At 44.1% G+C, this 72,089-nt stretch overlaps 2 protein-coding genes across 3 annotated transcripts; both read right to left on the minus strand.

The window, feature by feature from the left end:
• Window positions 1–12,435: 12,435 nt before the first annotated feature.
• Window positions 12,436–18,448, minus strand: LOC134932045 (uncharacterized). Its single transcript, XM_063926072.1, has 2 exons — window positions 16,842–18,448; window positions 12,436–15,567 (listed from the first exon to the last, which is right to left on the minus strand). The coding sequence occupies exon 2, from the start codon at window positions 15,350–15,352 to the stop codon at window positions 13,349–13,351; it is 2,004 nt and encodes a 667-aa protein (XP_063782142.1). The 5' UTR covers window positions 15,353–15,567; window positions 16,842–18,448; the 3' UTR covers window positions 12,436–13,348.
• Window positions 18,449–30,306: 11,858 nt separating this feature from the next.
• Window positions 30,307–39,999, minus strand: LOC134932047 (uncharacterized). 2 transcript variants are annotated; one of them, XM_063926074.1, is made up of 2 exons: window positions 38,911–39,999; window positions 30,307–36,993 (listed from the first exon to the last, which is right to left on the minus strand). In XM_063926074.1, exon 2 carries the CDS (start codon window positions 36,052–36,054, stop codon window positions 35,092–35,094), a length of 963 nt encoding a protein of 320 aa, XP_063782144.1. In that variant the 5' UTR covers window positions 36,055–36,993; window positions 38,911–39,999; the 3' UTR covers window positions 30,307–35,091. The 2 variants fall into 2 exon arrangements, with proteins under 2 accessions (XP_063782144.1, XP_063782143.1); XM_063926073.1 differs by having other exon boundaries at window positions 30,307–36,996.
• Between the last annotated feature and the right edge of the window lie 32,090 nt (window positions 40,000–72,089).

The following is a 72,089-nucleotide window of genomic DNA, read 5'->3' on the forward strand; positions in this document are numbered from 1 at the left end:
CCATCTTGAACTTGAACTTTTTTATGTAGAGGTTCAAGGACTTCAGATTTAGAATAGGCCTTACCGAGCCATCCGGCTTCGGTACCACAAATAGAGTGGAATAATACCCCTTTCCTTGTTGTAATAGGGGTACTTTGACTATCACCTGCTGAGCGTACAGCTTGTGAATGGCTTCCAACACCCTCTCCCTTTCGGAAGAGACGGTTGGTAAGGCAGACTTCAGGAAACGATGAGGAGGATCCGTCTCTAATTCCAACCTGTACCCCTGAGATATTATCTGCAGGATCCAGGGGTCTACCTGCGAGTGAGCCCACTGCGCGCTGTAATTTTTGAGACGGCCCCCCACTGTCCCCGAGTCCGCTTGAGAGGCCCCAGCGTCATGCTGAGGTTTTTGCAGGAGCCGGGGAGGGCTTCTGTTCCTGGGAAGGAGCTGCCTGTTGGTGTCTCTTCCCTCTTCCTCTGCCTCGTGGCAGGTACGACAAGCCCTTTGCTCTCTTATTTTTGTAGGAGCGAAAAGGCTGCGGTTGAAAGGTCGGTGCCTTTCTCTGTTGGGGAGTGACTTGAGGTAAAAAAGTGGATTTCCCGGCAGTAGCCGTGGCCACCAAGTCTGATAGACCAACTCCAAATAACTCCTCCCCTTTATACGGCAAAACCTCCATGTGACGTTTTGAATCCGCATCGCCTGTCCACTGTCGTGTCCATAAGGCTCTTCTGGCTGAAATGGACATAGCACTCACCCGAGATGCCAGTGTGCAAATATCCCTCTGTGCATCACGCATATAGATAAATGCATCCTTTATTTGTTCTAACGACAGTAAAACATTGTCCCTATCTAGGGTATCAATATTTTCAATCAGGGATTCTGACCAAACTACTCCAGCACTGCACATCCAGGCAGTTGCTATAGCTGGTCGTAGTATAACACCTGCATGTGTGTATATATTCTTTTGAATAACTTCCATCTTTCTATCTGATGGATCCTTAAGTGCGGCCGTCTCAGGAGAGGGTAACGCCACTTGTTTGGATAAGCGTGTGAGCGCCTTGTCCACCTTAGGGGGTGTTTCCCAGCGCGCCCTAACCTCTGGCGGGAAAGGGTATAATGCCAATAACTTTTTTGAAATTATCAACTTTTTATCAGGAGCAACCCACGCTTCATCACACACGTCATTTAATTCTTCTGATTCAGGAAAAACTGTTTGTAGTTTTTTCACACCCTACATAATACCCTGTTTTACGGTATCTGTAGTATCAGCTAAATGTAACGTCTCCTTCATTGCCAAATCATATAACGTGTGGCCCTACTGGAAAATACGTTTGAATTTCTACCGTCGTCACTGGAATCAGTGCCCGTGTCTGGGTCTGTGTCGACCGACTGAGGCAAAGGGCGTTTTACAGCCCCTGACGGTGTTTGAGGCGCCTGGACAGGCATTAATTGATTGTCCGGCCGCCTCATGTCCTCAACTGACTGTTTAAGGGAAGATAAACCATCACGTAATTCCACAAATAAAGGCATCCATTCTGGTGTCGACCCCCTGGGGGGTGACATCTGCATATTTGGCAATTGCTCCGCCTCCACACCAATATCGTCCTCATACATGTCGACACCACGTACCGACACACACCGCAAACTCACAGGGAATGCTCTAATGAAGACAGGACCCACTAGCCCTTTTGGGGAGACAGAGGGAGAGTCTGCCAGCACACACCACAAAGCGCTATATATACAAGGGATATCCTTATATTAAGTGCTCCCTTATAGCTGCTTTAATATATATATATATAGCCATTAATGTGCCCCCCCTCTCTGTTTTACCCTGTTTCTGTAGTGCAGTGCAGGGGAGAGACCTGGGAGCCGTTCTGACCAGCGGAGCTGTGACAGAAAATGGCGCCGTGTGCTGAGGAGATAGGCCCCGCCCCTTTTTCGGCGGGTTCTTCTCCCGCTATTTTTCCAGTCAGGCAGGGGTTAAATATCTCCATATAGCCCCTATGGGCTATATGTGAGGTATTTTTAGCCTTGTATAAGGTTTATATTTGCCTCTCAGAGCGCCCCCCCCCAGCGCTCTGCACCCTCAGTGACTGCCCAGTGAAGTGTGCTGAGAGGAAAATGGCGCACAGCTGCAGTGCTGTGCGCTACCTTATGAAGACTGAGGAGTCTTCAGCCGCCGGTTTCCGGACCTCTTCACGCTTCAGCATCTGCAAGGGGGTCGGCGGCGCGGCTCCGGGACCGGACTCCACGGCTGGGCCTGTGTTCGATCCCTCTGGAGCTAATGGTGTCCAGTAGCCAAGCAGCAAATCCACTCTGCATGCAGGTGAGTTTACTACTTTCCCCCTAAGTCCCACGTTGCAGTGATCCTGTTGCCAGCAGGACTCACTGTAAAGAAAAAAACCTAAACTAAACTTTCTCTAAGCAGCTCTTTAGGAGAGCCACCTAGATTGCACCCTTCTCGTTCGGGCACAAAATCTAACTGGAGTCTGGAGGGGGGTCATAGGGGGAGGAGCCAGTGCACACCACCTGACCTAGTAAAGCTTTACTTTTTTGTGCCCTGTCTCCTGCGGAGCCGCTATTCCCCATGGTCCTTTCAGGAACCCCAGCATCCACTTAGGACGATAGAGAAAAACTGTTACCAAAATCTACATTTGATCCACAATCAACTAATGCCTCTATCCGTACGTATATGCGGTTGGTGGAGCAGGAATGTGATCCATTGGTTAACAAGCCACCCCCCATTCGGGACAATCTTACTAGAGGCCAGAGAGAGGCATTGGCAAAGTTGGCAGCAAATAAAGATCTTGTATTTAGACCTGCGGACAAGGGGGGTGCCTTAGTTATCCAAAATCTTAAGGATTACAAGGAAGAGATTTCAGCGCAGCTTAGTGACAGTGAGACTTATTGTCGCCTAATAGGTGACCCTACGGGACAATTCACAAAGGATCTTAATGAATGTCTTAATTCTGCTGTTATGGCTGGTCAGATTTCCTCTGATGTAAAAGATGCCCTCATTCCTCAGCACCCTGTGGTGCCATTATTGTATACCACGCCCAAAATACACAAACGGTTGGATAAACCCCCTGGTCGACCAATTATATCGGCTAGGGGGTCGTTATTTCAACCGGTGTCTATCTTTTTGGATGAAATCTTCCAGCCATATATTCAAAAGATGCCCAAATATTTATTGGACACGAGTACGCTATTGAGACGTCTTGAGGCTTTACCATTGTTACCTATGGATACAGTGCTCTGCACTATTGACGCGCAGAGCCTGTATACAGTCATCCCTCATGAAGGGGGCTTAGCAGCAGTTGATGCATTTTTGCATTCCCTATCAGATTACGAGGGGCCAGACATCTCCCTGTGTCTTAGACTATTGGAGATGACCTTATTGAAAAATTACTTTTTGTATGACGGTAAATATTACTTGCAGCGTCGGGGGTGTGCGATGGGGTCCAGCGTGGCCCCGTCGTACTCCAATATCTATATGTTTGGGATAGAGAATGAAATATTTTTTATTAATGCAGAAATATCTAACAAGATCCTATTTTTTTGCAGGTATATAGATGACCTGTTGGTCATCTGGCAGGGTTCTAAAGAATCTTTGATTGCCATTCTAGATGACCAAAATTCCAAAGAGCATCCCATTAAATTTACATATTCTATTGATTCTAATACCATTCAATTTTTGGATGTTCAACGGACTATAGATAAAGGTAAAATTACGACATCATTGTACTCTAAGCCCACTGACCGCAATAATTACCTTCATTTTTCAAGTAGTCATCCAGTGCCTCTGAAACGGGGGCTACCTTATTCTCAATTCTTGCGGGCTAAACGGATCACTTCTGATCCAGAATTAGCTATACATCATATTGATAATATGTCTCAAAAATTTCTGGAGCGAGGATATGACCCCCTGTTACTAAATCAGGCTAAAACTAAAGTTATGGCATTAGACCGCCAACAGCTATTAAATCATCATAAAGATAAGGATAATGACAGCCTTCTACCCTGGGTTAATGGTTTTCATTCAGTCAGCAATTCCATTAAGAGGTCAGCTAAAAAACATTGGCACTTGATCCAATCGGATCCAGATTTGCCGCTTACACATACTAGACTAATGCCATGTTACCAACGACCCAGAAACCTACGGGATATATTAGTGAAATCGGATATTTATGATCCAACACAACAAACTATGGCATTTGCGGGTAGAAAAGGGTGTTACAAGTGTACCTGTACCACTTGCCAGTATCTAATTTCTGGTAGTACCTTCCAGCATCCGCATACTGGTAGGACGTACCAGATTAGATACCGGTTGACATGTAGTTCCAGGTTTGTCGTTTATCAACTTTTGTGCCCCTGTGGCCTGTCATACATAGGTAAAACGGAGAGGGCATTTAAGGAGCGTATGACAGCCCACAGGTCAGCCATTAAAGCTGCCATAACTTCTGGTAAAAGCGATCAGCCTGTGGCTCGGCATTTTGCCAAAGCCCGACATACATTGACCTCCTTGAAGTATAGGATGATCGATCAGGTCCAGCCCTCTCTTCGAGGGGGTAATAGAGGGTTAAAATTATTACAATTAGAGGTCCAATGGATCCAGCGGCTGGATACCGTGGTGCCTCGTGGACTAAATGAACATCTGGGTTTGAGCTGTTTGGTCTAGGACCCTGGAGTATCTAGTACGAGTCTGTCATTTAATACTATGCATAATGTAGCTACAGATATGTATTATATGTACCTAGATAGGTTTTTATACATGAATTTAAAACTTGGGCCATCAGTATGATGACTAGTTATGATAGGCCTGTATCTGTGCAATTGCTAATTATAAGTAGGCTTATGTTACGATACATGTTTTTCTATGTAGCTTATGCTTGTTGTCATGTTGCCTTGGTGATGGGAGCACTATGATGACGTCAGTGACGCTTGCGTTTGCGCACCTGAGCGGGCTGCAATCCCGTCCTCGGATCAATGGCGCCAGTCACAGGGGTGAGATCACTATTTAGGTGAGTGTCTTTCTATGTGTGTTTGTTTAAGCCTGAAGACGATGTGTTAAACATTGAAACATTGCTTTCATTTACTGCCTGAGTCTCGTTATTTCAAGTCGTCTGGAGTGCCGCACATCCATTTGTATATATATATATATATATATATACAGGACATGTTCACATGTATTTGCAGCTAAACAAGTACAGCTCAGGGGGCTCATTACAGTATTGTCCAGATTACTTTTAATTTTAGTTATTCCCTAATTTTCCCTGCACAGCTTTCCAGAAGTTGAGAAATAAAATGTAAAAGAAAGAAGCTTTTAATTGAACAATCTATTTTAGGAAACACTTTCACATTTTCCCAAAGCTAGTTTAATCAATATTTTTAATAACATGACACAAAGAGTATTACTGTACCTCAGGTAAATGTAACAGGGCAATCTAATCTAAAATGTCATTAAAGCCTGTGACTCATTCTCATGTCATTATTTTGATAGTCCAGGGGTAATTACAAATGAAATATAGATTTGAAGTCTGTAAAAAAGAGTTCAGATTCTGAAGTACACAACCAGTAGTAAAACTGAGCAAGAACATAATCAGCCCCTAAAATGTAATATGGACTCTAACTAGCAATGGTCTTTATATTAGCTTCCAGCATCTTGGTGGTTTAAGATAAACTCAACTGTAGCTTATTTTATCTGTAATAAGTACAGACATACTGTAGTACTATAAATGTAAGCTCAATTCCTTACCACAGTGGAATTGTAGCCATGGAAGAGTCTATTCAATTTAAAAGCAATGCAAAAAGGAGTTTAAATGTAAGGTGTAAAGAAAGATAGTGCTGTCATTACTGCCTTGGTTCAGTCCCATGTAGAAGAAGATTATTATACTGTACATTTAGGAAGGAGGTAAACGTGGGCCTCATGTAAACATGTTGGACAATTATTTTTTAAGCTGTAAATTGCCGTAGGGTTCTATTTATTACAGACTGAAAGCCCTAAATCCTGCGTACATGGGATGTTTTGCCCGATTTAAGGAGATGTTGACATTTTAACCACTTCAACATGTTGTTTGTTGACCAAATGTTCATAAGGACATTCTGATGTCAATATTCTGAATCTCAACCTTATGAATGTCAACTTTGGATAGTCTGAATCTCAACCTTATGAATGTCAAGTTTTCATACCACACCCTTGTTACTGTGAACCATTAAAAATATATTTAACAATTCTATAGTCTATTAGACGTTGCAGGGACTGTAAATAAATGTATTTAAAGGATAAATAACATAGCTACATTAAAAGTTTGTGTGGTAAAGTATACAAACAAGCCATCCCGGAGCAAATAGAAAATACTGCCATTTTTTTTAAAAAAGAGAAGAACACAATATAACCAATTTGAAGGTAATTTGAGGCATTCATAACGAACTACAGAATTTATCACAAAATCTGGTGAATATCTTTAGGAAACATTGGAGTCCATTATGCTGACATCCTACACAAAATAACTAAATCCCTGAAAAACCCACTTTTTTGTTGTTGTGAGAAACCAAACTTTAACCCTTTCATGCATAAAGTACACTACAGTGGACAGCTGTAGAGGAAGACCAATTCAGAGACCACATCCATTGACGCGCAGAGCCATGTCAAAGGTAGTCCATGAAATCAGGTTAAGTATGAGAAATCACTGACCATACTTTACAGATGCAAACCATGCTAACAGGTGCCATGATTGGTGCTTGATGGGGAACCAGACTGACTGCCGGGTGTCATTTAAGAAGTAAAGGGGGTACACACAGAGAGATCCGTGCTTAAATTTTAAGCAATCTGACTAGATTGCTTAGAAATAAAACACAGATCTCTCCATGTGTATGCCCACGTGTGAGAGTGATAGCGATGCATGGCCCCTCGCGTTGCTATTGCTGACTCTAGATTTGGCATGCATTCATGCCAAATATAGTAGATTGCTCATGTCACTGCTGTGTGAAGAGAGTGGCCTCCCAGTCACCCCCCTTGCTCAGCACACATTGCACTGTGTGCTGAGCAGGGGGAGAGATGTGTGCTGAGCGCTCTGTGCTTGATCGCTCAGCACACATTTTCCCGTGTGTACAGGGCTTTACAGTGCCTTGCAGTGCTCCAGGACAACTTAAACTAAAACAACAGAATTAAGCTGCTCATAGAAAAACAAGCAAGAAACCCACAGCAAGTAACGAAGCAGAGGAGGGTGTTCCCGGAAGGTTGCAGTCCGCGGTTGGCACATGGCGTTTGTCACAATAGAAAGGCTAATGACACATCAATTATGCACACAGGGTGTGTACAGTTACTGCCGTGATGCATACACAGGCGACAAGTGAAAATGTGTAAGATGAAAGTGGACATATCTGTAGATGTAGCCTGGTGACATTTAGACATATAGCCCTATCCGTGCCAAGCTGTGGCATTTGCCACTCCCATTCATGCAAATGGGGGAAGCGCACACCCCTGACATGTATGCTGTTGTGCCTTACAAGGGATGATCGCAGCAAGATGTACAGTAGCCACGATGAGCATGGCTACATCTGTAGGCTGGTGGAATAAAGATGTAGGCTAATTACATATATTGTTGATATAGCCTGGTGATATATGGACAAACTGGTGACATATAGATCTAGTCTGGTGTCATATAGATGTACATATGTGTTGTGCTCCAAACTGCCCCTCTCAATGTGCCAGGTCCCATGAGACTCTGCTTGCACTGATTGCCATTTTTGCTTCTTTTTACCCAAAAATGTGTATTAGTTGCAGTATGATATGACTGGGATGTATCAGGAGACTGTGCTGTTAATGTGAAATACAACATTAAGATGTAGGCTAAGGACACATAGAAGTAGCCTGGAGATATAGACATAGGCTGTTGACAAATAACAGATTCAGTGATATAGGCAATAAAGGTAAAGACCAAGATGGTAATTAGAGACTAATTCATGTTTGTACGCAATGGCTGATTATCACGCAATGAAGCGATTATTGGTTGGCTGCGATCGCAATGCACGAAGGTGTCACTGCGATCTTGCTCACAATGAGGATTTCATCACAACGTGATTAACAGGAAGTGACCATTTGAAGGCATCAACTGAATGTTTACACAAAGTGTTTGGAAAAGTGCAGGTGTGTCATGGCCATTTTGGGGGCATGTATATGACATCAGCTGCAAGCTCATAAGTTCATAATCATGGAACCTGTGGTGCTATTGCTTCGTAGCCATAGACCAACCCTTATCTCCTCGTTTTTGTGTGTAGGCTGCGAATGTGTACGCAATTGCGATTCAGTTTGCCATGACTCTGGCAGGTGTCGCTTTTCACTGCTGGGCGGCAGCTTCACTTACTAACATTAACAGTTCCGTATCCTTAAAAATCACAATTGCAATTACTGTACATTAGCATACAAACATAAACTAGGCCCAGAGTCTTTCAAGACGGATAAAAGCAGGAATAACAACCCGTGATCATTGTCAATTTGGAAGCCATATCAGATTTTCTATGGTTAATGTTAGAAATATATGACCTGACTCTGAGTCGGACACAGTGGCATCCATGTTTGAGAACCTGGCCAGTTGCATGTCCGCAAAATTGTAAATACCATTACAATCCCTTCCCTCGTGTGCAGCCATGCGTCTGAATGTACAAGGACTGAGACACCCACTTTGATTGTCTTTAGACCTTGCAATCATGCTTGATGCATCTTTAGATGTAATAATCAGTTGCACCATCAAAACTTATACCAGCCCTATGCTAGATGCAGACTCTTCATCTAAATATGGGCATCTAGTGAGCAATTATGTGCATGAGAACACAACTGCGTCAGTGACAAGCCTGTGACACTCCAATAGAAATAAATCACTCAGCTGAGTCTGACATTTGTTAGTGTGTCTGACTCAGAATTGGGCACATAGTGTCGGAATAAGGTGTTTTTGTTGTCTGTGTAGAAGTACTCTACTGTGAAAACGTTTCCTATACTCATGTTTATGTACCGTTACAAAGTTTCACAAGTTCTGAACCTGCATCTGCTTACCATCCTATTATGTTATGGCTACAACCAGATGCTGGGAACTTAGTAACTTGGGAGAGAACTTATAGTACTGTACATTTACTTCTCTTGAGAAATTGTGTTATTATGCCCTAAAATGACATTTAATATGATTGACTTAGAATTAATTAAATAATACAATATATATTTTATGATGTTACTATGCAGTGCTTGTAAGTTATTAGCATGTTCTGTAATTAATCTTTTTGAATGTCAAACTCATATACCACACCCTCTTTAAGCAGAGTGTTTTGGCCAGTGATGACCTGAGAAAAATGACAAGAAACTGTTACAATCTCTCCCCACCAGATGGAGACCCAGGTACAGTATCACATATTACAACGGCTGTTAGAACTATGGGCCTAATTCAGACCTGATTGCAGCAATAAAATTGTTCTCTAATGGGCAAAACTATGTACACTGCAGGTTGGGCAGAAATACCATGTGCAGAGAGAGTCAGATTTGGGTGGGTTATTTTGTTTCTGTGCAGAGTAAATACTGGCTGCTTTATTTTTACACTGCAGTTTAGATTTCAGTTTGAACACCCCCAACCCAAATCTAATCTCTCTGCACATGCTATATCTGACCCCCCATCCCCCACACCCCTGCAGTGCACATGGTATTGCCCATTAACAATAGATTTTGCTGCTGTGATCAGGTCTGAATTAGGCCCTATGACCTCAGATTGGTAAATCAACAAACATCCAAGTGCTCTGCCAATGTTTATCTGAGAACAAGAATTAAGCAATTAAAATATTAGTGGTAAGGACACTGCTTAGTGGGGTTCACTACTTAACTAGCAGCATGGTAATACCTATTTTAACCTGTTTGTAACTTTGTCTGAAGGTAACATATGTATCAAGCAAACGTGTACTGGAAGGAATCCTGGAAATACTGTAGATACATTTGTATCTTTACATTGTTGCAGAATATATTCTGTGAGAGAGGAATAATACTACAAATACTGGTGTGATTATACTGGAGAGAATACTGAAAATAAATACATTTATATGTTTACAGTGTTACAAAATAGATATCCTTTTCTAGGGAGAAGGAATATTACCAATACTAGTGTGTGTGTGTGTGTGTGTGTGTGTGTGTGTGTGTGTGTGTGTGTGTGTGTGTGTGTGTATAATAACAGAAATATTAATCTGCATACCAAGGTTTAATCACTAATATACTGTAAATACATTGTGATAGTATAACACAAGTTTGTATGTGTGATAATAAATAGCTAAAACAACACACTTATATAGTTAGAATATCATATGACAAAAACTCAGTGTAAGGATCACAGTGCAGTGGAAATAATACCTTCAATCATAAATACAAGGTAACATTATAGCCACACTGATAGCCTGGACTGAAAATACGCTAACCTTCATTTCAGGGTATATTATTGGAATATAAACACGATTGTGATATTCAAATTTAATGTGAGTATAACTCACACACATCTGTATGGAATTGGGTGGATATACTATGTACCTAATAAGAACGACACAATATCCAGGCATAATATTTATTTAAATGCAGTATCCAGGCATAACATACAGTAACAGTGCTCATTCTGCTTTCAGTACTGAACAGGTGGAATCAATTAAATCCAGGCATGCTGTAGAAAGAGGAAGGAGATTTAGAACACTTGTAATCTAGTCTGGAGGCAACATATGAATCAAGTACAGGTGCACTGAAGGGAATATTGGAAATAGACACATTTGCATCTTTACATTGTTACAGAATAAATATCTTCTGTGGGAGAGAAAGAATACTACCAATATTGGAGTAATTATTCTAGAGAGAATCCTGGAAATTGATACCTTTATACTTTTATAGTGTTGCAAAATAAAAAACCTTTGTGAGGGAGGAGGAATACTATCAATACTAGTGTGCTTATGTATATAACAACAGAGATATTAATTTACAAATAAGGTTTAATCACTATAATATGGATACTGTACATTGTGACCGTGAAACAAAATATTGCATGTATGATATGAGAAACTGACTAAACTACACATATATTTATAATATTGCAAGATAAAAACTCCCTGTAAGGATCACAGAGGGAATAATACCCTCAAATATATCAAATATAAATATAAGGCAATATTATAGCAATACTGACAGCCTGGAATAAAATATGCTAATCTTAACTCAAAGGTCTATCATCAGAATCAAAACATTTATAATATATATATATATATATATATATATATATATATATATATATATATATATATTCAAATACATATGTGAGTGGAACTCACACACATCTGTATAAAATTGGGTAGATACTGTATACTCACCAATATATAGGAACTCAGTTGAATACAGTAGGTGAAATACTATCGACATACTAAACATAAAAGGCCAACACACAGCATTGATTTTATTAACTCTATGTTTCACAATTATTTTTCTTTTTCATTTCACATTATTCTCTGATCTATCTATTTTATACTTCGCTGACCATTAACCCTCATACAGGGTAAATATATTCAATAATAAAGGCACTGTAGCCAATGAACATGTAAGATTTGATATCTGAATTTTTAAGAATGTTAGAATAAAATTAGATTTTACAACATATTTTGAGGGAATTAGTGCACCCTGAAAGAGCTGATTTCTTTTTTTCTAACGTTGTTTTTTATACCTATTGCTGCAATAATCATTAAGGAACACGAGAAACTACATTAAAACTAGGAGCTGGCTGCAGTGCATGTATAATGTGAATCCGATACTGGCACAAGGATAAGATTTGGCAGTGTTGAGCATGCCTTTACTCATAGTTGCCAAAGTGTTAGACCCTCACTTCTAGAAACAAAACTTATGGGATCCTACTGCATCAGCCAAGCAAGTCTCAATTTTGACAAATAGGCTGAATAAGGGTTATATTTGAAAGTGCCAAAAGCAGTTACACAAGTTCCTCACCTGAGACTGAAGGCAGTAAAGCACCCTTTGTTGCACAAACCGTGAACCTCAGATGTACAAAATCCATCAACATGCAGTCTGAAGAATGCAGAAACCCTGGAACATTGTGAGCATCGCCAATAGCACAGGAACTTGATATGTTTTAAAAAAAAAGTCTTCTTTATATTTTCATGAATGACTTCCAGTGGGCAGGGCACCTAGCATCGACCCATTTTATATGGGCTCCTGACTTCATCTGCTGATTTTGCACTAAAATTGGGTGTAAATTAGGGAGGCCAATACCGGACCATTTTTTCAATCCTGGGATTCGGGATTGAAAAATGCTCAATCCTGGGATTCCCGGGATTGAGTTGGTCAGTGAAATTAATATTTATTCTGTACTTTTTCAAAAATAAAAATGAATGACTAGTACAAATAAAGGTCTGAAAATGACTTGCTTTTATTACCATTTTCAAAATACAAGTATTAAAACATTCAAAGTTAAATTGAAGTTATTCTAGTATATTAAGTCTACAGAATGGTGAATGGTCCCTGATCTGTATCAGCAGCACAAAATACAGTATTAATAATATTTATTAAAGACTAAGAACAATGAAAGAGAAAAAAGACTGGACCCTGACCTGAGTCTGACTATGACCAACTGGCAAACATCCCCCTTGGCCCCATTACTGTATCAGCAGCACAAAATACAGTATTAATAATATTTATTAAAGACTAAGAACAATGAAAGAGAAAAAAGACTGGACCCTGACCTGAGTCTGACTATGACCAACTGGCAAACATCCCCCTTGGCCCCATTACTGTATCAGCAGCACAAAATACAGTATTAATAATATTTATTAAAGACTTTAAGAAGAATGACAGAGAAAAAAGACTGGACCCTGACCTGAGTCTGACTATGACCAACTGGCAAACATCCCCCTTGGCCCCATTACTGTATCAGCAGCACAAAATACAGTATTAATAATATTTATTAAAGACTTTAAGAAGAATGACAGAGAAAAAAGACTGGACCCTGACCTGAGTCTGACTATGACCAACTGGCAAACATCCCCCTTGGCCCCATTACTGTATCAGCAGCACAAAATACAGTATTAATAATATTTATTAAAGACTTTAAGAACAATGAAAGAGAAAAAAGACTGGACCCTGACCTGAGTCTGACTATGACCAACTGGCAAACACCCCCCTTGGGCCCATCACTGTATCAGCAGCACAAAATACAGTATTAATAATGTTTATTAAAGACTGTAATTATTAAAGAGCAAAAAAATACAAGAATGGACTTGAGCAGGACCACCGACTATAAATCTCACATGAAAACAAACATATGCTTATTTACTGCGCAAGTCCTTATAATATGATCATAGGAAACAGAGTGTGTCAATAGTTTCATCTCCCAGGCGTGTGCGTACTTTGGTGCAAATTATGCCAGCTGCTGAAAAAGCACGTTCTGCCTCAACAGATGTAGCCGGAATGGTCATCAGAAATTCATAAGCCTTTTGAAGACATAACCCACAATTTCCATTGCTTTCAAACAATACCATCTCAGTCTTGATGGCTTTAGTCAAATCCTTCTCCTCATCAGACTGACTCTGTCGGAAAGAAGGTTGCGTCAAAGAATCTTTCATTGCCAGTTCCAGTTGTTCTTGTAGACTTATTTCAACTTCACAGGAATGTTCATCTTCAGAATGGTTGTTCTCAATCTCATTAATTAAACTGCGAGATTCAGTAACTTGATTACATTCAGTTGACACGACACCACCACCACCTCCAGACATAGACGGATTGAAAGAATGGAGATGTAGCAACAATGCTACAACAGCTCTTTTGACTTCTGACGATTTTGCAACAGTGAATGTGCTGTCATTTGTGGCCCGTGGATTATTTAAATATTGCAGAATCCCTGCAAATTCATTCCTACGTTCACTTATCCTGGCACGAACAGCAACTGCAAGGTTCTTCGCCAATTCGGAACACTGTTTTTCCAGCTGTTGAAGAGCAAATTTTACTGCAGCATCAGCTGTGATGAGGTTGATATCTCGATGACACAGAGCTTCTACAACGAGTTTGACTGGCTGCAACGCTGTCACAATTTCCTGCACACTCTCAAAATCAGCATCTGTTATGTGAACTTGAGACTTAACATCAATCATCGCTTTCAGGATACAGCTCCTTAAACGTATAACTCTACTTAACATTTCAAAAAGACTATTCCACCGTGTCTTGCAGTCAAGTATTAGGTTCAGCTCTTGCCCAATTTCAGCTCTTACGTACTTCTGCAGTACATCATCGTTTCTCGTTGGTGACCGTCTGAAGATTTTAATGACCATCCTAATCCTCTTGACCAGGGTCTGGTAATCTTCTGAGAGTTCTGCGATGTCATCAACATTGATGTCCGTGACTTTAAATTCATCCTCCTCATCTTCATCATCTGAATCATCAGATTGGATGTTGGCCATTGAAGCTGAAGGACTTTCAGGGCGCTTGTACAATACATCCATAACAGCTAAATGGATTCCATGAGCATAGCACAGCTGCTGTTTGGCAGATATGAGCCGGCCCACTTTTTTCATTACACTGGCACCATCAGTACAAATACCAACAATATCATCTTGGAGCGAAAGTCCAAATACAGAGAGTTTCATTTCAAGAAGGTCCACACATTTTTCAGCAGGCATTGATCCTAAGATTCGAACCATACCAAGGCTCCAGAACTGAGCTTGCCCAACATGAACACTATTATTCATGTACCGTTTGTTGCGAGTAGATGTCCACTCATCAAAAGTTAGACTGAAGCGTTTTCCATCTGCCTTCAGCTTTGCAAGTTCACTTGCTACGAACCTTCTCGTCATCTCTCCATGTTCCATGACAAGTTGTTTTATTGTTTCTTTTGATTTGGGGAGCGGTGTAAATCCCTGCATCTCAAGACCTTTTCTAACATCAGGTGACGTAATGAAGATACGGAATGGCAGTCCGTCACACGCAACCATTCTGGAAAGAGTAGCCTGTAGTGAATTTTCTATATTTTTTACAAGAAATTTCAATATAGGCCCAACTGCAGCATCAGGGCTTTTTTTCTTTGTTCCAGTAGTCAGAGCAGAGTCAGACTCTGTTGCATGAGCGCTCAATGTATCACGACCAGCAACATTTGACCATTTTTGTTGTATATACATTTTGTGCATTGTCTTGAGGTGCACATGCAGGCCTTTGGTAGAGCCGCCACCACCACATTTCAGAACTTTTCCACAATCTTTGCACTGAGCTGCTTCACCTGTGGCTTTCTCACGTAAAAAATAATTCCACACTCCTTCAGACTTATAAACAACATACTCTACTACTGGTAGTTTTGATTTTGAGGCAGTCATTGAAAACGATGGTCAGGCTAATAGGTCGTCCAGGGTCCAGTCCAGTAGGAGGAGGTGGTGGTGGTGGTGGTGGTGGTGGACTGGTGAACCAAGGGGCCAGGGGGCGGTGTCAGGTCAGGGTAGAGTCTGCTTCGTTCAATAAGCCGGGAGTCGTTATGGACCGGTACTAAGCAATCCACTGTCTAAAAACAAGCCAAAGTTCCAAATCCTCATTCCTGAGTGACAAACAAAAAAAAACGAGGTAAAATAAAACAAAGACTTGAAATAAAGTATTTTGGATTTGCATTAGTTAAACAAAAAAACAAACAAAAAAAAAACCACTACATAAACGTCATGCGTTCGCGATGCACTGCATGTGCCGAGTCTACCGACTGCCGAGTCTCTTCCCTATTCAATCTTATCAATATTATTAGCATAAAAAATAAATAACCAAAATCAGAAGAAAAAATAATGTATATAAACACACACACTACAAAGTACACACACCATGCAAGAAATAAAAATCTTTGACGGCCCCAGCCTCAGCCCAATCAAGACCATAAATAACACAACAACAACAGGAATAAAATAACATTTATCATGGCTCAGCAGCACAGGCCCACAGTCTGAAAAAAAATAATATTATTCCTATGGGCCTGTGCTGGGCCATGAATGATATTTTATTCCTTTGGTGTTATAGGGTTCAGCTGAGGCATGGCCCCCCAACACCACAGGTATGAAAATATAATAAATAACATTCATGGCCCAGCACAGGCTTACAGGAAAAATAGGAAACTTTCATGACCCACGGCTGGGCCCAACACTCCACCACAGCAAGCAATAAAATAACATTTATCATGGCCCAGCAGCACAGGCCCACAGTCTGAAAAATAAAATAAAAATATTATTCCTGTGGGCCTGTGCTGGGCCATGAATGATATTTTATTCCTTTGGTGTTATAGGGTTCAGCTGAGGCATGGCCCCCCAACACCACAGGTATAAAAATGAAATAAATAACATTCATGGCCCAGCACAGGCTAACAGGAAAAAGAGGAAACTATCATGATGACCCACGGCTGGGCCCAACACTCCACCACAGCAATAAAATTACATTTATCATGGCCCAGCAGCACAGACCCACAGTCTGAAAAATAAAAAAATCCTTTTTTTCCTATGGGCCTGTGCTGGGCCATGAATGTTATGTTATTCCTTTGGTGTTATAGGGTTCAGCTGAGGCATGGCCCGGGCCCCAACACCACAGGTATATTAAAAAAAAATAACATTCATGGCCCAGTACAGGCCTACAGGAAAAAAAGGATATATACACAACAACACATACATAATCATCTTCAAGGCCCAGCATCAATTCACCAGAATATTAGAAAACTGCTGCCCCCTCCCCCGGGCCGGAATAAAATATCCGTACTGACTATTATGCGGCTGCCTGCAAGTCACCCTTATGAGTGACAGACAGGCACAGGCAGCTCTCACCCCCAATGCAGCTACTTACTGTGTGTTGTCACCAGGAGTGGGATTGTGTGGGTTGGGGGCTGGGGCCCTCTGGGCAGGTGTCTCCTGGTCCTCTCCTCTCCTCTAGGCTCCACTTAAAATGGCCGCTGCTTCACTGGGCGCTGGGATGGGCCCTGGGTCTGGAGGACTCTGGCAGCAGGACAGGGCTCCCTCCCTCCTTCTCCCTTCATTTCAGTGGCAGCTGGAACTGGCAGGCTACTAAAGAAAAAAGTGAGTGTGAGTGAAGGCAGCAAGGGTGCTTCACCCACCATCGCACACCAAGCTGGCCGCGAGGCTGGCTGCGTCAGTGTCACTGACAGAAAGCAGCCAGCAGCTTTCCGTCTCCTTCACCCCCAACTTCTACTTACTGTGTACCGCCATAGTGTGGGGGTGAGGGTCCTGCGACTCCTGCCTGTCTGAGGGGGGTCTGTGCGCCGCCAGCAGCACCGTCCATGCTGCAGGCAGCCATCCTCGTCCCCTGCTCTCCTCCACTCCGGCCTCCGCTTAAAATGGCTGGCGGGAGTGGCTGAAGGGGTGGGCCAGCGGGGGTCTACGCTGCGTGACCTGTGACGTCACGCGGCACCCTGCATACAGCCGAACACAGCGGGCTGAATGAAATGCGCATGCGCCGTTTAATCCCGAAAATACCGGGATTGGAAGGCGCAATCCTGGGATTACAATCCCGGTGTTTTTGGGGCCAAATCCTGGGATCCCGCCGATCCCGATCCCGGGATTGGCCTCCCTAGCGTAAATGCGTGGGGTCGCTCGGGACTGTTGGAGGTAGCTTTCTCAACATCTTTGTGGAGTGTATGATCCTGAAATTGAATCTGGAGACCCCTTATTAGCAGAGGAGGTAAGCCTGCAGAGTTACAGGCATTCATGACCTCCCTCGGACATCTTTGGGCACAAAACCTAGAAGGAATATTGATTCTCTCCTGCTACGAATATACATGCTCTTGCTGTTTGGCCCATCTAGGGACTGCTCCTGTGAATCTCTTTGAAGTACCAACTTCCCTGGCCTTATATCCCATTACCATCACTTCTCCAGTGGCGCCTGTCATTCCTGCGGAAAGGGAACCCTGGCGTGTAGTATGGTTCAGCCCTTTCATTCATGACCTTCCTCTTACCCTCTTTGTGTGGCTCTCTCTATCCAACTCGCAGTTTTCTTTTCTGTTTTTTTAACTGTTTCAGACAATTTTACACAAGAAGCATTCACGGCTCTCACTGATCTATGCATGATTCTCCAAATATGCCAGCGAAAAGCTGGTCTATTTGATAGTTCTATTTCAAAACAAATTCCATCCTTTTGCATCAGTGTTTGTGTAATGTCGGCAGTGATTGAGAATACGAATACTTGGTAAATTCCCGTGTTCTATGAAGTGTATGTGAAAAACCAACTGTGTTTGGTTGATGGTGTATTAATTTGTATTTGTGTGGATGGCCCTAAAACTGAATACAAATTAGCCCAACACTGCCATGTTTATCATTCAGTAAATTACCAAGATGCATTTTCATCCAAAAATTTAATCTCAGATGGAATCGGGAGCTTAATAAATTTCCCTAAATGTCTTTTGAGAAATTGGGAAAGACAATATAAAACTATAAAGAGGTAATACAATATATAGCTCTATATTTATATATATATATATATATATATATATATATATATATATATATATCTCTAAAAAAAAAAAAATATATATATATATATATATATTGGAACAGGTGAAGTGGCACTCACTATATATCCAAAGTCATCTGCTGGGGTGCCAAAATTCCAGGGAGAAACTTGTATCCGCAAGGTCCCGTTATACATTCAGTTCAATATAAGGAAGGCACTCACCTGACTTGTAATGCAAAAAAATTGTTTATCAAATCTCACATCAGCAGCTTAATCGTGGTTGGTCAACCACGATTAAGCTGCTGATGTGAGATTTGATAAACAATTTTTTTGCATTACAAGTCTGGTGAGTGCCTTCCTTATATTGAACTGAATATATATATATATATATATATATATATATATGGAAAAATGGAGAGATAGGGTTCGGCGCTCAGTGTTGCTAAAAAATGGTAAATTTAAAAGCCAAAAAATATATACATGTATAAAATTTCCTGCACTAATCCCTTGCTGTTTTTGAGTTAAGTTAAACTCCTTATCCTTTTAATACTTGGTCCTGACTTTTATGTTTGTATGTTTTTATGCTTTTTATGTTTTTTTCAAAAAAACTTGTTTTACTCTCATATATATTAAAAAACCTTTTTTATAAATTTTATACATGTATATATTTTTTGGCTTTTAAAGTTACCATTTTTTAGCAACACTGAGCGCCGAACCCTATCTCTCCATTTTTCTATACGCCCAGCAGTGCGATACCAGCACTGCATACTTAGGGCCCGGCAGACACCTTTAATGAGGTTATGTGTGTTTTATTATGGTAATGTTTAAACAATTATAATCTTATTTTAGATTATTTTCTTGAGATCATACTTCACAAGTGGCGCTATACCTCCCCCCTTGTTTCTCTCTCTATATATATATATATATATATATATACCATATCCAAGAAAAGACGGCACTGGAGGCAATTAGTACTGAACAAAAAACTGTGTATTGAAAAGTAGCGACAGCTGTTTCAGGGCAACAGCCCTTTTCTCAAGCAAATACACCAAAGTCAGTACAAAAAACTTTGGTGTATTTGCTTGAGAAAAGGGCTGTTGCCCTGAAACAGCTGTCGCTACTTTTCAATACACAGCTTTTTGTTCAGTACTAATTGCCTCCAGTGCCATCTTTTCTTGGATATGGTGCATTGAACCCTTTGCTCTGACATGGAGGCTAGCTGATTTATTTTATCAATTGAGTGCCGACTGACTTGCATGTGTATATATAAATATATATATATATATATATATATTCCATAGACAAAAAACCTTACGGTTTCACAGGTCCCATTAAGGCTTCTTACACATGATCTGGCATTTCAGAAACCTGTTGTGACTCTTCCACTCAAACTCCAAAAAGCAATGAAATTCCGATTATTAAGGCTGACGCCTTAATGGACGTGTTCCTTGCGCAATACAGATATGGTATGCCATCACAGCCTGTGGGTAAGTTTAGATTCAGCACTCTCACAGAGTGAGATTGCTGTCACTCACACAATGGTGGAGCTGCTAATTCACAGATTTGTGTGCTCATTGGAATACACACATGCAGTCTATGCAACTGAAGGTCTGAGCGGAAGACAAAGATGCTCGGATGAGGTAAGAGTGTTGTTGATTGGAGGGAGAACACAGAGCATTGTGGATGGGGGTGTGTGGATCGAGGGAAGACTAGGTAGCATTGATGGGTGGGGACAAAGAAACACGGGATAATTCAGACTGCAGCGACCGCAGTCTAAATTAGTTTGTGGGGTGCGAATGCGCAATGGCCGCACTGTGCATGCGTACCCGGGAGCCCAGTGAGGGGAGGGGGAGGGCCTGACATGCGGGGCGGACAAGCCCTGTGCTGGGCGTCACATCGCATGTTAGAGTAAATGATTGTAGATGTGCGAAATTTGGCATATCTACAATCAATTCTGAATTGATTGTAGATGGGGGGTTAAGACAGATGGGGGAAAGACAGTTGCACAGATGGTGAGGAGACAGCTGCGTGGATGGGTGGACAGTGCCGTGTGGATGAGGGGGAAAAAGCAGCACAGATGTGGGAGGGGTAAGAGCAGTATAGATGGAAATAAATGGCATGGATGAGGAAGGCAGAGCAGCATGGATGAGGGGAATACAGTCCCAACATCGGAGGGGATAAGTATTTTTACCTCCCCTTGGGGGGTGGCAGCTAGGCCTAATCCTTGGGTGGGTTGGATAGGGAAACCCCCCCCCCCCAATAGTGACCCACGAAACTTACCTTCAGGATGACAGCTATATGAATAGGGTAAGAGTGGTGTGGATAGGGGGTAGATTAAGCAGCAAGTATGGGAAGGGAGACAGAGCGGTGCAGATGGGGGAAATGGTGCAGATGGGTTGAAAACACTGGCACGGATGGGTAGAAAACTGGTGCAGATGGGAGAGAAGACAGTGTGCCCTGTACTGGAGGAGACAGAGTGACGTTGAAGAGGGAAACACTGAGCAGCACAGAGAGAAGGAAACGGTGGTACAGACAAGGCACAGGTGGGGAAAGACAGATGGTACAGATAAGTTAGTACAGACTAGCACAGATGGAAGAACACAGCAGTAGGGATTGGGGAAGACAGGGCAGCATGGGGGTGTATAGGGGAAGTAAGTGTAGATGCATAGACCGTAGATGGGGTATTATAGTTTTAGCAATTAACCAAGATGTTTGAGGGAGCTAAATCTGTAGACTAAATGAGATGGATGTATGGAGTGAGAAGGCTGTTGTAAAATGGTGGGATTGTTGTGGTGACCGAATGGGATGGTTGTGGGCACTGTGTGGGATGGGAGCTCCACAACACTGCTCAGACCTTCAGTTGCATAGACTGCATGTGTGTATTCCAATGAGCACACAAATCTGTGAATTAGCAGCTCCACCATTGTGTGAGTGACAGCAATCTCACTCTGTGAGAGTGCTGAATCTAAACTTACCCACAGGCTGTGATGGCATACCATATCTGTATTGCGCAAGGAACACGTCCATTAAGGCGTCAGCCTTAATAATCGGAATTTCATTGCTTTTTGGAGTTTGAGTGGAAGAGTCACAACAGGTTTCTGAAATGCCAGATCATGTGTAAGAAGCCTTAATGGGACCTGTGAAACCGTAAGGTTTTTTGTCTATGGAATTTCATAGCTTTTTTTCAATTTATTTTTTGTAATTCAGAAATGTAAAATTTCACTGTAAGAATAAACATTTGATTTTTTTTAAATGTTTAACAATAACACACCCCTGGCAACAAGCATTTCCCCTGGCCACAAGCATTACAAACCCCTGAAATGAGTATGACACCTGTCCCAGAGCATGAAATCCCTGGCAATGAGCAAGACAGCAAGCCTAAGAAACCCCAGGGAACAAGCATGACACCCAGCGTGTAGAAGCTTTACTGTAGGGCATAATGTATCACGAGCATTAAAGTGTGGGGCATATGGTGCAGTGTGGGGCTTAATATGGTGAAAATTTTTTTTTCCCTGTGGTGGCCAAGGTCTGTTGGTGCAGGGCCAAAAACTGGGGTGTAAGGTAGTCTTTTCTGGTGAGGTCATGCCCATTTTAATGAGCACACGCCCCTTGCCTGGAGCACAGCATTATGCAGCTTTTACATTTCCACAATGGCGGAACAGCGAAAGAGACACAGACCACGGGCAGCATGAGAGAGAGAGAGAAAGACCAGGGGCAGCAAGAGAGAGACAGACAGACCAGGGGCAGCGAGAGAGACAGAGATACCAGGGCCAACGAGAGAGACAGAGACAGACAAAGGAAGTGGCGGAATTAGAGAATAGTGGGCCCAGGTGCAACAATATGCATTGGGCCCCTCTCCCTTACTAAAATTAGGGATCGCATGAACCACAAAAAAAACTGTAAGTGGGTGACTGAAGTAGGGGAGACAGGGAGATAGTATGCAAGTAAGGCAAGAGTGACAGGTAGATAGTGGGTGACTGAGGCAGGGGTGACATGAACATAGTGGGTGACTGAGGCAGGGGTGACAAGTAGAGAGTAGATGACTGAGGCAGGAGTGACAGGTAGAGTTGGTGACTGAGGCAGGGGTGACAGGGAGATAGTGGGTGACAAGGAGATAGTGGGTGACTGAAGCAGGGGTGGCAGGGAGATAGTGTGCGAGTAAGGTAGGAGTGACTGGTAGATAGTGGGTGACTGAGGCAGGGGTGACAGGGAGATAGTGGGTGACTGGTGAGGCAGGGGTGACAGGGAGATAGTGGGTGACTGAAGCAGGGGTGACAGGGAGATAGTGGGTGACTGAGGCCGGGATGACAAGTAGAGAGTAGATGACTGAGGCAGGGGTGACAGGGAGATAGTGGATGACTGAGGCAGAGCTGACAGGGAGATAGTGGGTGACTGAGGCAGGGGTGACATGGACATAGTGGGTGACTGAGGCAGGGGTGACAAGTAGAGAGTAGATGACTGAGGCAGGGGTGACAGGGAGATAGTGGGTGACTGAGGCCAGGGGGACAGGGAGATAGTGGGTGACTGAGGCAGGGGTGACAGGTAGAGTTGGTGACTGAACAGGGGTGACAGGTAGAGTTGGTGACTGAGGCAGGGTGAGAGTGGGTGACTGAGGCAGGGGTGACAGGGAGATAGTGGGTGACTGAGGCAGGGGTGACAGGTAGAGTTGGTGACTGAACAGGGGTGACAGGTAGAGTTGGTGACTGAGGCAGGGTGAGAGTGGGTGACTGAGGCAGGGGTGACAGGGAGATAGTGGGTGACTGAGGCAGGAGTGACATGGACATAGTGGGTGACTGAGGCAGGGGTGACATGGACATAGAGGGTGACTGAGGCAGGGGTGACAGGGAGATAGTGGGTGACTGAGGCAGGGGTGACAAGTAGAGAGTATATGACTGAGGCCAGGGGGACAGGGAGATAGTGGGTGACTGAGGCAGGGGTGACAGGTAGAGTTGGTGACTGAACAGGGGTGACAGGTAGAGTTGGTGACTGAGGCAGGGTGAGAGTGGGTGACTGAGGCAGGGGTGACAGGGAGATAGTGGGTGACTGAGGCAGGAGTGACATGGACATAGTGGGTGACTGAGGCAGGGGTGACATGGACATAGAGGGTGACTGAGGCAGGGGTGACATGGACATAGTGGGTGACTGAGGCAGGGGTGACAAGTAAAGAGTAGATGACTGAGGCCGGTATGACAGAGAGATAGTGGGTGACTGAGACAGGGGTGACAGGTAGAGTTGGTGACTGAGGCAGGGGCGACAGGGAAATAGTGGGTGACTGAGGCAGGGATGACAGGGAAATAGTGGGTGACTGAGGCAGGAGAGACAAGGAGATAGTGGGTGACTGAGGCAGGGGTGACAGGGAGACAGTGGGTGACTGGGGTGGTCTTCTGTTTGCCGGTGGCCGGACTCCTAACGATCAACATACTGGCGCCGGAATCCCGACCGCCGGCATACCGACATCTTTTCTCCCTCTTGGGGGTCCATGAGCGCCCTGGAGAAAGTATAGATAGCATGGCGAGCCACCGTGCGTGCAGCGTGGCGAGCCCACAAAGGGCTCATTTGCGCTTGCCCGGGTGTAGCAGGGTATGCTGGCGGCCGGGCTCCCGTCGACCAGCATACCGGCGCCGGAATCCCGACCGCCGGCATACCGACAGCTGGGCAAGCGCAAATGAGCCTCTTGCGGGCTTGCCATGCTGCGGGCACGGTGGCTCGCCACGCTATCTATACTTTGACTGAGACAGGGCTGACAGGGAGATAGTGGGTGACAGGTATAGAGTGACTAAGGCAGAGGTGCAGAAAGATGGCGTCCGCAGTGTGCGACCCTGTCCCAGTGGTTTCCCTCCCTGGCTCCCCACTCACCTCACCCTGTGATCCAGGCTCTCTCTTTAAGCAGTGCAGCAGGTGTGCGAGCACACCTCGGGAGGACATGAGAAGGCAGCAGCAGCACCCTCCACATATGGTACTCTCCACGATGTAATGGTCAGGCCGGCCCTGTATATACACTCACATAGTAAAAGACAAACATATAGCAAAACATACATACACACATATGACAAAACACACAAACAGCTAAACACACATAGCAAAAAATAAGATTTTACTCACCGGTAAATCTATTTCTCGTAGTCCGTAGTGGATGCTGGGGACCCCGTAAGGACCATAGGGAATAGACTGGCTCCGCAGGAGATAGGGCACTCTAGAAAAGAATTAGGTCTACTGGTGTTCACTGGCTCCTCCCTCTATGTCCATCCTCCAGACCTCAGTTAAGGAAACTGTGCCCGGACAAGCTAACATTACAAGGAAAGGATTTTGGAATCCAGGGTAAGACTCATACCAGCCACACCAATCACACCGTATAACTTGTGATAACCAAACCCAGTTAACAGTATGAACAATACAAAACATCAGATAACCTGATGTAACATAACATAACCCTTTGTTAAGCAATAACTATATACAGTATTGCAGAAGAAGTCCGCACTTGGGACGGGCGCCCAACATCCACTACGGACTACGAGAAATAGATTCTTATTTTCTCTAATGTTCTAAGTGGATGCTGGGGACTCCGTAAGGACCATGTGGATTATACCAAAGCACCCAAACGGGCGGGAGAGTGCGGATGACTCTGCAGCACCGAATGAGCAAACTCAAGGTCCTCCTCAGCTAGGGTATCAAACCTGTAGAACTTTGCAAATGTGTTTGATCCCGACCAAGTAGCTGCTCGGTAAAGTTGTAATGCCAAGACCCCTCGGGCAGCCGCCCAAGAAGAAGCCCACCTTACTTGTGGAATGGGCCTTTACTGATTTCGGAGGCGGCAATCCAGCCGCAGAATGAGCCTGCTGAATCGTGTTACAGATCCAGCGAGCAATAGTCTGCTTTGAAGCAGGAGCACCCAACTTATTGGATGCATACAGGATAAACAGCGACTCCATTTTCCTGACCTTGGCCGTTCTGGTCACATAAATCTTCAAAGCCCGCACTACATCTAGTAACTCGGAATCCTCCAAGTCCCCTGTAGCCACAGGCACCACAATAGGTTGGTTCATATGAAATGATGACACCACCTTGGGCAGAAATTGTGGACGGGTCCGCAATTCTGCCCTGTCCATATGAAAAACCAGATAGGGGCTTTTATGTGACAAAGCCGCCAATTCCGACACATGCCTGGCTGAGGCCAGAGCCAGCTGCATAACCACCTTCCACGTGAGATATTTTAACTCCACAGTTTTTAGTGGTTCAAACCAGTGTGATTTTAGGAAACCCAACACCACGTTAAGATCCCAAGGTGCCACTGGAGGCACAAACGGGGGCTGTATATGCAGCACTCCCTTCACAAAGGTCTGAACTTCAGGAAGAGCTGCCAGTTCTTTTTGAAAGAAAATGGATAGGGACGAAATCTGGACCTTAATGGATCCCAATTTTAGGCCCAAAGACACTCCGGATTGTAGGAAATGAAGGAACCGGCCCAGCTGGAATTCCTCTGTAGGAGCCCTCCGGGCTTCACACCAAGCAACATATTTTCGCCATATACGGTGATAATGCTTAGACGTTACAACCTTCCGAGCCTTTATAAGCGTAGGAATAACCTCATCCGGAATCCCCTTTTCTGCTAGGATCCGGCGTTCAACCGCCATTCCGTCAAACGCAGCCACGGTAAGTCTTGGAACAGACAGGGCCCCTGTTGTAACAGATCCTGTCTTAAGGGCAGAGAACATGGGTCCTCTGTGAGCATTTCTTGCAGATCCGGATACCAAACTCTTCTTGGCCAATCCGGAACAATGAGAATTGTTCTCACTCCTCTTCTTCTTATGATTCTCTGTACCTTGGGTATGAGAGGAAGAGGGGGAAACACATAAACCGACTGGAACACAAACGGTGTCACTAGTGCGTCCACAGCTATCGCCTGAGGGTCCCTTGACCTGGCGCAATACCGCTGTAACTTTTTGTTTAGACGGGACGCCATCATGTCCACTTGTGGCAGTTCCCACCGGTCTGACACCTGTGTGAAGACTTCTGGATGAAGTACCCATTCTCCGGGGTGGAGGTCGTGCCTGCTGAGGAAGTCTGCTTCCCAGTTGTCCACTCCCGGGATAAACACTGCTGACAGTGCTCTTACATGATTCTCCTCCCAACGGAGAATCCTGGTGGCTTCTGTCATCGCCACCCTGCTCCTTGTGCCGCCTTGACGGTTTACATGAGCCACTGCGGTGATGTCTGATTGAATCAGCACCGATTTGTCTCGAAGCAGGTTTACTGCCTGACTTAGGGCGTTGTATATGGCCCTTATTTCCAGGATGTTTATGGGCAGACAGGTCTACTGACTTGACCACAGGCCTTGGAAATTTCTTCCCTGCGTGACTGCTCCCCACCCTCGGAGGCTCGCATCCGTGGACACAAGGACCCAGTCCTGAATGCCGAATCTTCGGCCCTCGAGAAGGTGAGCACTCTGCAGCCACCACAGCAGAGACACCCTTGCCCTGGGGGATAGGGTGATCAGCCGCTGCATCTGTAGATGTGATCCGGACCACTTGTTCAACAGATCCCATTGAAAGGTCCTCGCATGGAACCTGCCGAAGGGAATGGCCTCGTATGATGCCACCATCTTTCCCAGGACTCGCGTGCATTGATGCACTGACACCTGTCTTTGTTTTAATAAGTCTCTGACTAAGGTCATGAGCTCCTGAGCCTTCTCAGTCGGGAGATAAACCCTCTTCTGGTCTGTGTCCAGAATCATGCCCAGGAAGGGCAGACGAGTCGTAGGGATCAACTGCGACTTTGGGATATTCAGAACCCAGTCGTGTTGCTGTAACACCTCCTGAGAGCGTGCTACACTGATCAGCAACTGTTCGCTGGACCTCGCCTTTATAAGGAGATCGTCCAAGTACGGGATAATTGTGATTCCTTGCTTTCGCAGGATCACCATCATTTCTGCCATTACCGTGGTAAATATTCTCGGTGCCATGGAGAGACCAAACGACAACGTCTGGAATTGGTAGTGACAATCCTGTACCACCAACCTGAGGTATTCCTGATGAGGTGGATAAATCGGGACATGCAGGTAAGCATCCTTTATGTCCAGCGACACCATAAAATCCCCTTCTTCCAGGCTCGCAATGACTGCTCTCAGCGATTCCATCTTGAACTTGAACCTTTTCAGGTAAACGTTCAGGGATTTTAAGTTCAAAATGGGCCTGACCAAACCGTCCGGTTTCGGTACCACAAACATTGTGGAATAATACCCTCTCCCCCGTTGAAGGGGGGGGGGGGGGACCTCCACCACCACCTGCTGGAGATACAATTTGTGAATCGCAGTTACCACCAACTCCCTTTCTATGGGGGACGTTGGCAGAGCCGATTTGAGGAAGCGGCGAGGGGTATCTCTTCAAATTCCAGCCTGTACCCCTGGGATACTATCTGAATAACCCAGGGATCCGCCTGTGAGCGAACCCACTGGTGGCTGAAATTTCGGAGACGCGCCCCCACCGACCCTGGCTCCACCTGTGGAGCCCCAGCGTCATGCGGTGTACTTAGTTGAAGCCGGGGAGGACTTCTGTTCCTGGGAACTAGCTGTGTTATGCAGCTTCCTTCCTCTACCCTTGCCTCTGGCAAGAAAGGACGCACCTCGGACTTTCTTACCCTTCTGTGAACGAAAGGACTGCATTTGATAATACGATGCTTTCTTAGGTTGTGATGGAATAAATGGTAGAAAATTTGACTTTCCAGCCGTAGCTGTGGCCACTAAGTCCGACAGACCTTCCCCAAATAATTCCACACCCTTGTAAGGCAAAACCTCCATGTGCCGCTTAGAGTCGGCATCACCTGTCCATTGTCGAGTCCACAGGCCCCTTCTGGCTGAAATCGACATAGCATTTATCCTAGAGCTCAGCATGGCAATGTCCCTCTGAGCATCCCTCATATACAGGACAGTGTCTTTTATATGCCCCAGTGTCAGTAATATAGTATCCTTGTCCAGGGTTTCCATCTCTTCAGATAACATATCTGCCCATGCTGCTACAGCACTACACATCCATGCCGACGCAATGGCCGGTCTAAGCACGGTACCCGAATGTGTGTATATGGACCTTAGGATAGCTTCCTGCTTTCTATCTGCAGGATCTTTTAAGGCTGCCGTATCCTGTGACGGTAGCGCCACCTGTTTAGACAAGCGTGTCAACGCTTTGTCTACCCTCGGGGCGGATTCCCAGCGTAACCTGTCCGATGGCGGGAAGGGGTACGCCATTAGCATCCTTTTGGGGATCAGCAGTTTCTTATCTGGTGATTCCCACGATTTCTCACATAACTCATTTAATTCATGAGACGGGGGAAAGGTCACCACTTGTCTCTTTTCCCCAAACATATTATCTCTCTTCTCAGGGACAGGGCTTTCCTCAGAGATGTGTAACACCTCCTTCATAGCTATAATCATATATCTTATAGCTTTGGCCATTTTAGGTTGTAATCTGGCCTCCTCATCATCGACGCTAGAGTCAGACTCCGTGTCGATATCTGTGTCAACAACCTGGGATAGTGGACGCTTTTGAGACCCTGACGGCCCCTGCGTAGCAAGATCAGACTGTCCCAAGGCTTCTGCTTTATCTAGCCTTTTATGTAAGGAATTAACATTCTCATTTAAAACCTTCCACATATCCATCGAATCCGGTGTCGGCACCGGCTGCGGCGACACCACACTCATTTCCTCCCGCTCCGCCTCCACATAGCCTTCCTCGTCAAACATGTCGACACACGCGTACCGACACACCATACACACAGAGGAAGCTCTTTTGAAGACAATTCCCCCACCAGGCCCCTCGGAGAGACAGAGAGAGAGTTTGCCAGCACACACCCCAGCGCTATATGACCCAGGAAAAAACACAGTAACTCAGTGTTTACCCAGTAGCTGCTGTATTATCTGTTTTGCGCCTAAATTTATGTGCCCCCCCCTCTTTTTTCACCCCTCAACCGTGATTCTGCAGGGGAGAGTCTGGGGAGCTTCCTTCCAGCGGAGCTGTGAAGAGAAAATTACGCTGGTGAGTGCTGAGGAAGAAGCCCCGCCCCCTTCTTGGTGGCTTTCTGTCCCGCGATTTTGTGTGAAAAAAATGACGGGGGCTCATGCAGACATACAGTGCCTACCTGTATGTCTGCTTACTTTTGCCAAAGGTACCTTATTGCTGCCCAGGGCGCCCCCCCCTGCGCCCTGCACCCTACAGTGACCGGAGTGTGTGGTGTGCTGTGGGAGCAATGGCGCACAGCTGCAGTGCTGTGCGCTACCTTGTTTGAAGACTGAAGTCTTCTGCCGCCGATTTCTTCATCTACGCCGTGCTTCTTGCTTCTGGCTCTGCGACGGGGACGGCGGCGTGGCTCTGGGATCGGACCGCCAATGGTTAGTACCTGTGTTCGATCCCTCTGGAGCTAATGGTGTCCAGTAGCCTAAGAAGCGCAACATATCCCGCAGTTGGTAAGGTTTGCTTCTCTCCCCTCAGTCCCACGTAGCAGAAAGTCTGTTGCCAGCAGAAGCTCTCTGAAAATAAAAAACCTAACAAAATACTTTTCTTTCTCAGCAAGCTCTGGAGAGCTCACTAAGGTGCACCCTTCTCGTTCGGGCACAGATTCTAACTGAGGTCTGGAGGAGGGACATAGAGGGAGGAGCCAGTGCACACCAGTAGACCTAATTCTTTTCTAGAGTGCCCTATCTCCTGCGGAGCCCGTCTATTCCCCATTGTCCTTACGAAGTCCCCAGATCCACTTAGGACGTTAGAGAAATGGATTTTAATACCTACCGGTAAATCCTTTTCTCTTAGTCCGTAGAGGATGCTGGGAACTCCAAAAGGACCATGGGGTATAGACGGGATCCGCAGGAGACATGGGCACTTTAAGACTTCAAATGGGTGTGAACTGGCTCCTCCCTCTATGCTCCTCCTCCAGACCTCAGTTATAGGAACTGTGCCCAGGGAGACGGACATTTTGAGGAAACGGATTTTTGTTAACTAAGGGTGAGATACATACCAGCTCACACCACAACACACCGTACAACATGGCTTTTAACCAAATACCAGTTAACGGAATGAACCAAAATCAGCAACAGGCTGATCACAACTGAAACAGAACTTTTGTGTAACATAAGCAATAACTATAGCAAGAACTGCAGATAGTGGAGGTCATTCCGAGTTGTACGCTCGCAAGCTGCTTTTAGCAGCATTACACACGCTAAGCCGCCGCCTACTGGGAGTGAATCTTAGCTTCTTAGAATTGCGAACGACGGATTCGCAATATTGCGATTAGCACACTTCTTAGCAGTTTCTGAGTAGCTCGAGACTTACTCTGCCATTGCGATCAGTTCAGTCAGTATCGTACCTGTTTGACGTCACAAATACGCCCAGCGTTCGCCCAGGCACTCCCCCGTTTCTCCAGCCACTCCCGCGTTTTTAAAAAATACGTCAGCGTTTTTTCACACACACCCATAAAACGCTCAGTTTCCGCCCAGTAACACCCACTTCCTGTCAATCACACTCCAATCATCAGAACGAAGAAAAATCCTCGTAATGCCGTGAGTAAAATACCTAACTGCATAGCAAAATTACTTGGCGCAGTCGCACTGCGGACATTGTGCATGCGCGTTAGCGACTGATCGCTCCGTTGCGGAAAAAAACAACGAGCGATCAACTCGGAATGACCCCCAAAGTCCGCACTGGGACGGGCGCCCAGCATGCTCTATGGACTAAGAGAAAAGGATTTACCGGTAGGTATTAAAATCCTATTTTCTCCTATGTCCTAGAGGATGTTGGGGACTCCAAAAGGACCATGGGGATTATACCAAAGCTCCAGAACGGGCGGGAGAGTGCGGATGACTCTGCAGCACCGATTGAGCAAACATGAGGTCCTCATCAGCCAGGGTATCAAACTTGTAGAATTTTGCAAAAGTGTTTGAACCCGACCAAGTAGCTACTCGGCAAAGCTATAACGCCGAGACCCCTCGGGCAGCCGCCCAAGATAAGCCCACCTTTCTGGTATGATTTGGCATGGTCAGCGCGCTCTGGGGGGGATATAAGGGAAAAATGGGAATATAGGGTATTGCGGTATGGGAGTGGTACTTGGATAAGTGATTGTGTTGACTGTTTGCGCCTGATTGTAGGTTTTGCACCAATGATCAATCTGATATGGTTTCTATCTGAACTCTTTATTTGTAAATTAGATATGATTAGGTCAGCATCCTAATTTCAATATTGTGTTTGGTCCTTGTCCCACAGTTCCTTCACCACTGTCAGGTGTGTCCTGCAGACTACCCTTTGCAAGGTATACCTTCCTATTGGTATACCGATTGGACCCCAGCTCAGGTAAATGTCAGGTGTACCCTGTGGGTCACCTTTACCATAGGTGTGGTGGATGCCTATGTGCCCTCTGAACTGCGTCCTATTTGAATGTTTGGGGTATGACTAGTGCGGCGTCCCGCCTGTCAGTCCCCTCTTATGTGCGGCTCTGGGTTGTGTGGTCATAGGCTGTGTGTTTTACACTTACCGCCGGGGGCAGGTAACTACCTGCCGCCGGTGACCGCGTCTCTTCCTTCCACAACCTCAGGCCTGGTCCTCTGTGTCCGCGTCCTCCGTCTCCTTCAGTCCGCCGCGTCTTCCTTCTCCTTCAGTCCGCGCGCTTCTCCTGCAGCAGCCGGTCTCCTCCGTTCCCGGGTCCCGTTCTGTCACTTCACCGATGGCCCTTCACCGATTTCGGTAACGGCAATCCAGCCATAGAATGCGCATGCTGAATCGTATTACATATCCAACGTGCAATAGTCTGTTTAGAAGCAGGAGCCCCAATCTTGTTGGGAGCATACAGGACAAACAGTGCCTCTGTTTTCCTAATACGAGCTATTCTGGCGACATAAATCTTCAAAGCTCTGACTACATCGAGAGAATTTGAATCAGCCAAAGCTTCAGTAGCCACAAGCACCACAATAGGTTGGTACATGTGAAATGAAGAAACCACCTTTGGTAGAAATTGTTGACGAGTTCGTAATTCCGCTCTATCCACATGGCAGATCAAATAGGGACTCTTGTGAGACAAGGCCACTAATTCTTGCGGATGCCAAGGCCAATAGCATGACCACTTTCCAAGTGAGGAATTTTAACTCAACCTTCTGTAAAGGTTCAAACCAATGTGACATAAGGAACTGCAACACCACGTTAAGGTCCCATGGTGCCACCGGGGGCACAAATGGAGGTTGGATGTGCAGCACACCCTTCACGAAAGTCTGAACTTCCGGAAGGGAGGCCAATTCTTTTTGAAAGGAAATCGATAAGGCCGAAATATGGACTTTAATGGAGCCCAACTTTAGGCCCGCATCCACACTGGCCTGCAAAAAATGTAGAAAACGACCCAGCTAAAATTCTTCCGTAAGAGCCTTCTTGGCTTCACACCAAGACACGTATTTTCTCCAAATACAGTGATAATTCTTCGTCGTTACCTCCTTTCTTGATTTAAGCAGTGTAGGGATGACTTCACCGGGAATACCCTTCCGGGCTAAGATCTGGCGTTCAACCGCCATGCCGTCAAACGCAACCGGCCCTTGCTGTAACAGATCCTCTCTTAGAGGAAGAGGCCAGGGATCTGCTATGAGCAGTTCCTGAAGATCCGGATACCAGGCCCTCCGTGGCCAATCTGGAACAAAGAGTATCGCCTGAACCCCTGTTCTTCTTATGAGGCTTATCACCTTTGGAATGAGTGGTAGTGGAGGAAACACATAGACCGACTGAAACACCCAGGGCGTCACCAGGGCATCCACCGCACTGGCTTAAGGGTCCCTCAACCTGGAACAATATCTCTGAAGTTTCTTGTTGAGGCGAGACGCCATCATGTCTATTTGAGGAATTCCCCAATGACTTGTCACTTCTGCAAAGACCTCTTGATGAAGACCCCACTCTCCAGATGGAGATCGTGTCTGCTGAGGAAATCTGCTTTCCAGTTGTCCACGCCTCGAATGAAGACCGCCGAGAGAGCGCCTGTATGTTTTTCCGCCCAGCGGAGAACTCTTGTGGCCTCCGCCATCGCTGCTCTGCTTCTTGTTCCGCCTTGGTGGTTTATGTACGCCACTGCTGTTATGTTGTCCAACAGGAGATGTTCCGCTTGTAGAAGGCCGTTGTAGATGGCTCTTAATTCCAGAATGTTTATGTGCAGACAAGCTTCCTGGCTTGACCATTTTCCATGGAAAATTTCCCTCTGTGTGACCGCTCCCCAGCCTCGGAGACTTGCATCCGTGGTCACCAGGATCCAATCCTGGATCCCGAACCTGCGTCCCCCTAGGAGGTGAGAACTTTGGAGCCACCACAGGAGAGAAACTCTGTTCCTGGAAGATAGGCTTGTTTTCCAGTGCATGTGCAGGTGAGACCCGAACCACTTGTCCAACAGGTTCCACTGAAACACCCTGGCATGGAACTGCCAAACGGAATGGCCTCGTAGGCCGCCACCATCTTCCCCAGCACCTGAGTACATTGATGAATCGACACTCTTGCCGGTTTCAGAATCCCTTTGACCATGTTCTGGATTTCCAGAGCTTTTTCCACCGGGAGAAAAACTCTCTGCAGGTCCGTGTCCAGAATCATGCCCAAGAATGACATCCGTGTTGTCGGAACCAACTGTGACTTTGGCAAATTCAGGAGCCAACCATGTTGTTGCAGCACTGTCAGGGAGAGCGCAACGTTTCTTAGTAACTGCTCCTTTGATCTCGCCTTTATCAGGAGATCGTCCAAGTACGGGATAATTGTGACACCGTGCTTTCGCAGGAGCACCATCATTTCCGCCATTACTTTAGTGAAAATCCTCGGAGCCATGGAAAGCCCAAACGGCAACGTCTGAAATTGGTAATGACAATCCTGAACAGCAAACCTCAGGTAAGATTGATGTGGAGTATATATGTGGACATGTAGGTAAACATCGACTGACACCATAAAATCCCCCCTTCCAGACTGGATATCACTGCTCGGAGAGATTCCATTTTGAATTTGAATCTTTCAAATACAGATTGAGGGATTTTAAGTTCAGAATCGGTCTGACCGAGCCATCCGGCTTTGGGACCACGAACAGGCGTGAATAAAACCCTTCTCCCCGTTGTGACGGGGGTACCGCGACAATGACTTGTTGTTGACATAGCTTATGTATTGCAGCGCACACTACTTCCCTTTCCAGAAGAGAAGCTGGCAAGACCGATTTGAAAAATCGGTGAGGGGGCCCGTCTTGAAACTCCAGTTTGTACCCTTGGGTCACAATTTCCAGCACCCAAGGATCCATGCCTGATTGAGCCCAGATCCGACTGAAGAGCTGAAGACGTGCCCCCACTGGTGCGGACTCCCGCAGCGAATCCCCAGCGTCATGCGGTGGACTTGGTAGAAGCCAGGGAGGACTTCTTCTCCTGGGGGCTTGCCACAGCCGGCGATCTTTTTCCCCTTCCCTTACCTCTAGCGGCAAGGAAGGAGGACCCTCGTCCTTTTTTGAATTTATTAGACCGAAAGGACTGCATCTGATACTGAGGCGTTTTCTTTTGCTGTGGAGGGACAAAAGGTAGAAAAGATGACTTACCCGCAGTAGCTGTAGATACCAGGTCCGCGAGGCCTTCACCAAACAAAACGCCACCTTTATAGGGCAGAGCCTACATAGCCTTTTTAGAGTCAGCATCACCATTCCATTGATGAGTCCACAACGCTCTCCTAGCTGAGATTGCCATGGCATTGGCCCTTGATCCCAAGAGGCCAATATCTCTCGCAGCCTCCTTTAAATAGACCGCTGCGTCCCTAATATGACCCAGCTTCAAATGCACGCTATCCCTATCCATGGTGTCTATTTCAGATGACAAGGTATCTGCCCACTTTTCAATAGCGCTACTCACCCATGCCGATGCCACGGCCGGCCTGAGCAGCATACCCATAGTGACATAAATAGATTTCAAGGTAGTTTCCTGCTTACGATCCGCAGGATCCTTTAGGACTGCAGTGTCAGGGGACGGTAGCACCACCTTCTTGGACAACCGTGCTAGAGCTTTGTCCACCGTGGGTGAGGATTCCCACCTTACCCTATCCTCAGAGGGAAAAGTATATGCCATAGAAATTCTCTTGGGAATCAGTAACTTTTTATCAGGATTTTCCCAAGCCCTTTCAAAAAGAGTATTCAGTTCATGAGAGGGAGGAAATGTTACCTCAGGTTTCTTTCCCTTATACATACAGACCCTTGTCTCAGGGATATGTAATACGTCCCTTATTGCCACAATCATGTACTGAATGCTCTTAGCCAGTTTAGGATTCAATTTGACATCACTATAGTCGACACTGGAGTCCGAATCCGTGGCTGTATCTGTGTCTGCTATCTGGGTAAACGAACATTTCTGTGACCCCGAGGGGGTCTGAGTTTGTGACAAAACATCTCCCATTGATTGTCTCCATGCTTGGTTCTGAGACTCAGATTTGTCTAATCTTTTATGCAACAAAGCCACACATGCATTTAAGACACTCCAGATATCTACCCAATCAGCAGTCGGCGGTGCGGACAGATTTACTCCCACATTCTGTTCCGCCCCCACACCAGCTTCCTCCTGGGAAGAGCATTCAGCCTCAGACATGTCGACACACACGTACCGACACCCACTAACACACTGGGCTATAGGGGACAGACCCACAGTAAGGTCCTTCAGAGAGAAAGTATGCCAGCTGACGACCAGCGCCTCACCCGGTCTGAAGGAATATACAATGTCCCAGACCTAGCAGCACTTTTATATATAAATATATACAACACCAAATTTGCTGTGCACCGCCCCTGTTTTTGCACCCTGTTACTTGTGACAGAAGTGAAGGGCCATGACCAGCTTGCTGTGAAGAGAAAATGGCGCTGATTAGAGCTGGAGGACGAAGCCCCGCCCCCTAAATGGCGCGCTAGTGTCCCCCTTTTATTTATACTGGCGGGGGTCTGTATACAGTGCCTATGCACTGTATACTGCTGTGCCTGTCCTTAAAAGAGGTTTAATTGCTGCCCAGGGCGCCCCCCCTGCGCCCTGCACCCATTTAGTGCCGCTTGTGTGTGGGAGGAATGGCGTGCAGCGTGACCGCTGCGTGATACCTCCGAAGATCTGAAGTCTTCTGCCGCCTTCACTGAAGTCTTCTTTGCTTATGTTACTCACCCGGCTTCTTTCTTCAGGCTCTGTGAGGGGGACAGCGGCGCGGCTCCACGATGCAGGGAGCCTGTTGCCAATAGTGCTCCCTGAAAATAATAAACCTAACAAAAGTCTTTTCTAGAGAAACTCTGTAGAGTTCCCCTAGTGTGTGTCCAGTCTCTCTGGGCACAGAATCTAACTGAGGCATAGAGGGAGGAGCCAGTTCACACCCATTTAAAGTCTTAAAGTGCCCATGTCTCCTGCGGATCCCGTCTATACCCCATGGTCCTTTTGGAGTCCTCAGCATCCTCTAGGACATATTAGAGAGAGAGAGAGAGAGAGAGAGAGATAAATACTTACCATCTCTCCTCGCTGGCAGTCAGGCTCCTCGTGGTGGCAGATCCCGGGCAGCTGCTGGGAAGAAGGAGGAGGAGGGAGGGGGACAGGAGCCGCTGCAGCGCTATGTAATTGGTAGTAGACCGCTGCAGCAGTCCCCTCTCCTTCCGTATTGGCTGGCCGCTGCTGTGAATGCTGGGATGAGGGAAGCGCATCCCAGCATTCACAGCAGCGCCGGGCAGCCAATGCTGAAGGAGAGGGGACTGCTGCAGCGGCGCTTACTACCAATGGCACACACGTAGTTACGGCGCTGCTGTACATCCCTACACCCGTACACTGCCGCTCTCATACATCCGTACACTGCATCTCTCATACATCCACACACTGACGTTCTCATACATCCGTACACTGACTCTCTCATACATCCGTACGCTGACTCTCTCATACATCCGTACGCTGACTCTCTCATACATCCGCACGCTGACGCTCTCATGCATCCGCACGCTGACGCTCTCATGCATCCGCACGCCGACGCTCTCATGCATCCGCACGCCGACGCTCTCATGCATCCGCACGCCGACGCTCTCATGCATCCGCACGCCGACGCTCTCATGCATCCGCACGCCGACGCTCTCATGCATCCGCACGCCGACGCTCTCATGCATCCGCACGCCGACGCTCTCATGCATCCGCACGCCGACGCTCTCATGCATCCGCACGCTGACGCTTTCATACATCCGCACGCTGACGCGCTCATACATCCGCACGCTGACGCTCTCATACATCCGCACGCTGACGCTCTCATACATCCGTACGTTGACGCTCTCATACATCCGTACGTTGACGCTCTCATACATCCACACGCTGACGCTCTCAAACAACCGCACGCTGATGCTCTTACATTCATACATCCGCACACTGACGCTCTCATACGTCCGCACACTGACGCTCCCATACGTCCGCTCACTGACGCTCTCATACGTCCGCTCACCGCACATACGTCCGCGCGCTGACGCTCTCAGACGTCCGCGCGCTGACGCTCTCAGACGTCCGCGCGCTGACGCTCTCAGACGTCCGCGCGCGCTGACGCTCTCAGACGTCCGCGCGCTGACGCTCTCAGACGTCCGCGCGCTGACGCTCTCAGACGTCCGCGCGCTGACGCTCTCAGACGTCCGCGCGCTGACGCTCTCAGACGTCCGCGCGCTGACGCTCTCAGACGTCCGCGCGCTGACGCTCTCAGACGTCCGCGCGCTGACGCTCTCAGACGTCCGCGCGCTGACGCTCTCAGACGTCCGCGCGCTGACGCTCTCAGACGTCCGCGCGCTGACGCTCTCAGACGTCCGCACGCTGACGCTCTCATACGTCCGCACGCTGACGCTCTCATACGTCCGCACGCTGACGCTCTCATACGTCCGCACGCTGACGCTCTCATACGTCCGCACGCTGACGCTCTCATACTGCCGCACGCTGACGCTCTCATACTGCCGCACGCTGGTGCACTTATACATCCGTACTCTGACGCAATCATACATCCGCATATACCTATACCCATATATGCACACAGCCGTACATTTATACACACACACACACATATATATATACACACACACACACAGCTGTACAAATATACAGTCACACACTTATACACACAGCCACACACTTATACCCATATATGCACACAGCCACACACTTATACACATATATACTCACAGCCACACACTTATACACATATATACACACAGCCACACACTTATACCCATATATGCACACAACCACACACCTATACACACAGCCACACACCTATACCCATATATACACACAGCCACACACTTATACACATATATACACACAGCCACACACTTATACACATATATACTCACAGCCACACACTTATACACATATATACTCACAGCCACACACTTATACACATATATATACTCACAGCCACACACTTATACATACATGTTCACTTATAGATGGTGCCTCCCTTACCTTAACACATGACAATTACATGGCAGCATATCACAATGTCCAGTATTGCAGCTCAGAGCCATTCCTCCCCTCAGTTTCCCACATTGCAGGAAGGCAGCAGTGACCCGTGTAGCCACGCCCCCTGATCGGACTCCTCTGTAGTTTCACTTTCACAGCTGTGCTGACACTGACAGTAGTATGCCGTGCTGCTCTGCAGGCCCTAGGATTTCCCCATGTCCTAGGTAGTTGCCTATAGCTAGGGCCAGGACTCTGGAGCATATGACGAGCGCTGACAGTGGGCATGTGTCCTGTGCCTCCTGCCCGGCACTCGCACCATAGTAACCCACCCACACCCAAAATACTGTCATCAGCAGGGGGCGGTACAGGTGGCCGGTGCCCTCCCGGCTCTTGGAGTGTCAGGTAGAGGAGGAGCATAGAGCGGGAGATAGGGTCACAGAGGATCCCCAGTAGCTGCTGGTAACCTCCGATTCTCATGCCTCCGCAGGTAGTGGAAGCCAGTCACTGCAGATCCAGCGGGTTACACAGATCAGGCTACCCGCCGGCGAACTGCAGTCTTTGCACCGGTCCCAGCGAGCGCATGAATCACTAGTGCACAGCGCTGCTGGGAGCCTGGCCCAGGAACACTCTGCCGAGGTTGTCACTGCTGAGAGGCAATCGTGATGGGGACAGGCAGGGGCGACTAGCTGCCCGCTCTGTCTTCCTGTCACATGTCCTGTGCTGCTGCTACTGTGTGGCAGCTTCAGGTGCAGCAGTAACAGGGCGGCCGGCCAGGCAGCAATGTACACAGTCACATAGAGTAGAAGAGCACATTTGAATTTGCCGCCCCATCTGGCATTGCGGCACACACATGAATAAATTAAGTGACGTCATCTAAACTGCCTGGCCACGCTCACAGCACAATACGGATGTAATATATTTTTACTGACACGACACCATAGCTAAAAAAAGACTCAGACAGCATCCACTCAGTCCCAAAACACCCCCCAATCATTTTGTATAATACATATAGATCTAATTATTTTTATAATCACAAAATAAATTGGCTATGTGAGGAGTGATCAGCCATATTGCTCCACTCAAGTGAAGCTACTCTCTGTACACCCCCTGCTGGCGGCCACTGCGCAGGCGCAACAAATTGAAAAGCCCTATCTTTAAAATGGGGCATATTTTACTTAATTAAAAAAAAACTATAACTTTCTCAAAAACCACAACCCCAAAAGGCACTACACTGGGACATACTCTGTCTAATAAAACAAACCCCAAGTCTTTCTTTGTCCTCTACCCTGAGTTATGCCTTCCCAAAAATCTCCTCATTCACTCTATAGGAAAACGTTGTCAATTAGCCATACAGGAAGTTGCAGAAAAAAACTGACAGTTGGAACTTTAGGTTACTCCCAATTCCTCAGTTTTTATTATTTTGCCCTGAAATTTGGCATGCAGCACCGGGTGACGATTCTACGCGTCCATGCCAAATTTCAGCTCAGTACGTCTAATCACGTTTGAGGTGTAGCCCCTCAAACACCATGCCCCCATCTCTGAAGTTCCCTATGGGAGAATTCCGTTTGTTCGATTCAGCCTTAATATAAGGGCACGACCGTGCCCTTATAATATATATATACTACAAGCGATTTAGACAGTCTGCACACATAACACATATAAAAAGGAGAGTGCAAGGCTTCCTACCATGTTGCATATAGAGAAGAACAAGCCAGCACATTCTTTGGATATGCAAAACAACCTTTATATATAAAGCATCTCAATAACAGTAGAAAAAAAAGCCTTAGAAAAAGTACAAACCAAGAATTCATGGTTGAGAATGTGAATGCCAAAGTACTTATCAAAAATCCATGATTCCCAGGCAGCAGGGTCAGCTCAACAGCTGTTTCAGTGCACGGCAGTCATAATTAGTCAAAAGATTCTTAGGTACGCACTGGATTCTTTGGGACCTGGGAGTCTATTGACTAATCATGCCATAGCTGAGTGTGGATTGGGTTGTTGGCTGTCTGCTACATATGCTGGTATGGTGAGCTGGGTTCTTTGTACTTCTGAGTACAGTGCGCTCTCTCTTTCTCTCTCTCTCTCTCTCTCTCTATATATATATATATATATATAAACAACAGTGGTGTTCGGCACTCCATTAATAATAGATAACTGTTGCGGGTGCCCTCACAAGTGTAATCTGAATCCTCACACTTACATATGTAGACCAGGGTGCGGCACTCCGTCAAGAAATCAATGTAGCCGGTTTGATAGTCAATCAACGTTTCAATGTTAGTACATTTTCGTCAGGATTACAAATAGAATAAGAAAATACATACCTTAAATACTAACACCAGTGCTCATAACGCGGCTGTCGGCGGGCTTTCCGCCCCGGACCGCCGCTTTGAAGTGACGTCATCACGCAATTAGCGTGTGACGTCAGTGTGTACCCATCACCATAACAACAGTTAAACAGGAACTGTTAAAGATAGCTACTTATTACATATATCTTATTATAACAATATGTGATAATTGCCTCAATGAATGTATGTCCAACTTTAAAAATAGATCACTTAATTCTAACGGACTAATACCAATCATAATTAATGGCGCCCATATTGCCTCATAAATCAATAGATTATTGATTCATTCTGCAATGCGGTCCCCATAGTAAATATGAATAACAAACGCCATACGAATTAAATCAAATCTAAAAGGGAGCATGATAAGATGACTTAAATGACGTATCTAAATCGCCAAGAATGTCTTTATAGCTAGTCAGCCTAAACATGAAAAAGAAAGATATTCATTAAGACCTTTAGGGCTAATGACATCTAACCGGTGTATCCAACGAGTCTCACACCTCAGTAATTGTAAATTACGGTCTCCACCTCTTCTTGATTGTGGGATATGGTCAATCATCCTATATTTAAGATTTGGCAACCCATGTCCCTTCTCCGCGAAATGACGTGCCACGGGCTGCTCACTAGTGCCACTGGAAATAGCCAGTCTGATAGAATGGCGGTGGGCCGCCATCCTCTCCTTAAATTTACATTGGGTTTTTCCTATGTAGGAGAGGCCGCAGGGACAAATAATTTGATAAACCACGTGTGTGCTATTACAATCCAAATGGTGTCTAATCTGATATACCTTTCCTGAATGAGGGTGATTAAATTTATCCCCCTGTATTAAATAATTACAGGTAGTGCACCCGCATTTAAAACATCCCCATCTTCTATTAGACAAAAAATGTTGTTGTCTTGCTGGTCCTATATCAGATATGTCAGTGCGAACTAATAGATCCCTAAGATTCTGCCCCCTAGAGTAGCAGGGCATAATTCTACTGTCAGTTAAGTTTAAAGCCTCGTCACTTTTAATCATGGGCCATAATTTCTTGACTGTTGTAGTGATCTCATTAGACAAGCAGTTGAATCGATTAACAAAAGGTAATGTATGCGTTAGGGACTTACGTGATTTTTTTCTCAGTAGGTCCGCCCTGTTTAATGACATCACTTTATGTTTTGAGGACATTAACAATTTGTAATCATATCCTCTATTGATGAATTTGTTAATAAGTTTATCAATTTGTTTATCCGCTACATCAATATTGTCATTAATACGGCGTATTCTGATCATCTGTGAAAAGGGAAGGCCCATTTTCAGTTTCCTGGGATGACCACTATTCATATGTAATAATGTATTACGATCAGTTTCTTTGGTATATACTGTAGTACCAATACCATGTGAACTGATTGAAATAGTCACATCCAAGAAATTCAGCTGTGTCTGACTCATATTGACCACTAATTTTACAGGGTTGTCAGATGTATTGTGTGTTTCAATTATCTGTAAAAACTCATCTTTGGTACCTTGCCATATGATGAATACATCATCTATAAAGCGGGTATACATCAAAATTTTTGACTTAATATAATCATCTGTAAAGAAAATGTCATCCTCCACCTCAAACATAAAACAATTAGCATATGCCGGGGCCATAGAAGACCCCATCGCACACCCAGTGCACTGTAAATAATATGAACCGTCAAACAAGAAATAATTTTTTGTCAAAACAAATTCCAATAACTGCAACAAAAATTGTATATATGAAGCTGAAAGATGATTTTCTTTCATTAATAGATTTCTAACCGCTGCTATACCAAGATTATGTGGGATCACCGTGTAGAGGCTGGCTACATCAATGCTAATGAGCCAGGCTCCTGTCGGTAATATACCCACAGTGGATAATTTATTAAGAAGCATGGTGGTGTCCAAGAGAAAATTCTTGTGCTTCTGTACTAAGGGTTGCAATATAGAGTCCAGAAAAACTGCCGATGGTTGTGAGAGTGATCCCCTGGCCGATATTATGGGCCGACCTGGAGGGGGATTAATCCCTTTATGCACTTTAGGTACCGTATATAGGACTGGGATCAGTGGGTGTTCCGGTATTAATAAATCGTAAATGTCCTCATGCAGAATATGCATATCCTTAGCCATAAGTATACATTCACGTAATTCTCTTTTGAAGGTCTCCGTGGGGTCACCTCTGAGCTTGATGTAGGTGTTATTATCGCTTAATTGGCGCATAATTTCTGCTTTATAGTCGGAGAGGTCCTGGAGGACAATCCCCCCTCCTTTATCCGCCGGTCTTATAATCAGGTTTTTGTTAGAAGATAGAGATTTTATAGCTTCCCTTTCCAAAGGGGAGAGGTTGGGATGTATCCGATTATGATTTTTGCTGATAGTTTTAACTTCATGTTCCAAAGATCTAATGAATGTCTTAATAGAGGCATTATTGGATGTGGGATCAAATGTTGATTTGCTTTTGAATTGCTTCATCTGATTTGGAATATGTTGTTCCTTAGGTGGCGTGGAATCTTTCTTTCCGAAAAATTCTTTTAGTTTGAGCTGTCGCTGTAAGCGATGCTTGTCCACCTGCCACTGCAAATCATCAAAGCCCACTGTTGGTATAAACGTTAAGCCTTTTTGAAGGAGGCTATTTTCAGCATTGGTGAGCTCATACGAAGATAGATTAAAAATTATCATCTCCTCGCAGTTGCCTTGTTGCCCCGTCCTTTTCCTCCTGTTTTGTCCACCCCTTCTTGATGGTCTTGTTCTCCTGTGGTGTTCTTGCCTCTTCTGGTCGTAACTCCTAAAGGGGGTAAAGGAGCTTTTCTACGTCTGCGTGAACGTCCTTCAGATTCACTCGCTGTGCTACCCTGATCTTGTGAGGATTCAGTATCAAACCGTGTTTGAGGGTGTTTTCTTCTGAAAAATGGTGTTCTGTTGTCATTTTCAGGTGCATCACGCAGGCAATCAGAGTTCAATATAGTTTCAGCCTCAAGGTCAGAGTAACCAAATGTATCTCCCACTGGATACAATAAAGGGTTAAAAGGTAATTCATCTCCCAATGATTCCGCCATGTCATAAAAATAAGTGAAAAATCAAGTTCAGACACCCAAACAAATAAATATACTTTTGACACTGTATATAGTGAAATGACCAATCGTGGTCAGCGTGCAGTTCCTGAATAGATTAGTTTCAACAGTATGTCATTGAAATTGAAACCAAAACAGAGCCTGATGTACTTCGTTTTTAAGATAAATCTTTTAAGACGTTGAAATTGAGGGTGCCAGAACAGGGAATACCATTCAGATAACCAGTCCTCAGTATTCACAAATTGATAAACTTATTAACAAATTCATCAATAGAGGATATGATTACAAATTGTTAATGTCCTCAAAACATAAAGTGATGTCATTAAACAGGGCGGACCTACTGAGAAAAAAATCACGTAAGTCCCTAACGCATACATTACCTTTTGTTAATCGATTCAACTGCTTGTCTAATGAGATCACTACAACAGTCAAGAAATTATGGCCCATGATTAAAAGTGACGAGGCTTTAAACTTAACTGACAGTAGAATTATGCCCTGCTACTCTAGGGGGCAGAATCTTAGGGATCTATTAGTTCGCACTGACATATCTGATATAGGACCAGCAAGACAACAACATTTTTTGTCTAATAGAAGATGGGGATGTTTTAAATGCGAGTGCACTACCTGTAATTATTTAATACAGGGGGATAAATTTAATCACCCTCATTCAGGAAAGGTATATCAGATTAGACACCATTTGGATTGTAATAGCACACACGTGGTTTATCAAATTATTTGTCCCTGCGGCCTCTCCTACATAGGAAAAACCCAATGTAAATTTAAGGAGAGGATGGCGGCCCACCGCCATTCTATCAGACTGGCTATTTCCAGTGGCACTAGTGAGCAGCCCGTGGCACGTCATTTCGCGGAGAAGGGACATGGGTTGCCAAATCTTAAATATAGGATGATTGACCATATCCCATAATCAAGAAGAGGTGGAGACCGTAATTTACAATTACTGAGGTGTGAGACTCGTTGGATACACCGGTTAGATGTCATTAGCCCTAAAGGTCTTAATGAATATCTTTCTTTTTCATGTTTAGGCTGACTAGCTATAAAGACATTCTTGGCGATTTAGATACGTCATTTAAGTCATCTTATCATGCTCCCTTTTAGATTTGATTTAATTAGTATGGCGTTTGTTATTCATATTTACTATGGGGACCGCATTGCAGAATGAATCAATCATCTATTGATTTATGAGGCAATATAGGCGCCATTAATTATGATAGGTATTAGTCCGTTAGAATTAAGTGATCTATTTTTAAAGTTGGACATACATTCATTGAGGCAATTATCACATATTGTTATAATAAGATATATGTAATAAGTAGCTATCTTTAACAGTTCCTGTTTAACTGTTGTTATGGTGATGGGTACACACTGACGTCACACGCTAATTGCGTGATGACGTCACTTCAAAGCGGCGGTCCGGGGCGGAAAGCCCGCCGACAGCCGCGTTATGAGCACTGGTGTTAGTATGTAAGGTATGTATTTTCTTATTCTATTTGTAATCCTGATGAAAATGTACTAACATTGAAACGTTGATTTGACTATCAAACCGGCTACATTGATTTCTTGACGGAGTGCCGCACCCTGTAAGTGTGAGGATTCAGATTACACTTGTGAGGGCACCCGCAACAGTTATCTATTATTAATGGAGTGCCGAACACCACTGTTGTTTGTATGAGGAATACTGAGGACTGGTTATCTGAATGGTATTCCCTGTTCTGGCACCCTCAATTTCAACGTCTTAAAAGATTTATCTTAAAAACGAAGTACATCAGGCTCTGTTTTGGTTTCAATTTCAATGGCATACTGTTGAAACTAATCTATTCAGGAACTGCACGCTGACCACGATTGGTCATTTCACTATATACAGTGTCAAAAGTATATTTATTTGTTTGGGTGTCTGAACTTGATTTTTCACTTATTTTTATGACATGGCGGAATCATTGGGAGATGAATTACCTTTTAACCCTTTATTGTATCCAGTGGGAGATACATTTGGTTACTCTGACCTTGAGGCTGAAACTATATTGAACTCTGATTGCCTGCGTGATGCACCTGAAAATGACAACAGAACACCATTTTTCAGAAGAAAACACCCTCAAACACGGTTTGATACTGAATCCTCACAAGATCAGGGTAGCACAGCGAGTGAATCTGAAGGACGTTCACGCAGACGTAGAAAAGCTCCTTTACCCCCTTTAGGAGTTACGACCAGAAGAGGCAAGAACACCACAGGAGAACAAGACCATCAAGAAGGGGTGGACAAAACAGGAGGAAAAGGACGGGGCAACAAGGCAACTGCGAGGAGATGATAATTTTTAATCTATCTTCGTATGAGCTCACCAATGCTGAAAATAGCCTCCTTCAAAAAGGCTTAACGTTTATACCAACAGTGGGCTTTGATGATTTGCAGTGGCAGGTGGACAAGCATCGCTTACAGCGACAGCTCAAACTAAAAGAATTTTTCGGAAAGAAAGATTCCACGCCACCTAAGGAACAACATATTCCAAATCAGATGAAGCAATTCAAAAGCAAATCAACATTTGATCCCACATCCAATAATGCCTCTATTAAGACATTCATTAGATCTTTGGAACATGAAGTTAAAACTATCAGCAAAAATCATAATCGGATACATCCCAACCTCTGCCCTTTGGAAAGGGAAGCTATAAAATCTCTATCTTCTAACAAAAACCTGATTATAAGACCGGCGGATAAAGGAGGGGGGATTGTCCTCCAGGACCTCTCCGACTATAAAGCAGAAATTATGCGCCAATTAAGCAATAATAACACCTACATCAAGCTCAGAGGTGACCCCACGGAGACCTTCAAAAGAGAATTACGTGAATGTATACTTATGGCTAAGGATATGCATATTCTGCATGAGGACATTTACGATTTATTAATACCGGAACACCCACTGATCCCAGTCCTATATACGGTACCTAAAGTGCATAAAGGGATTAATCCCCCTCCAGGTCGGCCCATAATATCGGCCAGGGGATCACTCTCACAACCATCGGCAGTTTTTCAGGACTCTATATTGCAACCCTTAGTACAGAAGCACAAGAATTTTCTCTTGGACACCACCATGCTTCTTAATAAATTATCCACTGTGGGTATATTACCGACAGGAGCCTGGCTCATTAGCATTGATGTAGCCAGCCTCTACACGGTGATCCCACATAATCTTGGTATAGCAGTGGTTAGAAATCTATTAATGAAAGAAAATCATCTTTCAGCTTCATATATACAATTTTTGTTGCAGTTATTGGAATTTGTTTTGACAAAAAATTATTTCTTGTTTGACGGTTCATATTATTTACAGTGCACTGGGTGTGCGATGGGGTCTTCTATGGCCCCGGCATATGCTAATTGTTTTATGTTTGAGGTGGAGGATGACATTTTCTTTACAGATGATTATATTAAGTCAAAAATTTTGATGTATACCCGCTTTATAGATGATGTATTCATCATATGGCAAGGTACCAAAGATGAGTTTTTACAGATAATTGAAACACACAATACATCTGACAACCCTGTAAAATTAGTGGTCAATATGAGTCAGACACAGCTGAATTTCTTGGATGTGACTATTTCAATCAGTTCACATGGTATTGGTACTACAGTATATACCAAAGAAACTGATCGTAATACATTATTACATATGAATAGTGGTCATCCCAGGAAACTGAAAATGGGCCTTCCCTTTTCACAGATGATCAGAATACGCCGTATTAATGACAATATTGATGTAGCGGATAAACAAATTGATAAACTTATTAACAAATTCATCAATAGAGGATATGATTACAAATTGTTAATGTCCTCAAAACATAAAGTGATGTCATTAAACAGGGCGGACCTACTGAGAAAAAAATCACGTAAGTCCCTAACGCATACATTACCTTTTGTTAATCGATTCAACTGCTTGTCTAATGAGATCACTACAACAGTCAAGAAATTATGGCCCATGATTAAAAGTGACGAGGCTTTAAACTTAACTGACAGTAGAATTATGCCCTGCTACTCTAGGGGGCAGAATCTTAGGGATCTATTAGTTCGCACTGACATATCTGATATAGGACCAGCAAGACAACAACATTTTTTGTCTAATAGAAGATGGGGATGTTTTAAATGCGGGTGCACTACCTGTAATTATTTAATACAGGGGGATAAATTTAATCACCCTCATTCAGGAAAGGTATATCAGATTAGACACCATTTGGATTGTAATAGCACACACGTGGTTTATCAAATTATTTGTCCCTGCGGCCTCTCCTACATAGGAAAAACCCAATGTAAATTTAAGGAGAGGATGGCGGCCCACCGCCATTCTATCAGACTGGCTATTTCCAGTGGCACTAGTGAGCAGCCCGTGGCACGTCATTTCGCGGAGAAGGGACATGGGTTGCCAAATCTTAAATATAGGATGATTGACCATATCCCACAATCAAGAAGAGGTGGAGACCGTAATTTACAATTACTGAGGTGTGAGACTCGTTCGATACACCGGTTAGATGTCATTAGCCCTAAAGGTCTTAATGAATATCTTTCTTTTTCATGTTTAGGCTGACTAGCTATAAAGACATTCTTGGCGATTTAGATACGTCATTTAAGTCATATCATGCTCCCGTTTAGATTTGATTTAATTAGTATGGCGTTTGTTATTCATATTTACTATGGGGACCGCATTGCAGAATGAATCAATCATCTATTGATTTATGAGGCAATATGGGCGCCATTAATTATGATTGGTATTAGTCCGTTAGAATTAAGTGATCTATTTTTAAAGTTGGATTCATTGAGGCAATTATCACATATTGTTATAATAAGATATATGTAATAAGTAGCTATCTTTAACAGTTCCTGTTTAACTGTTGTTATGGTGATGGGTACACACTGACGTCACACGCTAATTGCGTGATGACGTCACTTCAAAGCGGCGGTCCGGGGCGGAAAGCCCGCCGACAGCCGCGTTATGAGCACTGGTGTTAGTATTTAAGGTATGTATTTTCTTATTCTATTTGTAATCCTGACGAAAATGTACTAACATTGAAACGTTGATTGACTATCAAACCGGCTACATTGATTTCTTGACGGAGTGCCGCACCCTGGTCTACATATATATATATATATATATATATATATTTATATACACAGTATATCTATATTATGGGTGGTGGTTAAATAACTGGCTGTTGGAATCCCGGCATTCATCATACCAATGCTGGAATCCCGACACCCAGTAAAATGCCAGAGGTTGGAATCTTGAGTGAAGTCTCAATTTCCCATTTGGGTGGTAGTCTATGCCACCACCCGAAGGGGAATATAATAGCGCGGGACCGATGCGTGGCGAGTGCAGTGAGACCATAAGGGGACTCACTGCTGGCATTCCGACTGTTGGGATTCCGGCGTCAGTCACCTGCCTGCCAGGATCCCGACAGCTGGCAGATCATACCAAAAGGAGCCCATCCCAGCAATGTGTTCTTTTCAGTGCTGGGACTGCAGAGCATGCGTGGTTCACTGAACCACACAAGTGCGATCCACTGACCATGCATGTGCGGCACCATTGTTAGGTAGGATTCCGGAGGAATCCTCTCTCAGTGATTATTGCAATCTTTAGCCCACAGGCTACAACAGGCTAACTCCATCTTCAGATAGCATTAGCTGCAGGGGCCAATCTCCAGAGTGCGAACTTGGTAAATTTGACATCATCACATCTCCATAGAAACCTCTGGGGGCTGTTTTTGGAAGTGGAGCGAAGGGAATAGAGCAGATATCAGAGATATCTGCTGAGGTCTCTCCATAATACATGATAGTGATGCTAAATATTTGCTGATTAGCCCCTGCAAATGGCTGTTTTAGGGAAATATGCTGCAATGATGTCTTCAAAATACTTCAAATGTACTCTTTATTTATATTTTTCTAACATCTTAATGGTCTACATATAGGAAGTCATATTCCAAATCTAAATCTGTAAATTTGTAAATCACTGGTGCAAATAGTCAGCAAGCTGCCCCCGCGATGTATGTGAAAATGCGTATGCATCGTGGGATGGATAAAACTACATTTATATACTGTATGTGCTAATATTTGGTATATGCATTACACGCATATGTATAATGTGTACACTAAGCATGTTTTTTGCATATATATTTACACACTGCCACACTTTTGCTTTGTTGCTTAAAAAACTAATACATCTATAAAGAAGAAATTTACTGGGTGATATATTGAGATAAATAACCCTCAACTACATACCAATACATGCTGAAACACTACTGTAATTTAAAAAATATATATTTATTTTTTTGATGATGCAAATATAAATCTACTTTAATTGCTAATCCTAAATATGAGTATCTGTTGAGTCATGGAAACATAAAATAAACCGAACACCTATAATGCAAGTTCAGTTATAGAGACAAGGCTGCCATTGATACAATTTGGAAATTGTAATTTAATATCGCAATTTGTTTGCTTATTAAGTACAATAAAATTCAAAATGAGTCTCCACCTGAAGAAATATTGTGTTCTATTAGCTGAGCACACAAACATAGATCAAGTTCCACTTATTTTCTGCAGAAACTTCACTGTCTCCTAGATTATAACTCCCGGAATAAGTTTCAATTAAGAGCACTCAGAAAAGTCTTTCAACAAACAGCAAAATATTTTAGCAGTAAGGTGCAGTAAACAAAATTAAGTGTGCTACAAAATAGAAAGTTACATCCTGATTGGTGGCTAAGGTTTGCAGCCATTTTATTATGCAGTAATCTCTAAACCAATGGCCCTCATTACGAGTTGTTCGCTCGATAGCTGCTTTTAGCAGCATTGCACACGCTAAGCCGCCGCCCTCTGGGAGTGTATCTTACCTTAGCAGAATTGCGAACGAAAGATTCGCAGAATTGCGAATAGAAATTACTTAGCAGTTTCTGAGTAGCTCCAGACTTACTCAGCCATTGCGATCAGTTCAGTCAGTTTCGTTCCTGGTTTGACGTCACAAATACACCCAGCGTTCGCCCAGACACTCCCCCGTTTCTTCAGACACTCCTGCATTTTTCCCAGAAACGCCAGCGTTTTTTCACACACGCCCAGAAAACGGCCAGTTTCCGCCCAGATACACCCACTTCCTGTCAATCACACTACGATCACCAGAACGATGAAAAATCCTTGTTATGCCGTGAGTAAAATACCTAACTTTTGTGTAAAATAACTAACCGCATGCGCTCTGCAAACCTTGCGCATGCGCAGTAAGCGACTAATCGCAATATAGCAAAAATCGGCAATGAGCGAACAACTCGGAATGACCACCAATGTTCATAACTGAGCCCCATTCAGTTACTAATGATGTAGAACTGGATGAATGTTGTTGCTGCTGCGTACACTGCCCCTCATTCCGAGTTGATCACTTGCTAAGTACTTTTTGCAGCCGTACAAACGCATAGTCGTCGCCCACGGGGGAGTGTATTTTCACTTTGCAAGTGTGTAAACGCATGTGCAGCCGAGCTGGATGAAAACGTTTTTTGCAGTTTCAAAGTAGGTCTGAACTTACTCATCCCTTGCGATCACTTCAGCCTGTCCAGTCCTGGAATTGACGTCAGATGCCCGCCCTGCAAACGCCTGGACACGCCTGCGTTTTCCCTACCACTCCCAGAAAACAGTCAGTTGACACCCATAAACACCCTCTTTCTGTCAATCTCCTTGCAATCACCCGTGCTGATGGATTTATCGCTAGAAGCATTGCCCAGCAACGATGCTGTTTGTACCCGTATGACGTGCGTGTGCATTGCGGTGCATACGCATGCACAGTAGTAACCTGACTGCTGCGCTGCAAAAATCGGAGTGTGCGATCAACTCGGAATGACCCCCGCTGTGCGAAAATATGCAATTGCCGCTAAAGGCGTCTTGTGTAAGAAGACGCTGACTACTGGCTACTCTAATCCACTGCCAGTATCCTAAAAGGCAGCATTGGATCAACACTGCAGTCATCAGTTGCAGCATCTGACCTCTGAGCAACACTACAATGGCCGTCATAACTACATTGTCAAGGCCAGTGAGGCTGCATCCGAAAATGCAGCCGCTGGATTTGACCCTCCCCAAAAATGGAGCATTTTAGGTAATGCTCCCCATCATTGCCCCCAAACGCCTGCAGCCTGTCAATCAGACTGCGGCGAGCAAGGTAACTCAACCACAACTGCTGCACTATCTCGCATGTGTTGAAGCCACAGTGTGCAGTCCTGAAAACATCGGTCAATAGCAACTAAATCAGGACTGCATCTGGGCCTGAATCAGCCCATTTGTTTGTACATTTCAGTTTTTTTACGTCATGCTTTAATTAATACTGTGTACAAAAGGTTAATAATGATGCACATTTGAACCTTTCTGTGAGATGCATGTAGAATGACAAGGCTGATGAATGATCAAATAAGATTGCATCTTTGAACAAATATGGCATATTGAAATTGGTCTGAAGAGATTCTTCACAAAAATATTTTTTTTTGTCAAATTGCAATCACAATTATTATAATGATTCATGATGGGCTACATTCATTGAAACTTGTATTGTTATATCTTATGGAGTTTTATGTCATTTAAATATTAATAGCTGAGAGTTGAAAGCAAGTTGTCTGTAATTGTTTCTGCATAGCATGCAGGGGACTAAGGGGTCTATTTACTAAGCCGTGGATAGAGATAAAGTCGCTGGAGATAAAGTACCAGCCAACCAGCTCCTGTCATTTTTCAAACACAGCCTGTGGCATAGCAGTTAGGAGCCGATTGTCTGGTACGTTATCTCCAGCATCTTTATCTCCACCCAAGGCTTAGTAAATAGACCCCTCAGGGCCTAATTCAGTAAGGATCGCTTATGCAATAGCTTATGCGATTTTCTTGATGGTTAGCAAACTGCACACATGTAGGACCTGTTCGCATTGCAGGGAGGTGAACGCCTCTGCCTGATTGACAGCCAGAGGCGTTCGGGGGGAGGGACAGGTGCAGGGGCAGCCGTCGTTGCCAGAAACGGGGGGAGGGGGGGCGTCATCCCCATTTTCTGGTACTGGCAAGGCCAAGGACTGTGTTGTGAGAAACAGTTTACTTGGCTTCACAAGCTGCACTGCTGCCCAGTGGTCACAATGTTCAACACAGATGCTATATACCCAAATGGTGTGTGGTGTATGTTGTTGTTATGTGTATATTCGGAGAACGAATACACCGGATCTCCATATGTGCTTTGTAAGTTGGTGTATGAATTTATCTGTCTTCTGAGTAATGTGTTTCCTGCAGTTCTGCAGTAAAGAAGTGTGCCAAAACCACTGTGTATTAATGGAAATATAAGTCACAGAATTAACAGGGTACAATTTAAAATTGTTGCTCTTATCAATTTCTTAAATACACTCTAGTAGGATCCATCTATACATCATTAGCATATGTTCCAGATATGACCCATATTTCCAGCACACATAACAAGTGCGTACCACTCAACTGTTCAACTTTTAGTAGGACAGTACCCATTCTGGAGAAATGTCAAAGTCAAATAGGGGAGCCACACCAACAGATGTTGTGCGATATGACAAGTGGGTATACATTTGACCTACAGTAGTGTACAGAAAGTATAGGGATAGAATAAGGATGTGCTTACAGTATGCTCCTTGGAACCTAACTGGTCTGGAAAGTGGTAAGACTATTACTACTGCTACAGCCAACCAGTGTCACCAGGGAGCTGTGCAACAGTCAGCTGTACCAGTGACTTCTTCTTTATAAATATTCACAGTGATAGAAAATCTGATACCTTAGACATGCAGAAGAATGTAATTTTCTATGAGACATACACTATAGTTTACTTTTAAACAATGTCTATATTGTCAGTGCATTGAATTTCCTTTTAATATCCTGCATAAGTCAGAAAAGATTTGTTTTAAGTTGGTTTCCGGATAAAAGATATCCTGCCTAAGCTCTTAACTCACTCTTGACAATGTACAACTGTTTCAATATTGTGTTTCTTTAGTCCTTGCTCTCTCACCAGCTGCCTTTGTGTGGTGTTTGCAGATGGTTCAATAGGCAGATGGTTTGGAAGTTCAGACTCATACACAGGCAGCAAATCAAAACTCTGGATCATCTGCAGCTTCAATTATCAAGGTCTGCATTGATGTCAAAGGCAAACAAATCCCCATCCAGCAATATGCTTTGATAGCTAATTAATGCAAACAGCTTGTTGTCTTCAACTATACACAATTACGTATCAGTGACCAAATGGCTTACAACAATTTCAAGATGCAAATTCCAGTGCCAGGAGTGCTCTGTTAATACAGAGTCTGACAGCCAACTGTGTATTTCCCATTAAAAGTCATATTGCTTAAGGCATCTGGTAAACTGCCTACTGAAAATACAAATGTTCTACCTGGACAAACACAATGCAAAAAATAAACTATTCCGATGTGGTCATAATAGTTTAAAAAGTCAACATTGTCTTCACTGAGGTTATTAAGCTTCACAAGACATTAACATAAGTCAACCAATTCCATAGGGGACAAGTAGAACAAATTCAAGCAATACCATAACTGATAACTCATCTAGCGAAACACACACACACACACACACACACACACACACACACACACACACACACACACACACTGTGCTTTATGTTATGTTTTCACAACATGCCATTTCTAGTTCTCATTTTAGGATGCATTTTTCCATGCTACAGTGCTAAATGAAATAATGTGACTGTAATGAGGAAGTGCACCCACATATATAACGAATAAAGTAGCAAGTTCTATCAATTAAACTCCAGGTATTCATTTTTGTGAAACAGCTATAAAGCAGCTGTTTATCTGCTGTTGCATGTGTAATGCTGATGGTTCATGTCAATGTTATAGTTAAGTTGTGTAGTGACATTTTCCATAAAGCTTGCAATGCATATTTATGAGTGAAGAACTCCTTACGCATACCCTCCAACTGTACCTTTTTAATATGTACAGTATTTTTTTTATGGTCTATACTGATTTTTGCCTCTCCAAACTTCCATTGAAAGTATAGGAAAAGGGGCATGGCCATGCCCCTTTACCCGTGGCCATACCCCTTTTCTAATTTGTAAAAATTTTTATGTGTAAAATGTTGGAGGCTATGCTTACGTTACAAATATAATTTAATTTACTTATCTTACTTAGCAGTAAATAAGGAATATTTACTCACCCTGATCAGATACTAATAAATTGTTGTTTAATAGGTATCTAATGTTAGTAAAATGTTTCAGTTTTGGATTTGGTCTTTCCAGTTTGTAGTCTGTGGGTCAAATGCTTTGTAGACTCTCAATCATGGGGCAAATTTAGTGGGTCGTGCTACCCCTATGCACAATAATGTTGTGCATAGGGGTAGCACAACCCATCATGTCACTGCCCCCTTCATGTTGGGGCATCCCAACTGCCAAAGCAGCACCAACCTCACCACCTGCCACTATCACAATTTGCTGACCATTGCCCCCTCCTACCTCACCAGTTACAAATAAAAAATAAGTTGTAATGACAAAAACAAAACAAATAATTACCTGGCCTAATCTGGCCATCAGCTTAACTGGGCTCTCATGCAAGTGAGAATGCAGTGCCACTCTCCCAGCAAGTGTCACCCATAGGCACGTACCTCACATGCTTATTTGATTAAATCCACCACTGATGTAACTGTACATAATCTAACAGCAATCAGACCCAGAGTCAAGTACTATAGATAAAAGGCAAACAAACATACACTTCTCTAAAGGGCTGTACAGACCAGGAGATGTGGAGGGAGATGAGTGCTGAGCGAACCACCCAGCACACATCTCTCCCCCCGCTCATCACAGCGCGATGTGTGTTGAGCAAGGGGAGGCGGATGCGGGGGATGCTCATTTCACCCATGCCAATCTAGCACTGGCGATAACGGCGTGCGGGACTCTGCATCGCTGTCGCCGCCACCCCTACACACGGAGCGATGTGTTCCTAATGTCTAAGCAATCTAGTCAGATTGCTTAGAAATTAAGTGAACGTCGCTCCACGTGTACCGCCCTTTAGAGGCAGATGTATGGTACTAAGCCTTGGAGAGAGATAAAGCAGAGAGATAAACTACCAACCAGTCAGTTCCTGTCATTTTTCAAACACAGCCTGTAACATGACAGTTAGGAACTGACTGGCTGGTACCTTATTTCTCTCCACTTTATCACTCTCCAAGGATTAGTACAACTTCACCTTAGGGGCATATTTATCAAAAGATAGTTGCAGGATATCCCCACGAATCCCGACATATCCACAAATTTGAAGCATTTTATGTATGACTGCATCTGTGGAGGACTACAAAAGATTTAGAATTAATCTGCTGCTCCCATTTTTTTTTGCAACATTAAATTTTTAGTAAGAATATTTGTAACAAAAAAACAACCAACGAATACAGAAAAGAGAGAGGGGGCAATAAAACAAAAGAAAAAATATAGAAAAAAAAGAAGTGGGGAGATATGTTATACAACAGCATCAAGCAATTACAAGAAGTATGGTATGTCGCATAGGTCAAGTAACGTCCTCAGTTGGGGTTTCATTCAAACCGAAAGGAGGGCTCAACGGGGTAGAATGGGTAGCAGGAGTACCCTTGCCCTCCGTAACGTAGACATGCCACAGGAACCACTTCATAATAGGGGAAGATGGAGCAGAAGAGTAGGCATTCTCCCTAGTCTCCATTTCAAAATGGAAGTGAGTCTTGGATGCAACTTTCTCAAAAGGTGGAGGAGAGGGAGATTTACAATGCTGGGCAATGGTAGCTCTTGCGGACACCAGAATGTGGCCAAGAACATATTGAGAGGATTTAGGGACAGCATTAGGATACCAGTGTAAAAGAGCTAATGAGGGATCTTGAGCTAGAGTAAGGCCGATAACATCCTGAATAAACTGAAATACTTTAGTTCAAAAGGAACGTAGGGCAGGGCACATCCAAAAGACATGAAAAATAGTACCCTCAGAGTGACACATACGCCAAAAGAATTTAGAAGTAGTGGGACAAATCCTGTGTAGTTTAGAAGGGGTAAAATAGAGTTGTTTAGTAATTTAATGTGCATTTCAGCATGGCTAGTGCTTTTGGACAGGGAAAAAGAAGAGAGATGTATAATTTCCCATTGTTTTAGAGTGAATGTGCGCTGAAGATCACACTCCCAACTAAGGGGCAGATGTACTAACCTGGAGAAGGCATAAGGAAGTGATAAACCAGTGATATGTGCAAGGTGATAAAGGCACCAGCCAATCACATCCTAACTGTTAATTTACATATTGGGGCTGATTGGCTGTTGCCTTTATCACCTTGCACATATCACTGGTTTATCTCTTCCTTATGCCTTCTCCAGGTTAATACATCTGCCCCTAAGTTGGGAAGAGGTCTTAGTCGTCAAGTCTGGAGGTAAGAGCAAACTATACCAGTAGGAAATAGCACTGCGTGATGAGGGATTAGTTAACCTATTCAAAATATGATCAGGGGGAGTTTGTAAAAAATTAGGGTTAATTGCCAATTCATCTATCCAATGTTTAAGTTGGAGGTAGTGTAACCATGCTGAAGACTCCAAATTAAATTTAGCAGTTAAGTCCGCTAGAGGTAAGCTGGAGGTTGGGGAGAGAATATCAGCAACGGGAATGAACTCCTAAACGTCTCCAATAAGAAAAATGTAAATGAGGTAATACTGTATCCAAAGCATGTAGATAAACATTTCTAGTATTGAGAGTGATGTCAAAATGGGTCAAGTGTTTGAGATCCCATATTTTGAAGGTGTCAAGGATAGAGGAGGGGGAAAATGGGAAATGAGGGCATAATTGTCAGGGTAACCAAAACAAATCAGGTAGAGGGAACTCTTGTAAAAGACCCTGCTCCAAATCTACCCAAGGTTTGGGGTTTGGGTGAAGGAATAGGTAACTTATCTCAGCAAGTAAAGCTGCCTCATGATAGTTGTTTATATTAGAGAGGTTGAGCCCTCCTTGGGATTTAGAACGAGTCATACATGTGTATGCTAATCTGGGGGGTTTACGTTTCCAAACATAAGACAACATTAATCTTCTCATTTGAGTCAATAATTTACGAGGGATAACCTAAGGGATAGCCCGAAATAAATACATCAGTTTTGGCAACATCATAATTTTAAATGCCTTGTCTAGTGCCATTAGATATGTGAAAAGGTGACGATAGGAAACCATTACTAAAAACTCTAGCAGAGGGGTGCTTATAAAGTGCAAGAATGGAATGCGGGATGTCTCCCTGGAAAATAAACCTGGACAATACCTGGCGCACGTATCCCCAATGAAGACGATCAAATGCCTTTTCAGCATCAAAAGAGAGTAGAAGGAATTGGGAATTAGTATGAGAAGCCCATTCAACCAGATCTAACACTCTACGGGTATTATCAGGAGCCTGGCGTCCAAGAACAAAACCCACTTGATCCGGGTTGATCAATTGAGGGAGTAGAGGGTTTAATCGATTGGCAAACAATTTGACATACATTTTTAAATCAATATTCAAAAGGCCTATGGGACAGTAGTTCTTGCAATCAGAGGGGTCTTTACCAGGTTTGGGAATAGTCACAATTTGGGCTTCTGTCATTTCAGCCGGGAAGGACCCAACATCAGTGGCTTCAGTAAATAGTTGTAAAAGGAGGGGAGAGAGAAACTCGCTAAATGTAAAATAGAAGGAGCTGGTAAAGCCATCAGGACCAGGGGCTTTCCATTTAGGCAGTTGGTTAATGGCAAATTGGATCTCCTCCAATGTCCATGGAGCATTCAGGGATACCAGGCTGGAGTCATCTAGAGAAGGGAGAGGATGAGAATCCAGAAATGAAGAAATGTATTTTAGAAGGTTGAGGAATAGAGGGATCTTCACGCAAATGATATAATTTAGAGTAGAATTCCGAAAACAGGTTAGCAATGTCTAGAGGGTTAAGACACTGCTTTCCAGAAGGAGTAAGGATGCATTTAATATGGTTACAGGCATGTTGACCACGTATTATTTATTATTTATTATTATTTACGTAGCTTTCTTACTAATAAACGAGAGGCTTTATTCCAAGTTGTATAACATTTATGCCGGAGGTTTGCATACGGGCCATTGATAATTTTTTAAGTTGGTTTCTCACTTCTTGGAGCTGTTTTACGAAGAGCTTTAGTAGGGCAGGCCTGATTCTGAGGCTCTAAAGCTTGAAGGGTCTGCTCTAAATCGGCTTGAGTTTTTTTCGAGTGGGCCTTAAGTTGAGCACCCTTCTGTATACCTCAGAGCACTGCTTTCATTGTGCACCAGTAGGTAAAAATGGAAGTATCCACAGGAGAGTTAGTGTGCATGTATAGAGCCAAAGAATCAGATAGAGCTTTTTTAGTTTCAGGGTTGTGTAAGTGGTAGTCTGGGAAACGCCAAGGGCGAGTAGGAGGGAAATTACGACCAGTGTCCCAAGTCCATAATACAGTGGCATGGTCAGACCATGTGATAGGGAGAATATCGATCTTTCGAGTGCGTTTAAGAGCCCTCTTATCCAGCAGGATTAGGTCAATCCTGGAATAACTATTATGACAGCAGAAAAAAAGGTATAGTCTCTCTCAGTAGGGAAAGATGTGCGCCAGGCATTGTACAGGTCATACTTAGCAAGTCATTTTTTAAAGGCAAGAGAGGGACCTATATCCCTGGGAGAAGATTGAGAGTTATGGGAGGAAGATCTATCTAGTTTGGGATACAAGACTAAATTAAAATCACCCATTATAATGAAGGCCCCGTCTGACCTTTTGGATCTCTTCGAGGGTATCCCGGGGAAACGGAATCTGATGAAAATTAGGAGCATATAAGGAAGCTATAGTAACTAGGGTGTTCTATATAGTACCTACAAGAATTAAATATTTATCTGTGTATTGCTGATGGAGGGTAAAGGGGGTATTATTATGAAATAATATAGCATCGCCATTACATTTGGCAGTGTAGCATGTAGGGTATCTGTGATCTCTAAAGATGGGTGAGGCAATGGATGAAAAGTGTGTTTCTTGGAGGATAACTAAATCAGCTTTATGGCGATGGAAAGATGCAAGGGCAAGCCTCCGTTTGTGAGGGGGAGTTGAGCCCTTTTACATTCAGGGAAAGGACTTTAACCATTAGACAGTAAAAAAAATATAGAGGCATGGGGATGCCGTTAGGATGCCTGTCATAAAAGAAACATGGAGGGGAAGAGAAAAAAAACATAGAGCAGAAAAGACAGGAAAAAAGGGCAAAAAAACAGAGGAGTGAAAAACCCAAAGGTCTCAGTGTCTCAGGACCTAGCAGTTGTCGTAGGAAACAAATACAACAACATAGTTAACTTGTGGGGGGAGACCTGAGCCCAACCAACCCATGAGACCTAAGTAGAATTAGACATAGGAAATATAATATTGAACAACATAGAAAATGGATAACAAAGAAATCACACACTCCACAAAATGTCAAATATATAATCAAACCTAACAAATCAAATAGAAAGTTTGTATCAGATAATACTTGCAGTCAAGATAACAGGACCAAGCATCTAAGTGGAGGCCGCTGAGCCAGAAGTCCAAGGAGGAGTTCCATCTCAATGAAGAATCCATACCACAGGAAATAGTGTTCAGAAATTGCTGAAAGGGTTCAGATTCAACATGAAGCAACACAGTCAAGACCAGCAAGAGTCTGATAAACATAGCAATGGTGAAGGTGAGATTCTATCAACCGACTTTGGTCCAGTCCGACTGAATAGGCAGGCCCAAAGAGTAAGTAGATATTGAAATAAGGATGTTCCATTCTGAAAGTAACATGACACACGCATCAACCGATGAAATGACAGAGGTAGAGCCATCTTTTCTCACCAACAGATTAACTGGAAATCCCCAACAATACGGAATATCCTTGTCATGGAGTGCTTTCGTAATAGGTTGAAAAGATCTCCGTTTGGTTATGGTATGAATCAACAGATCCAGGAAGAGTTGGAGGTTGTCTAGGACGTCCGTATCTTCGGACAAGCGGGCAGCCTTGAGAATATCCTCTTTAATATGAAAAAAATGAAGGCGTAAAAGAGTATCTCGAGGGGTACTGCCAATGGCAGAGCGAGACTCAGGAAGGCAATGGATCCTATTGATTAACAAATCCCGATCTTCAGCCAACAGGAGTAATTTTTTAAAGAGAGTGAGGCAAAAACTTGGTGGTCTGAAGGTGGCACTGTTTCCAGAACACCTCTAATCTTGATGTTGTTCCTTCTGGACCTGTCCTCCAAATCAACCAATTTGTCCTTAACTTCTGAAAGCTCCGTTAGAACTGCGTTGTGTGAGGTGAGAAGCTCATTATGAGAGGTGACCAGTTCCTCTACTTTGTTCTCCAGCTTATTGGTTCGGTCACAAACATTCATTATCTCACTAAAAAGTTGGGTAATTGAGGCGTTTGATGAAGAGCGTGGACCGTAAGGGGAGCATCAGGAGAGGATTCAAGGCCAGGGTCAGAATGTAAAGGGGGAATAACTGTAGAGGGGGATGCAATCACGGTCTTCCCAGAAGGTACAGGCTCGGGGGGGTGATGAGAGATAAATTTAATAGGAGGGGTCAGTGTTGAAAACTTGTTTCGTTTTGGAGGCATAGCGAGTGTCCAAAAGTAAAGACAGCAAGTGACAGAAGGAGCACTGGAAAGAACAATCCATGTGATTCTATACAAGGCAACGATAGGTAATAGAGGTCTCACAGGTGTGGGTGAGGCAGTTCACAATTATGTCATAGGGCTAGAGGCAGACTCGATAACATAAACCAAGAGCAATTGGTTAAGAAATCAAATTTAGTCATCAGCTGGATACTTAGAAACATCCCGAAGAAAGAGCTCATAGGAAAGTAGTAATAAGAGCAATTAATCTCCAGGTGTAGCCAACCCAATCGAAGTCTCCAGACCAGGAAAAGGCACAGCACAACAATTCGCCAGAGTGTAGATGACCCACTCCAGTGCTGCAGTTAGTATCAGTATGTGAATAACATCCAGGGCGGACCAAAAAGAGTTTATGCATATATATATATATATATATATATATATATACAAATCCACATAAGAAGCCGCTTCTCACTTTCATATGAATTGGATGCAGGTGCTCGGTCAGTATAGTAATATTGAAAAGTTCCAAGAATAACCACCAGAGGGATTAAACCCAGAGAAACCAGCACACCACTTGAATGCAAAAAAGTGTTTTACTGTTCACAATGGAACCCAAAGTTATTTTAAAAAGGGTAGCAAGCATTTGGCACACATGATGATAGCAGCATATAAATAAATCAATGAATACTCAACATTCCGACAGCTGTTTCGATTATCTTCTTCATAGGAATGAGTAAAGTGTCATAGTGCTGAACACTGCCCACTGCAGTGTCTATTTTCAAAGTGACATGTGCCTAATGTGCTAAGCTACCAGCTGTATTTTATAGTGTGTGTACTTACCTGTGAGCCAGTGCACCTGCACACGGTCACACGTGGACGTAGACAACGTCATACCCACGCGCCACAGCTGTGGCGCTGACCGGATGTGACGTACGGGGAAAGGATAGTCCGCTACACATCATGTGTATACACATGATGGAGCTGGACACCGACCCACCGAACGGAGAAAAAAGATCTCCGAGGCCGCGTCCACGTGTATTCAGGTCACCCCCGTGCCCCGCGTCGCGTTCAACGCGTCACACGTGGCGACCCGCAGGGGGCGCCCAATAGGTCCGGACAGCAAAGTTCATCCGGAACCAAGTGGACACCAGACCTGTTTCCGGGGACAGGATAGAGGCGCACAGGCACCAATAATAAACATACTATGTGAATATAAACATACAAATAAAACAGACAATAAGCAATATATCACATAATAGATACTGGGCAAATGTAGCATATAGATGGCCTGTCATAGATTCATATATTAATTAATAAATTGATATTGATTTATATATTTGGGTTTAATGCTGGCCATAAATGTAACCGCCAAGCTTTCATAATATAGTGGATACACTACTCTAAAGAAGAGGCCAAAGAAATGCCTAATAGTCAGCATCTATATGTGAATCATAATGTACAACACAAAAATGGATAAATATATAGTAATAAGACACAAAAAAATAATTGAATTAATCAAAAACAGGACAATGGATCCAGATGCAAATATATTAGGCCCACATGTACGTCACATCCGGTCAGCGCCACAGCTGTGGCGCGTGGGTATGACGTTGTCTACGTCCACGTGTGACCGGGTGCAGGTGCACTGGCTCACAGGTAAGTACACACACTATAAAATACAGCTGGTAGCTTAGCACATTAGGCACATGTCACTTTGAAAATAGACACTGCAGTGGGCAGTGTTCAGCACTATGACACTTTACTCATTCCTATGAAGAAGATAATCGAAACAGCTGTCGGAATGTTGAGTATTCATTGATTTATTTATATGCTGCTATCATCATGTGTGCCAAATGCTTGCTACCCTTTTTAAAATAACTTTGGGTTCCATTGTGAACAGTAAAACACTTTTTTGCATTCAAGTGGTGTGCTGGTTTCTCTGGGTTTAATCCCTCTGGTGGTTATTCTTGGAACTTTTCAATATTACTATACTGACCGAGCACCTGCATCCAATTCATATGAAAGTGAGAAGCGGCTTCTTATGTGGATTTGTATATTTTTCATGGTAACGGACGGTTATTATGGACTGGGAGCTGCACCACAAGTTAACGTTTACAGTACTTGAAAAATTCTTCTGGTTTTTTCATATGTTCTTTTTTGAAAAAGATTTTTTAAATTTTTTTGTGTTGTGTATATTTTTTTGTGACAATGGATCTAGATGCTAAAGACATCACTGGTACTAAACGCTTCTTAGATAAAGAGGTTTCCAAAATATTGTTTTCTTCTACTGAACAACTAGCTTTTAATGTTGACACTCCCACTGAAATATATTCTGATTTGTTGCGACTACGTAAGAGACTTGTAGAACTGGAACTACATGGTTTAACTATATCCCAATACCATAAGGAAGGTTTAATTCCTCGTGGATTTAGAGTTAAGAACCAGCCTACACTTGGTCGCAACAATAAGGATTTTTGTCGCCAGTGGTGTCAAATTCTCAATCAATGCAGTTTTGACTTGATGGTATTGGTGGTACAGCAGGTCAACACTGACATTGATAGTGTCAAGAAGGAGATATTTGGTTACGAACGTACAGGCCTAGAAACTTTAAAAACAGATTCTACCAATGATTGGTTAACTAAATTAGATGACTCTGTTTCAACATTCAAAAACGAATTATTGGTTTTTAAAAAATCTAAATATCGTAAGGTTAAAGATGATTACAGGGATTTAAGAGTATATCCGTGGCTATTTACTCAAACTACTAGACGCCCATGGAGAAAGGGTCAATACTCACGCAACAAATCTGAAGCTCGTTTTACAGACATAGAATCACATACCTCTCAAAGTGATTCAGATCATTCGGGCAACCAGAGAGGTCCTTTTTTAGGGGAAAAAACGTTCACCAGGAGCAAAACAAAAGAGGTCATAGATTCAAGAGACCGTGCAGGAGAGGGGGGGTCAAACATAAAAAGTACCGGAGGCAGGAACTACAAGGGGGGTCGGAAATAACCATTTTCAACTTATCTGAATACGCTCCCACTGAGGCAGAAATGTCGGTATTATCAAAGGGACTTACTTTTGTTCAAACTCATAAACAGAATGAGTTTGAATGTGAGGTTGAACTATACAAATTTTATAGACAACTCAAACTTAAAGATTATTTTGCAAAAAAGGATAATGGTTCTGATATAAGAGGTAAATTTAAAGCACCTAGCAACTTTGATCCACCACCTATGAATCCGGCCATAGAGGTATTTATGAATTTAGTTAAAAAAGAAACCTTACCCTGTATTAAAAACATCAAAATTAAGAACCATAACATGACCAAATTAGAAAGGGTGGCAGTCAAATCTTTGAGAGATAACCCCAACATCATTATACGCCCCGCCGATAAGGGCGGTGGCGTGGTACTATTAAATCGTACTGATTACATTGATGAAATAAATCGACAATTAGCTGATAAATTATGTTACAAACAGTTGCGTTTTGACCCTACCAGTAATTTCAAACGTGAGGTAGACTCCATTATTAACATGGGTGTGTCCAATTTTTGGATTGATGAACAAACGGCCAAATTTCTTACTCAAGACTTTCCCCGTATTCCTTTGATTTACGTTTTGCCCAAAATACACAAATGTCTGGTCAAACCCCCTGGAAGACCGATCATATCTTCCAGGGGCTCTCTGTGTCAGACATTGTCCCAATTTGTAGATTTTTTTCTACAGCCGGTAGTACAATCAACACCATACTTTATCAAAGATACCTCTGATTTCTTATTGAAACTAAATGCGGTTGGGCCTCTTCCTGATGATTGTATACTGGTGACATTGGATGTCACCAGCTTATACACTTGCATTAACCATCTTGAAGGCATTGAGGCAACCAGGAAAGCGATTACCTCCAGTCCACAGTATGAGGGTCCACCTAGTGAATTTTGGTTACTTTTGCTTGATTTCATCTTACACAAAAATTATTTTTTGTTTGAAAATTAATTTTATTTACAGCTACAGGGCCTGGCGATGGGGTCCAATATGGCCCCTTCCTATGCCAACTTATTTATGTTTTAGTATGAAAAACAACATATTATGGCAGATCCTGAATTTTCAACATTTATTCGATTTTATGTTCGATACATAGATGACCTGTTCATGCTGTGGACTGGGGGTGAGACTAAGATCCAACAATTTATTGTCAGGTTGAATCAAGTACCAGGCTCTATTAGGCTCACATGTGTTCATGATTTTGTTTCCATTAATTTTTTGGATGTCACTATTAAGTTGACTAATGGATCCATCACCACTGAGGTGTTTAGAAAACCGACAGACAAAAATTCTCTTCTGTTGGCAACAAGTTTTCATCCGCAACCTTTAAAGAAGGGTTTACCTTTTTCGCAACTCTTACGTGTGATGCGAATAACTTCAGATGCTACACTAATACCAGGTGCTCTGGCAGAGATGGGCAAGAAATTTATTGAGAGAGGCTATGACCCGACAGAGATACAAGGAGCTATCACGAGATGTCTACAGATGGAACGGACAGATGTGCTAAAATCCAACACTAAAGGCACTGAGATTGGAAGATTAGTCTTCACCAGCACATATTCTGTTGCCTCCAGTGTCATGAGACGTGCGATCTCCAAACATTGGCACATTTTACAGGCAGACCCGACTATGGGGAAATTTTGTGATAGCTTACCACTATTCAGCTATAAACGCAGTTCAAACCTCAAGGACCAGATTACCTATTCCGACATAGTGCCAATGTCGCAACAAGGTAGTGGTTGGCTACAACTAAAACCAGGAGCACACAAATGTGGCTCCTGTGTAAACTGCAAGCATATGCACACAGGCAGCATTTTTACACATCCAACCAGGGGCGATGTTTGTTGCTTGAAACATCGAATGACATGTGAAACAAAATATGTCGTTTATGTGATCCAATGCCCCTGCAATAAATTATATGTTGGAAAGACTATCAGAATGCTCAAAGAACGCATGGCCCTACACAGGTCGTCAATCAAAAAAGCGTTCATTAAAATCGAGAATTCAACTCCACCAGTTGCAAAGCACTTTGTTCACCATGGACATCATATTAAAGATTTATTATTCATGCCCATCGATCACGTACCTCCATTAAAGAGGGGTGGCGACCGTCACAAGCTGCTATTACAGCAAGAATGTCGATGGATTCGACGTTTGGATACCCTTTCACCAGCGGGACTTAATGAAGAATTTTCTTTTGTACCTTTTTTGTAATTTTTTTCATTTTTTTTCCTTTTTTCATTTTTTTCCTTTTTCCACACATGGATACATGTGGGCCTAATATATTTGCATCTGGATCCATTGTCCTGTTTTTGATTAATTCAATTATTTTTTTGTGTCTTATTACTATATATTTATCCATTTTTGTGTTGTACATTATGATTCACATATAGATGCTGACTATTAGGCATTTCTTTGGCCTCTTCTTTAGAGTAGTGTATCCACTATATTATGAAAGCTTGGCGGTTACATTTATGGCCAGCATTAAACCCAAATATATAAATCAATATCAATTTATTAATTAATATATGAATCTATGACAGGCCATCTATATGCTACATTTGCCCAGTATCTATTATGTGATATATTGCTTATTGTCTGTTTTATTTGTATGTTTATATTCACATAGTATGTTTATTATTGGTGCCTGTGCGCCTCTATCCTCTCCCCGGAAACAGGTCTGGTGCCCACTTGGTTCCGGATGAACTTTGCTGTCCGGACCTATTGGGCGCCCCCTGCGGGTCGCCACGTGTGACGCGTTGAACGCGACGCGGGGCACGGGGGTGACATGAATACACGTGGACGCGGCCTCGGAGATCTTTTTTCTCCGTTCGGTGGGTCGGTGTCCAGCTCCATCATGTGTATACACATGATGTGTAGCGGACTTTCCTTTCCCCGTACGTCACATCCGGTCAGCGCCACAGCTGTGGCGCGTGGGTATGACGTTGTCTACGTCCACGTGTGACCGGGTGCAGGTGCACTGGCTCACAGGTAAGTACACACACTATAAAATACAGCTGGTAGCTTAGCACATTAGGCACATGTCACTTTGAAAATAGACACTGCAGTGGGCAGTGTTCAGCACTATGACACTTTACTCATTCCTATGAAGAAGATAATCGAAACAGCTGTCGGAATGTTGAGTATTCATTGATTTATTTATATGCTGCTATCATCATGTGTGCCAAATGCTTGCTACCCTTTTTAAAATAACTTTGGGTTCCATTGTGAACAGTAAAACACTTTTTTGCATTCAAGTGGTGTGCTGGTTTCTCTGGGTTTAATCCCTCTGGTGGTTATTCTTGGAACTTTTCAATATATATATATATATATATATATATATATATATATACATATATACATACATACATACACACATACACATACATATATGGTGGTGAAAAAATGGCAACAAGGACAGACCCCGTGCTGTAGTCAAGCGTGGCTGCAGTGGTATGACTCTGGTAAGTGGGAACAAGGTGGGTGCAGAGGCCAACACCAAGCAGGTTTTCCAAACACCGGTTCACCAGACAGTGCACCCTGCCAAGTGCAGGACTAGGGCACTAGCCGCTGTCTCCCAGACTATGAGAGTGCTGTGGTCAAGCCTCAGCTATGATATAGGCAGCAGCAGATGTGGGGGGAGTGGTAGGAGAGGTCCAGGTGAGGGGATCACAGTCAGGACTAGGGAAGGAGAGGCAGCATGAGATGGTAGGAGAGGCAGCAAGTGAGCAGAGAGCATAAACTGCCTAAGAGGGGAAGGCACTGCCGAGAGCACAGATATTCAGTGTGCTGCAAATCACCTGAATGAGCCGGCATCCACTGCCGCTGTCTGCATCTAAGATGGCCGCCACCTGCAGCCTCTACTGAGAGTACTTCTGCAGGTCGGATCTCCAGGAACCAGAGGTCTGTTGCACACCTGGGTGCAGAGGAGACAGCCGCCGCTAGTGATCTTTAGTCAGATGGTTGCCAGTCAGCGCCGCTCCGGGTCCCAGGTGCATACAGCAAGCAGCGCACCCTTCGGATATCCATCACAGCCTCAGGTAGGGCCTCAGCGTGTGTACATGCGTGCTACACGTAGCTCCCTCCCATTGCCCAAATCCAGGTTCCGGCTCCAGGTCGACATGCAGGCCACAACCCACAGAGACAGTAAAACCATCTCCCAGCACCGTAACCCACAATGTCAGATCCCAAGCGGGTAAAGAGAGCTGATGTGGAGAGAGTAGGAGCTGTTAGGTTGATAGGAAGGAGCAAGGGACACTTTTATAAATTGTATAGGCAGGAGCTCCTTCCCTTTGCTTCCTCCTCATCTGCTGGCAAAGCCACACACCCTGCTGCTCCCATTTTTAATCACACAAGCAGCACCCATACATCTTAACATATAGGCACACTGGGCAGCTGCCCAGGGCCCCACAATACTAGGGGCCTTCGAGCAGGGGTGGGTGGTCACATGGTTTGGCAGCATTCTCTACGTGCCTCCCAGTTTGCAGTCAGGCAAGGATGTTGGCAAAGTATTGTGGTGCTTGGTGTAGTGACGTTAGTCCACACACTTAATGAGTTAATAGCAAGCAGGTTTATTTGTAATACAAACAGGTGACTTGGGTATACTGCAATAGTAGGCAATTGGCCCCTTTATAACATACAGTGTAACACAATGTATTGGCGGTACTTATCAGTATGCTGATGTGGCTGCGGTATGACAGCAGGGGATGGCTCCGGTGGTAAGGGATAAAGGACTGCATGTCCGTGCAGTCTGACTCCCGCTGTGAAAAGTAATGCATTGCCTGGCTCTGTTTACTTCGGCAGCGTGGTACATGCGGTATGCGGAGGAATGCTGTAAGTCTCTCAGCTCTCAGATGTTCAGCTACGCTCTGCTCACACTCTATGATGGAGGAGCTCTTTGTCATAGCTCCACCTCCCTGAGAGACAGGACTAGAGGGATGAACACTAGTGGATGCACCCATGAGATCCTATGCATGAGGAGACAGGTACAGAGTGCACCATTTACTAACAAAGGAATCTCTGTCAGCATGCTGATTGGTAGAGTGTTGATGGCCAGTCACTGTATGAAAGCAAGTAGAGAGATGGCACAGGACTGCAGGAGGGGTAACATACTGTATATTTTTTTAATTGGTTTGTATGAATGGGTGTGTAGGGGCCTCAGTGCATTCAATGCTGTTAAGCAGGCCCTGCCCATACAGTCAGTTTCTGTGGGGCTACTATATTGTGAAGCCTGGCCCTGACAGCTAATTCCACTATCAGATGACTTCAGATTATACAGTAGTAGCCTATGGGTTACATCTTCGTAATTTTTACCAGTAGCCTATCGTTACTGCCCAGGTCCCTGCCTACTGAATCCTACTGCTCATGTGCATTAGGCTGGTCAGTCCTAAGATGAGTCTTGCTCAGAATCAGTCCTTATATGTGCAATGCTTTACTTTGTGACTTAAATATGGGGGTGTTTACAATCATGTTGATTAAGGTATTTCTAAAATAATAGTACAGGCAGGGATTAATTAGAGATTAGAGGCACACATTTTGCATTATAACCCTGGGAGGTTTACCATCATCACAGATCTCATCCTTAGCAGGGACGTAGATAGCCATTGGGGATCCTGGTAAAGGGGGGCATAGCTTCATCAAGTTGCCATGGCTATGCTGGTGAATATCTAAATATTTTTGATTTTAAAGTAATTTAGGGACCGGGACAGGGAGGGTGAAATTTCAACATCGGGGACAGATGGGGGTGCTGGGGAGGGCCCCCGCTTCGTACCTTACCTTATAAGGAAGAGGGTCCCTCCACTGCAGCCAGCACCATCTTCCCATTGATATTTGGTAAGATGATGCTGGCAAATAGAGTCTTTCCTTCAATGTGTGGGTGCCATCATCCTGAAAAAAGCACTGGGAAGATGGCGCTGGCCACATCACGGATATACTCCAGGGGTCCCATCCAGTGGCCTGGGCTAGGGTAATTAGTTACCGCCCTTCCCCCCCTCTCCCCTCAGCGCTACTGATCCTTAGGAGTATGTTTACTAATGTGCAGGTTTTCAGAAGTGGAGATGTTGCTCATAGCCACCACTCAGATTCTACTTATCCTTTATCTATCACCTTATAGAAGATAATAGCTACAATCTGAATGGTTGCTATGGACAAAATCTCCACTTCTAAAAACCCACACTTTATTATTATTATTATTATTATTATTACATTTTATTTATAGGGCGCCACAAGTGTTTCGCAGCGCCGTACAAAGGACAGTACAGGGAGACAAAACTTAGCATAACAGTAAATAAATAACAAAAATGGAGTGCAGGTAACAAAGAGCAACACAGTTCTCAAAACATAATACAGCTTAGATGTAAGTAGCGAAGGAGTAATCATTGTACTACTTGGGGCTGGCGGCCATAGATAGAGATGAGCCTTTACCAGCAGGAGAGAAAGCAGGTAAAGATGGTCGCTGAGTGAAATGTGTCAAGAAGAGGGTTTAGACAAGAGGAAAGAGGGCCCTGCTCTGAAGAGCTAACAATCTAGTGGGGAGGGGCAACAGACAGATGACATGAGGTGCAAGCAAGCAGGTAGAAGCCTGATGGTGGTATGCGAGCAAAGCAGAGATGTCCAAGGCATGGGGCAGGGGGATGGAGGAGCAGCCTAAGGACTAGGTTATGCATTGGAGGGGTACGCTTTGATAAATAGGTGGGTTTTCAATGCCCGTTTGAAGCTTTGCAAGGTCGGGGAGAGTCTAATGGAGCGGGGGAGCGCATTCCACTGAAGGGGTGCAGCACGGGCAAAATCCTGAACTCGTGCATGGGAAGCAGTGACCAAGGCAGAGGAGAGGCGACGGTCATCAGCCGACCGTAGTGGGCGGGAGGGAGTATCAAAGGAGAGGAGGTTGGAGATGTAGGGAGCAGTGGAATTAGAGATGGCCTTGTATGTGAGGGTGAGGAGTTTGAAGAGGATTCTGTAGGGGAATGGGAGCCAGTGTAGATGTTGTTGCGGCGGAGTGGCAGAAGTGGAAAGGAAGATGAGCCTAGCTGCAGAGTTGAGGACAGATTGGAGGGGAGCGATGTGGGAGCAAGTGAGGCCAGTGAGGAGCACATTGCAG

This window comes from Pseudophryne corroboree, chromosome 6 (assembly GCF_028390025.1).
Source record: "Pseudophryne corroboree isolate aPseCor3 chromosome 6, aPseCor3.hap2, whole genome shotgun sequence".
Lineage (NCBI taxonomy): Eukaryota > Metazoa > Chordata > Amphibia > Anura > Myobatrachidae > Pseudophryne > Pseudophryne corroboree.

What these genes read in the sequence shown, in the direction of transcription:
- LOC134932045 (XM_063926072.1), bottom strand. Translation starts at nt 15,352, where the DNA reads ATGACTGCCTCAAAATCAAAACTACCAGTAGTAGAGTATGTTGTTTAT.
- LOC134932047 (XM_063926074.1), bottom strand. Translation starts at nt 36,054, where the DNA reads ATGTCTGAGGCTGAATGCTCTTCCCAGGAGGAAGCTGGTGTGGGGGCG.